This window comes from Gobio gobio (genome assembly GCF_949357685.1).
Source record: "Gobio gobio genome assembly, chromosome: 11".
In the NCBI taxonomy this organism is placed as follows: Eukaryota; Metazoa; Chordata; class Actinopteri; order Cypriniformes; family Gobionidae; genus Gobio; species Gobio gobio.
In genome coordinates, this window is record NC_137104.1 from 25,902,529 (window position 1) to 25,966,892 (window position 64,364).

At 37.5% G+C, this 64,364-nt stretch overlaps 2 protein-coding genes across 4 annotated transcripts; both read left to right on the plus strand.

Annotated features, from left to right (window-relative positions):
* Positions 1 to 291: 291 nt before the first annotated feature.
* On the plus strand, positions 292 to 25,396 carry tmem222b (transmembrane protein 222b). Of its 3 annotated transcripts, XM_079828653.1 has the most exons (7): positions 489 to 650; positions 6,930 to 7,014; positions 12,458 to 12,489; positions 14,811 to 14,907; positions 15,120 to 15,250; positions 23,474 to 23,619; positions 23,732 to 25,396. In XM_079828653.1, the coding sequence occupies exons 1-6, from the start codon at positions 532 to 534 to the stop codon at positions 23,589 to 23,591; spliced, it is 582 nt and encodes a 193-aa protein (XP_079684779.1). In that variant the 5' UTR covers positions 489 to 531; the 3' UTR covers positions 23,592 to 23,619; positions 23,732 to 25,396. The 3 variants fall into 3 exon arrangements, with proteins under 3 accessions (XP_079684781.1, XP_079684779.1, XP_079684780.1); XM_079828655.1 differs by lacking the exon at positions 23,474 to 23,619 and having other exon boundaries at positions 292 to 650; XM_079828654.1 differs by lacking the exon at positions 23,732 to 25,396 and having other exon boundaries at positions 23,474 to 23,672.
* Positions 25,397 to 34,139: 8,743 nt separating this feature from the next.
* On the plus strand, positions 34,140 to 37,416 carry tpbg1b (trophoblast glycoprotein 1b). Its single transcript, XM_079829376.1, has 2 exons — positions 34,140 to 34,551; positions 35,431 to 37,416. Exons 1-2 carry the CDS (start codon positions 34,286 to 34,288, stop codon positions 36,278 to 36,280), a joined length of 1,116 nt encoding a protein of 371 aa, XP_079685502.1. The 5' UTR covers positions 34,140 to 34,285; the 3' UTR covers positions 36,281 to 37,416.
* The last annotated feature ends 26,948 nt before the right edge of the window (positions 37,417 to 64,364 follow it).

Consider the following 64,364-nt stretch of genomic DNA (forward strand, 5'->3'; position numbering starts at 1 on the left):
ATATTTAGTGCTACTCGCATAAACAATTATGTTTTTATTATGTATGAAAGATTCTTTATTCACAAAATGAAGTGCAAGCAGGTCAACTCTGACAAACCAAATTTGTATTTATTTATAGCCTAAAGAAGGAAGCAATTAAAAAACATTTAATTTTGATTTATATTTAATAATTTGCCAACGTTATTAATTTTTCATTTATTTTCTAATTTATCTTGATACCTGTGGCCAATGTTGTAATATGCTCTTTGTATCGATGTAATAAATAAATAGGTAACGTGATGTTCAGATCCTCCCACACACTTTGCTAAATTACTTTTTTTTATCTCATATATCTGTATAGGCTATTCGTGTCAAATATGTCCTCACACAATAGTGAGAAATGAAATATTATTCGCTTGATTACCATAGATAAAGTGTGTGGTCTGCAGTGGCCGAAGGGAAGGGACCCCGGAAACGCGCCGCGTGTGTCGCCAGCGCGCGCTGCAGCTTCCAGGAAGCGGAACGAATGAAGTTCATTTCTCACAGCTGGTGATGGCGGATGCTGTCGAAATAGAGACCATGAAGAATTATAACATAGCGTTTGAGAGGATAGACCCGAGCATAAGCCGCTATCCCTACTGTATTGTATGGACGCCAATCCCCGTGTTATCGTGAGTGATTCTCGACACCACTGTTGCTTTTGCTTCATGTTAATGTTTTGAAAGCGATTCAGTCCCGTATAAAGACGTTTGTGTTTATGATGGATGCATTAGGTTACACACCAAACATTACACCAGCAAGCGTCATTGAACAATTGCGGTGTGGACCGCTTTGTTGATGTGGCAGCGTTCTGTTGCGTCGCGTCGCGTCGACAGCCGTGTAAATCGTGTGTTGTTATAAACATTAACTGATTTGGCATTTGAACTAGTTTTCCTGACAAGAAAACCCTGGTCGCTGTGTTTAAAGGAACAGTTCCTAGAATGAAATAAAAATGTTGCTCCAAACATGCAATTCTTACCCGGAACACAAAGTACAAATATTTTTAAAGAATGATTCACACTCTTTGAAACAATAAGAGTGGATGGGGACTGGCGCTATTGTGAGTGAATGGGGACTGGAGCCGCTCCAAAAATAACAAAAAAGTAGTCCATACAACTCGTGCTTATGAGTATAGCTGAGTGCGAGGAGCTGGAAACTTGTTTCTGCCACCGATTTAAAAAAATAAAAAAGGTAATTGTTTATTTTATTATTATTTATCAATTCTGACTTTTTCTTATAATTGCTTGATATAAACTCTCAGTTGTGAGATACAGTCAGAATTGCAAGATATAAACTCGCAATTGTGAGCTGTGTGATATCAAATTTTAATTGCAAGATATTAACTCGCAATTGCAAGTTATAAATTCAGAATTGCGTGATATAAACTTGCAATTGTGAGTTGCGTGATATAGCCTATAGTTAGAATTGCAAGATATAAACTCGCAATTGTGAGTTGCATGATATAAACTTGTGATTGTGAGTTACAAAGTCAGAATTGCAAGATATAAACTCGCAATTGTAAGTTGCGTGATATAAAGTCAGAATTGTGACAATTCTGACTTTATAACTCACAACTCGCAATTTCTAGTTTATATCAGGCAATTCTGACTTTATAACTGGCAATATTGAGTTTATATCAGCCAATTCTGACTTTATAACTGGCAATTGTGAGTTTATATCATGCAATTTTGACTTTATAACTCCCCATTGATAGTTATAAAGTCAGAATTGCAGTTCTGAGAAAAAAGGTCTGTTTTCTTTTCCTCAGAATTGGACTTTATGACCCGCAATTGCAAGTTTATATCTCACAATTCTGAGAAAAGAGGTCAGAATTGCGAGAAAAAAAAGTCAGAATTGTGAGATGTAAACACAATTGAGAGAAAAAAGTCAAAATAGTGAGATAAAACGTCTTTAACTTTTTCTCTTTTTTTTATTATGTGGTGGAAACAAGCTTCCATAGCGTGGCATAGCAATCTGGTTTTCTCAACAAAAACGTACCAAGGATTTCTCTTTTTTTACAGAAATAAGTTCTGTGGCCAACAAAAGTTTGATTCTTACATGTTTTTCAATCATAATAATCTAATTATCAAATATATCAATAATCAAATGAACGCAACTTTTATGAATAAATACAATCTACAGAAGTAAAAAGCTAAGCAAACTACACCATGGTTGCATGACTTAAACGTCACCACCATTAAGCTTTCCAACAATCGTTATTTATTTATTTTGCAACAATCTATTGACAAAACTATAAGCTGACTTTCTGAATGTTACCAGGGTTCCCATTGTCACGTAAAACCCTATAATAAGAGGACATATTTATATACATGCGTACATGCGCATTTATGTGCAAACTCTATCCCTATCTTAAATCCGGATCCAGTAATCATAAAATGCAGTCTGATAACTATAAAGATTACCATAACGGAAATTATATTAGCGTCCATACCAATGCACGATTGTGTACTGTTTATTATGCGCTGCAGTTACGTCGTCTACCGCTTTAAATGCTTGAGCTTTTTCAAGTCGGTGCATTGACTGCATTCTGATTGGCTCAATGTTTTTATTGGTCATCAGCTGGAAATATTGTGAAGTGCTTTGTTGTAGCTTTGGTGTGGATTTCCCTATAGAGTCCAATAGTCAAGTTCTGGAAGTAAAAACTCGCCATAGGAAAATAATTTTTAACGTGGAATTCCTGGTGAAAAAACACTACCCATGATGCTGTACAGAAAATTCCACTAATCAGAGAGTCGAAACAAACAAAATGTGCCAAAAGATGTCTCTAGCTCCACCCACTCCCATAAAACACCACACAGAATGCAGTCTCCCTATGCTCTCAAAATGCTTAAATATTTGAATATATATGCATATTTTGCAATAAGTTTGCAAACTTATATATAAATATACATTTATATTATATATAAACTTTAATATATATAAAATCAACATTTTTAAATGAGTAGTTTTATATTCCTCCATCATTTATAATTTGATTATGCCATTTGCAATGCTTCATGGGATTGTAGTTCTTTCCATTAAAAAGTACAGTCTTGTACCTTTTGTACGATTTTCAAATACTTTTTTTGCTTCAAAGTTTTTAAAGTGATTACAGTGTTTTATCTTCTTCTTACAGAAAGGTAGTGTAGAAGTACTAGTAGTGTAAGTGGTATTTACACCTGGGTATTTTAAAAAATACCAAAGTTAATCCTTGATAGGTGCAGTACCATGGTGTCTTTTACTTTTTTGTTAATGTAAAATGGTTCATATTATTTAAAAGGGACGTTTTGTAATGCATATCACAGTAATTTGATAACATACATTATAATTTATGACCATTAGTTGCAAACACGACACCTTTGCTGAATCTTTGATGCATTGGTCTGGGGTTGGAACTTAAGTACACTAACATCAACAGGAGGCACCCATTATGTTCTCATCTGGGATCAGAATCCAAACTCCTTCTAATAATCACATTACAGCTGATCTTAGACCAGTCCCCTGGTGTCCTCCATTGCAGATTATCTCAGTGTGAGAGTTCCTTGCCCCATGTTTTGTCCGTCTCCTGTATTTGGGTCAGTGGCTTGCTCTGTAGGACACTTGGTGATAAATATGCACATGGACAGGAGCGTATCTGGGGTGCCGGCGTATGCCCTACTCCACTTCAGAAACTCCACTGGGGCCGTTTTATCCAGGATATTCATAGTGTTATTTATATTACACCCCTGAGAGCTCTGTTGATAATGCCTTTTTTTTAATTACATGATAGGAATTTTGGTCTAGTGTCTAATCCGCTTCCTTATCTGGTTGTCCTTTGGATTGCTGGTTCTTTTGCCCTGCTTGTTTGAATTCCAAAGCCAAAAAAACATGAATATGAATCAGCAGGGGAAGCTGGATTTTGGCCAGGTGTATGATATTGAAAGGGCACTCTCAGCATCAAGCCTTGTGCTCACTTAGCTGTCTTCCCAAAAACAAGCACAAGTAAATGCGTACTTCCACCTCTTGTGAACAATTTCAGGTCATTTTGTAACAATTTCATTGTTTCATTTTTGCTCTTGCCATGCACCCCGGGTTTATTTTACCTCATGTCCCATGTTTATATCCCAGACAACAGCAACAGCTTAAAACAATTTCAAGGGGTAATAATAATGTTTTTTTATGCTAAAGAATAAAATCTGAAAATATCTTGACTTTAGTTTGTAATATACATTTTTTTGTTAGACCCCATGAAATTCACCCTTCGCTTGATTGACAGGTGATCTGACCAATCATAACGCCAAATCCACCATTTTGTCCGACAAACAAACCAGACGGGAGAGTTAATAGATTAATGTTGGTCGACTTGAACTTGTGTATTGATGTCTTTCCGTGGTTGAAACAACATACCTTCTGATGTTCATTCATGTTTATTTTGTGCTATAACTAGTAGGAAGATATGATCAGGTCACTTGTGGTTTGAGGCGTTACAGCAATCTGTCACAACACATTAAAGAGCCACAAAATGGTATTTATTGTTTGAATTTCTTAAGTACAATATTTGAAAGCTGAGACTGTTTCATACTAAAAGAAACTTGCGACAGTCTTGTCTGTCGGCACATTGTCCGTTTTTTCTTTGATGTGTGGCTTGTCGGATGTAGCAACAATAACTAAGGTGGGTGGGTCTTTGCGAAGGGTCAATTGGAATTGGAGTTTTGTTTTAAATCCATACATTTTAGGGTACATATACACTGCTACAATGGACTAAAAATCATAGCTAAAAATGGAAAAGTGAATCCGCGAGACGCTGTATTATGCATGTCAGGCCAGTAGTTTTTGTGAAGAAACACTACGCACCAATAGACTGAACACATTTTATATGCACGATGTCACAGTTTTCACTAATTTTTTGTAGTTTACACGGAGATGATAACTGACACTTTGAAACCCCTTTAAAAGCTTTGCGTTTTCAGGCCCACAAAATGCTGTTGTCGAGTAAATGAACGGCCAAAACTCATACGTTCTCAGATTTGAGTTGAAAACGGTGTCGTGTAAACATCATAGGTAAACATACCTTTAGGGTGTGTTCACACTTGTAGTTTGGTTTGTTTGGTCCGGACTAAAATACAAAAACAAAACATATAGTCCAGAAGCCTGTACCATGATGGTAGTTTAACAAACTCAGGGTTACAGGATTAGTTTCTAGTTGACAAAACCAAACCAATCTATTCAGGCTTTGTTGGTCCCATGATACTTTCTCTGTCAACTCAGTCTGAGTTTAGGAGTTTAGCTGTGACATCAGTAGTGAATAGCCAATCACAGGCTGTGGATCAGTGAAACTGAGATTCACTTCTCGCGAGAGAAGCAGTGAGATTAATTTCTCTCTTCTGCAGAATATGACATGATTGAAAAATACTAAGAATTTAAAATAATTTACACAGGAAGAAGAAAAGAGCTGTCTATAAAAGAGGACCACTTAAAGAAAAATCTTACTACGTCAATGCAAGTAAAAGTTATTAAGTTAGTTTAGTTGATATATATAGAGAATTGAACATTTAAGCTCACATGTAGTCATTTTTATCGCTTTATTTATTGATTTTAAAGCTTATTTGCATGACCTTTATATAGGCTATTTTTATTTATTTTAACCAAGTGCCTATTAATGATTGATTAACTAAAATTATACATGTGTAATTGATTAAGGGTATAATAATTACATAAATGATAAATAAACCAACATTTTTATTATTATAAATAAGCATTGTTAAAAGCCAGACGCTTTAGTCTTTAAAAAACATTTGCTATGTAGTGACCTTTCATTTGGAGTAGAAAAAGGGGGAGTGACTTTATTCTATTGCATCAGAGGTGTGTCACTTTGCTCACAGCTGATTGGTCCAATTTCAGTTTGAGATCTCTTATCCAGAACATAACCTGCCCTGGAGCAGGTTAGCCGTGGAGCGCAATTTACTATGGAGATGAACACTGCTAAACGCCAAACCTCGTTAATGGTACCAAAAACCCAGGATTTGCACAAATTAAGCTTAGACATATCTGGTTAGCCAGCTAAACCGTCTTCATGGTCCGCTTAGCGTTCACAATGGCATTTTTTATATTTCGCGACGGAGCTTGCTTACCGAACATTCAAAACAATGCTGTGTGCTGGATTAAATGCCATCATTTTATGCGTGAACATATGGTTTTATTTTTACCAGCTACGAACTCACGAAGAGCTCATAAAATGTTCAAAACATTCAAAACAGCACCAGGATTTCCTCCGTTGTATGCAGACACGAAGATCTGCATATATTGATGAGGCACTTTACCTCCTCGTTGTTTCACATTTGCCCTCTACTCATTTTGGATACACCGATCTTTCCCCGTCGTCAAATCAGCTGACTTGTAGCGTCGCATCTTGTGACATCACGTCCTGTTTTTGGTTCGTTTACATGTCTTTGGTCCGTGTTGCGTTCATATATCAATCGAACCGCGCCAGAGTTCGTTTGGAAAGCGGACCGAGACCCATCTTTTTAGCGGTCTTGGTCCGCTTGTTTGGTGCGCACCAGGGTTTGTATGGCAGCGTTCACATTTGTTCAAATGAACCGCACTAACGGAGCAATCGCACCAGGGTTCGTTTTAATCTAACTAAACATGACAAGTGTGAACACACCCTTGGTCCTCTAGTCTATATGATAGTGTACTCCTAAAAGTTATATTTATAACCTAAATTAAATATTAAATATTTTAACAATATTCCAAAAAATTATAGTTCTAGTTATGAAGAACAAAACATTTTTAAAATGCAAATAAATTTAAGCATTTCACATTTTCCTTCTTGTTAAATGGATGAACATACTGATTTGGGGCAAAAACAAATGTTTGTCCAATAAAACAGAATGTAACGTGTTTTCATTTGTTGTTTGTTTTTGCCCTTTCAGATGGCTGTTTCCATTCATTGGCCACATGGGCATCTGCACTTCCAGTGGAGTGATCCGTGATTTTGCAGGTCCATACTTTGTCTCAGTAAGTATGTTTACATGCATGGTTTTCTGTTGTATTTTAAATACAAGTTGCATGTCACCTGTTTCAGAGAAAGCACAATACCAATTCCAATTTTCCAATGAACATGAATAAATGCTTGACATTGCCTAGATATAATAAACAAAGACCAGACTGATACATTTTTGTTCCTTTTTGTGCAAGCCTCACAAAAACATTTAAACTCATTCAAATAGTAATTACTAAAATAGTCCAAATAAAAAGGAAATTCGCTTCCGAAATACATCTTTTACCCATTTGATAGATAAAAATATTGTTTATGGTTTGTCTATTGTAAGCTTTAAGCAAAACATAATAACAAAATAACTCTTAACATAATCACTTTCTCTTAGGCATTGTTGGCTATTGGATGATCTTAACTGATAGCCAAAGACTGTGACTATTTAGGCATTTTTTTAGCAGCTCGCCTTCAGTCTTGCTTTATTCTGGTGTGGAACACCCAAGTTTCATGATCCAAGCACATTCTTAATTTTTCCGTGTTCCACTCCGCTTTCTTGTCCGCACTGCTTTCAAAGCATACTCAACCGCGGGTGGACAGGTTCAACACATGCATAGTACAATTGGAGGGATAGAAGAAGAGAAAAGTAGTGGATCCGCCATTGCATGCAAAATTTAGAGCAAGAATCAAAACAAAAAGGATGGAGAAGGATATACTGTATGCTGCTTTGTTTATGGTTTAGTATCGCTTTTTACGCACTCTTCTTCAACCGCTGCACAGTGCATCACAACTATGTGTTTTGCCACCTGGTGGACTCTTCTGTCTCAGCATCCTCCTTGCGCATGCCCGATGACGAAAACTACATCACATGGAAAGTGCTCTGACCGTTGCAGAATGGCAAAATACTTTATAAAGTATAAAGGCATCACAACTATGTGTTTTGCCACCTGGTGGACTCTTCTGTCTCAACATCCTCCTTGCGCATTCCACAGTCCGGGGACGTGGGCGGACCTCTCCTTATGACGAAAACTACGTCACATGGAAAGTGCTCTGACTGTCGCAGAATGGCGAAATTCTTAATAAAGTATAAAGAGATAGTTCACGCCAAAATAACAATTTTGTCATCAGTTACTCACCCTCAGGTTTTGGTCGAAGTCCATTCAACCAAATTTTTTGGTTAAACTACCCCTTTAATGTGTCACAGTGATGACATTTATACAGGAATTAAAATCTTAGGAAACAAAATATCAGACATTTAAGATTATCAAGCATAGTCAATGTAATTAGTGTTGTCAATTGGGCTTTTCTTTAGTCTGCGGTTTGAAGCGCACACACCCCCCGAAACGTGATTTTTACTGGGGGACCCCTCCAGAACAAAATGTCCATGTTGTGCAGTTTTAAATCTCTCACTAGATGGTTTGGATCTCTTTCAATCTGGCAACAATGAGCTTGTTCGAAGCCCTTGGAGGCTTGTTACTGCATGATGCCTGTGCTGTTATAAATGACCTGTGTAGACTGGGCTGTACTTTTGCTCCTGTCTGACCTCGGCAATGTCAAACAACCTTTTGTTGACATATAAAGGCCTTATAAAGTTTGTACCTGGTTTCAGGGAAGAATGTTCCTCTAGATAAAGGTCTCTTTAATTTGGTGCAAAATTCCCATAAGTTCCGTTCATAAGTGGATCGTTTTAACCTTCACCAGAAATCACTAGAAAGTTCAATATTTGCCACCAGCTTCCTCAGTGACCCTGTACAAGCACATCCTGTTATTTCCAACAGAAAAATCTATACCTGTGCAAAAAGGTGCAGAGCAGAGGAGGAATCCTGTCTGTAATAGGACATGTGGTGAAAGCTACACCTCCATCCCTCTGCTCCGTGGGCTTTCTGTCCTGGTAATTGCAGTGTTCTCAGCCGCTTCCAGAGTTCGGGAGTCTTCTTGTTAAAAAATACATAATAGTATGATAGTATCTTAGAGTTCACAGTCAGGGCAACTCCATCTCATAATGCACTTAGTATTAAAAGGAACCACAAAAGAGAGCCAACCGCTTGTTCGTAAGAATCCTGAACAAATTTAGACAAGCTGTTTAAACAAAAATTAAATTTATCATAGTACAAAAGCAGTTCTCTTCAGATTTGGACATTTATCCTTTAAACAAACCTCTGTCAGACGGGAGCAAAAGTGAAATGTCTTGGGTAGAGCAGGGCCGGTAACATGAGAGGATGTGGTTATTTGACCTGCGGTGATACGGGCCAGCACACATTGAATTGTGCTACAATCTTCTGCACTTAACTCCGCTTGTGGCTGACAGGGAGTAAAACGCGCCTCGCATGTGGAATGAGCAGGCGATGTGCGTCGAGGTTAGTTCACAGTAAGTTCACAGAGTTTTAGAAATTCCTAAACTGATTATTACGTTTTAGAAGATTGTATGTGTATGACACTTTCACATGCAAAACATGTTGCCACAGTTGCCGGTGTTTTAGGCTGTTGCTAAGGCATTGCTATGTGGTTGATTTGTGTCTTTTAGCACATTGCTATATGGTTGTTAGGGTGTTGCTAAGCAGTTGCAAACTGATCTATGTCAAAAGAGCACACCGAGTATATACTGCAAAAAAAATAAGATAGTTCACTCAAAATACTACATTAAGTAAAAATGTATTTATCTCCATGTTGTTCCAAACCTACACAATATTGCCAAAAGTTTTGGGACGCCTGCCTTTACATGCACATGACATTCCATTCTTAATCCGTAGGGTTTGATATGGAGTTGGCCCACCCTTTGCAGCTATAACAGCTTCAACTCAAGGTTTAGGAGTGTGTTTATGGGAATTTTGTATCATTCTTCTAGAAGCGCATTTGTGAGGTCAGGCACTGATGTTGGACGAGAAGGCCTGGCTCGCAGTCTCCGCTCCAATTCATCTCAAAGATGTTTTATCGGGTTGAGGTCAGGACTCTGTGCAGGCCAGTCAAATTCCTCCACACCAAACATGCTCATCCATGTCTTTATGGACCTTGCTTTGTGCACTGGTGCGCAGTCATGTTGGAACAGGAAAGTGAAAGGATGAACAGTTTGGGGATGGCCCAAACTGTTCCCACAAAGTTGGGAGCACAAAATTGTCCAAAATGTCTTGGTATGCTGAAGCTTTAAGAGTTCTTTTCACTGGAACTAAGGGGCCAAGCCCAACCCCTGAAAAACAACCCACCCCATAATCCCCCCTCCACCAAACTTTACACTTGGTACAATGCAGTCAAGCAAATACCGTTCTCCAGGCAAAAACTAAACCCAGACTCGTCCATCGGATTGCCAGACAGAGAAGCGTGATTGGTCACTCCAGAGATCACGTCTCCACTGCTCTAGAGTCCAGTGGCGGCGTGCTTTACACACCACTGTATCTGACGCTTTGCATTGCACTTGGTGATTTAAGGCTTGGATGCAGATGCTGAAATTGCTTCCACTTTGTTATAAAAACCACCAGCAGTTTACTGTAGAATATTTAGTTGTGAGCAAATTTCACGAATGGACTTATTTCCTATAACGGTTGAATTCACTGAGCTCCTGAGAGTGACCCATTCTTTGTAGAAGCAGTCTGCCAGCCTAGATGCTTGATTTTATACACCTTTGGCCATGGAAGTGATTGGAACACCTGAATTCAGTGATTTGGAAGGGTGTCCCAATACTTTTGGCAATATAGTGTATTTAACTTTTTTTCTGCAGTGAAGTATACAAGTTGATATCTTGTCCCATTGGTTTTTGTCTATTCAGTGGAAGTTAGTGATCACCAAACCATCACCAAAATATAGAAGAAAAAAAACCATATACATGGATGAATCATTTACAATTATATCTATATGCATTAATAAAATGGTTCATGCTGACTTCGAGTAGTTTTCTCCTTTCCGAGAACTTACTCTGCTCTGATTGGTCAGATGTCTCAGTCTGTTGTGATTGGTCTACAGCTTACAGCGTTTCGGAAACGAAACACTCATTACCATATCTGAATTTAAGCTCTGGAGGCTTCCTTAGCAACTGTATAAACAGTGATACAAACATGGAGTTGGTTTTACCATATCAATTTTAGCGCAAGTCCTTGTCCTTTGGAAGTGCATGCAAAGTGCACAAACCAAACTGCTTAGTGTTTGAGGGCAGGTCAAAGTAGATGTTTTTCACGAGCAGCCAATTAAGACCATTGTCTGACATTATGTAAATGTGTGATGAGACTTTCTACTTTCTATCAGCATCACAAAAAAAATTTTCTGGAACAAATCACCTACCCTGCCTTTAATACAAGATAAATATACTTGAGAAGGAACACTGCATACAATATTAAGATTATTATTATTTTCATAGAATCTTATCTTATCTATACTGTATGTATCTAAATTGTATTTTGTCTTTCTTTACTGGATTTAAATACTTTTTACTTGTTTTAAGTATAAACAAGTGAAAAAAAATCTGCCAGTGCAGTAAGACAAAACATTGTTTTAAAATAAAAATAATAATCAAGATATCTAAGTCCAAAAATGTGCAATGAATTTTGACAAAGCAATATTTAAAACACTAATATTTCATTATATGTTACAGTAGATAGCTGTATGATTGTGTAGTGCTGTTTAAAGCGTGAAATGGATTTGAATGGACTGAAATAGACTTTGTAACAGTTGCTATTGAAGGGGCTTTTTGTTGCTATTGGTCTTGTGATGCTGTCAGGCAATTAGTGCTGTCATCATGATGTCAGCTGCAGCCCTACAGTCATTAGTCACATGGCCTGGCAGCAGAATTGAGCTGAGATGAGTGGCATGCTAACGGATAGCTCCAGGTAATATAAATCTCACTGGAATACTGTATCCCACAGAGAGAAGTGTGAATTCACAATGATATCTGTCAGGAAAGACATGGATATGTATGGAAGTTTGTTTCTGCCACGAAAAAAATAAATAAATAATTATTCTCACGTTTTCCCCATCTTTTTTTCCCTCAGAATTGCATTTAAATATAGCAATTTGGACATTCTTTATCAGAATTGTTAGATATAAACTTGAATTTGCAAGAAAACACAGAAATGTGAGATATAAAAACTTGCAATTAAAAAAGGTAATTGTAACCTTTTTATATCACAATTCTGACTTTTATTTCTTGCAATTTCAAAATCATATTTTGGATTTCTGACTTTTATTTCTTGCTGTTCCGAGTTCATTTCTCACAATTCTGACTTATTACTTGCAAATCTAAATTTCATATCTTGCAATTCTGACTTTTATGTCTTGCAATTCCGAGTTTATATCTCAAAATTATTATTTTTGTCCTCATATTTGTGAGATAAAAAGACACAATTACCTTATTTATTTTTTGTTCCATGATGGAAAAAATAAAAAAAAATAAAAACACACACCTAGGCTTAGGGTTTTGTTGTTGTTAGCTGTCACATTGTACACACATACAGAGTTTAACTGTCTATTTTGCTGCTCTTGCAGGAAGACAACATGGCATTTGGAAGACCAACAAAGTGAGTCAATGTTGCTGTGTTGGGTTAGTCAGCATGCTCTCAAAACATGTTTACTTTTTTTGTTCAACCTACGAATGGCTTACTACTAGTTCTCTCTGTATATTAAGCTGGGAAACAAGAAAGTATTTAATGATTCAATAAATTACACATCACTTTTAAAGGGTCATTAATTACTTACCCTCATGTCGTTTCAAACCCGCAAGACCTTTGTTCATCTTCGGAACACAAATTAAAATATTTATGATGAAATCCCCTTGCTTTCTGACCCTCGATAGACGTTATTACCACTTTCAAGGCCCAGAAAGGTAGTCTACAGTGGTTCAACCTTAATGTTATGAAGCGACGAGAATACTTTTTGTGCGCATTAACAAAACAACGTTTGTTTAAAGGGGTCATGAACTGGCTTTTAAAAAAATGTATACTGTTTTCTCTGGTCAACTTATGAAGTTTACGTGGTTTTTACATTCAAAAACATCATAATGAATAAGTAATATTTTATTGTCTAAAATATGCTATTTTATGCCCTGGTTTTGAGCCTCTCTCATGGAACGCTCGGTTTTTATCAGCGTGCCGCACTGAAGACTTGGAACTAAATGCCCACTGCTATGATTGGATAAGCTTAGCATATTTAATGAGCTATGGCTCCCCCGTGAGTACAGGTGAGGCATTGTTTTGAAAGCGTGTGTGAAAATGACAACCGGAATGATTCGCCCACAGCTAGGGCTCGCAAAATGTCTTTATCAAACAAACACAAAGATTTATCTGTAATCCACCCTCAATTAATTGGACTGTTATTTTTATATTACTTCAGATCGGTGGATATAACTGCAAACCGTGTATCACAAACACACACACACACGCAAGCCAAGTACGTTGCAGACAGCATGATCAAAACTTCCGATTGTATTTCTCCTTCAAATATCAAGTCAAGAGAGTGAACAACGCACATCAAGAAAGGAATTTTATATCACTATTTAAGATGATGCGTATTGGTAGCACGTCTGGAAAACACATTGCCCCGGGACGCTGGGCTTTGCGAGCCCTGTGACATTGGTAAATTATGTTTAGTTAGACATGTACACATAATCAATAGATATCAAACGATCTGTAACAATGAAATACTATCACATATATAAACATTTTTACTCACATTAGTGTGTTGCTTCATTCATTCATGTAATCTCATCCTGTCTGCAAATCCAGTCTCTTGTTTACAAACGAATCCGTGGTGAAATTAAGGAACAAAGTCTGGATATTCATTAAAAATAAAGTTCAACCACACATTCCAAATATTAGAATCCGAAGGAAGCTTATGCAGCGACTGTGTTCTTCCACAACCAGGCACAGCACAATATCTTGCTATCTTCGGCATGTTTATTGCTCGGTAACGCGATCTGTTTAGCTCCCCGAGTCGGTGGGCGGGGCTACAGAAGCAGGCGTACTTCTTCTGTTGAGGCGGTGTTTCACCACACTCAGACGTCACCGCTTGGCACATTCTGAGATGGAGCGTTTGCGGGGTCTGGTGTCAATAAAAGCTTTTCTTTGACTAAAAGGAACGTTTTCAGCTCCAAAACTTACAGGACTTGCATCATATATCACAATTAACTTTTATTTATCAAAGGCTGAATGAAAAGTAGATTTCTCAATTCATGACCCCTTTTAAATAACGACTTTATTCAACAATTCGTTCTCTTCCATGTTAGTCTCCTATGCAGCACTTTCGGTTTCTACGTCAGAACGCCGGTTCGGTATTGGCCACTGATGGACCAGCTCCTGCATCAGCATCACACGCATGCGTCGTTGTGCTCACGTGAACAGCATCAGCCAATAGTGGGCTGGCGTTCTGACATAGAACCAGGAAGTGCTGGACTGTGTTTACTACGTGAACGGTATAGGAGACTTACATGGAAGAGAAGAAATTGTTGAATAGTCGTTATTCTTGGGGGGTTTCGCGCACAAAAAGTATTCTCGTCGCTTCATAAAATTAAGGTTGAACCACTGTAGTCACATGGACTATTTTAGCGATACCTTTACTACCTTTCTGGGCCTTGAAAGTGGTAATAACTTTGCAGTCTATGAGGGGTCGGAGAGTTCTCGGATTTCATCAAAAATATCTTCATTTGTGTTCCGAAGATGAACAAAGGTCTCATGGGTTTTAATTTTTTGGTGAACTAAGCCTTTAAGGTCCTCCAACAGTTGTTGTAAAAGAAATGACTTAGCTTGTTGAACTGCATTGTGGGATTAGGCTTTTCCTGATACATGTGCTTCAGGGTACATACTGGCCATGTATTTGCTGCAGTATTTATCTGCTTTATTCCTAGGTACTGGATGTTAGATGTAAGTAAAGTACATGCCAGTGGATCTAACGCGTGGGACACAGCAGTTCACAACGCATCAGAAGAGTATAAACAGAGAATGGTAATATGTGTGTCTTTCCTATTTCTTTCTATTTCACATTAAAAGTGTTGAAATCCATATTGTACAGTTATGAAGTACACTCAGAAAATCAAAAACAGTAAATGTTCCCTTGCAATCTTATGTTGATATCCAATGTGACAATTTAGTACAGAATGATTTAGGGAGGAAAACATCAGTTGATATCGTGACATTTATGTCTGCTTTTCCTCTAGCACAACCTTTGTTGTGACAATTGTCACTCACATGTTGCCATGGCACTGAACTTGATGCACTATGACAACAGCACCTCGTGGAATATGGTGAATCTCTGCCTACTCTCACTCATTCATGGTAAACACGTCAGGTGAGATTTAATAGAGCTGTGCACATTCACACTGTTGCTTTCAAATATATTTTTGTACTTTGATCAGATTGGATCCTTCATTGGATCCTCTGATGCTGTGCTTGTAGCACAAATACACATGTATTTACGTGCCAATTTTGCTAAGAGTGGATAGCGTGTTTCATTGTCTCTCCACCATGCTAGTGGATTAGCGGTTGTTCTTGGAGATAGCGGGTTAACTCCGTGTCAGCGCGCGCTCTGATCGGTAAAGGGGCAGAGATTTCAGACCTCCGTTTATTAAAGAGATCTCCAAGATTTCTCTTCTTGGTAGGGGGTGGTGCACAGACCTCTCCCGAATCATCTCCAGCAGTAGCAGCCTCCGAAGCACCACTAACTCCGCCTCCATTTCCCTCGTCAGCTGAGGCAACCTATCTAAAAAATGTTTTTTTTTTTATAAAAAAATATTTAAATAACACGGTTTTGGCGGTTATAGAGTTCTAATGACGGTGTTTAAAGTCCTTGTGAAATCAAAATTGATCATATTTACTTTGTTAGCGCAAATTGCTAGTTTTGTGGTGAACAATCCATCCGTGCAAGTCAATCCGCATCAAAAAATTATTTGGCTTCGTAATCTTTAATCAAAATCTGAAAATGCTCCTCCCCTCTACATTGGTAGGCCTTTTTTGATGACGTCTGTTTGACGGCTTGGGCTTCGACACCGACATGCCATCATTAAACACGCCCATCCAACTGACAGTCTGCTGTCCGCGAGCTAATAAACAGAGATGGCGAGGAGGTGCGTTTTCTGAATGAAACGCCTACGTTTCTATATCCAATCAGTTCACAGGGAGGAAAAAACAAACCACGCCCTCTGTTCTGCTCATTTAGTATTCCGTTTCTCTCGGAAATACGTCAAATCACTGAAATAAAGTCGGTTGCAACTTCCGGTTCACTGGGACTTTAACTATAACCGTCGGTCTCACGGTTATATAACCTTCACACCCCTACGTGCCAGGGGCATGGTCCAAAAGTGTTGTACCTTGTCTCTTAATGAGTCATGGGTATATTTTGGGCGTAACGTGCAATAAAGAAATCAGAGTCTCCTCTCCCATTCCCTTTAAAAGCCAGTTGACATGGCGGAATTTGCAAGCGGAGAGACTGAAAACTTCTCCAGAGAGGAATCCTTTTACTTTTCATATTTAAAAATGTTTGTGTGCTGCTGCGCGTCCCTGTGTGTAATAAGCAGAGTGTACACGCGTTGTGCACTTGCCTATAGCCGCACATTACTAATGCTGCCTTTAAATAACACAAAAAAATACTGCGCTATTGAATTTAGACCAGGTTTTTGTTGGTCAATGGCGCAGTCTATTTCAGTTGCCTCAGAATAGCAACGAGCTAACAATGCGCCTGAACACACCTCGTTTTCAGACCAGCACGCCCATGGCCGAACAGATGGGGCATTGCATTGCGCCAGGTGCATGATAGATAGGCCGAAAATCTTATTGACCCCAAAGTTTCACAAACTTTTATTTACACTTTTTATTACACTGAAGCTATTTAGGACGGGAAAGGTCTTTTACAAAGGGATAATTATCAGACAATGTCAGCTTTTTTCAGATCAGTATTTATCTGCCTCAAAAACAATCAAGTGAGGATCACTGATTATAATGTGGTCTATTCACTTTTGCTGCAATATGAGTTGCGCTGCACAGTGTAGACTATATAAGTTAAATACTTTGGTATACATGACAACATATGAATAAATATTTGGCCTGATTGTAGACTGTATATAAGTTAAACACTCTGTAATGCATGACAACATTTGAATAAATATTAGGCCTGTTTTTTTTATTATTATAATTAATAAAGTTTATCTTGTATATTCCAGAAAAAAAAAATCACAAATTACATCTGTAAATCCCTTTTCAGTTGGTTTGTTTAAATGATCCAACTAAGCGAACCAATTCATTTTTGCAGTATCCATCTATGCTGCTGTCAAGTTAAAGCACAGCTAAAGGAAATGCTCTGATTAAATCTAAATGGATATGTTTTGCATTATGTTTTGTTTTGCAAGTTCTGCAATTCGGCACTCCAGTCACATCATGTTTATTTACCATAATGCCATGGTTTGTCTGAATTCTCGATTCTGATAGAAGGTGTGCATTAAAACAGTTTAATAAACAGGTAATTTGCACATGCATATAGATTCTGCAAGGGGTATGTAAACTTTTTAGCACAACTGTATATCCTAATTTTAATTTTAAATCCTCTCTACTGCAGGATTGCATAATTATAGGACTGAGAAATTGGACCCAGTGCTCTGTTTTGGGTGTCAGCTAAAAAGGCTACATGGCACCTGAAGCTGTCCACTCAAGTCTAATAAGGGATTGCTTCAGACAAAACTTATTTTTTTCAGACTACTGGTTGCTGTCTGAGAACACAATGCATGTGCATTGCCCCAAGGGACTGAGAGGGATTCACACAAGGATAGACTGTCATGGCGTCTCTCACTGGCACCCAGGTGTAATTGAAAGCGTTGCATTGAGTGCATGTTTCTCCTGGCCCAGTGTTCAGTGTGCATCCATCACTGTTTATTATGAGAATTCTACTGTCAGTCACTAAAAAGAAACTGCCGGTATGAACTCATGATGCAGCTATTTTGTCCTCCAACTTGTGGAAGCACATTGTTGTGGTTGCATCAGAATATAGAGTAATTGGAAGTCAGACAGAGACAGAATTTCGACTATCAGCATGAAGTCTGGTCCACTTTGCAACATATTCTAATTTTGCAACATATTCTAATCTTATATTGTTAAATCAACAAACGGTGTATGTGCCGTTTAGGGGAATGTAATGTGATATCACAGTAATAATTAGTTGTTTTGTATGTTTTATGTGATTAATGGCGTTTGCTTTGGGCAAGCATCCTTGTGAAAAAGAAGTGTGCATATGCAGAATTTTATTGAATGTGTACTTGTAGTCTTAAATCTTAATAGTTGTATATATATTTTTTAAACTTGCAGATAATATATTAATGAAATAACAAGCCACTTAAGCGTACTTAAACTTAACCGTAAACTTTCATGACTGTTTCTTAACACACACTGAATATTTTATAAATAATTTATAAAGTGAACTTTGTAATAATGTCAAACTAAAAATTCTACTTTAAAGTACATTTAAAATCATTATTTTGCACTCAGAAAAACCATTCAGTGTCCATAAACCCATTAGTCAGCTAGAAAAATTAACTCTAGAGATCAGCATTTTGATAAATAATGCACCACATTACATAGGCTATTCATTATAATTTTTTATGTTCTTCAATATTAATGCATGTTTGAATAAATCCGTCAAGTTTTTATGATTGCCACCATTTAAATGTTTTTTCAAAAAACTAATTGGAGTAGAAATATGATTATGTAATTGTAAAATTAGTAATATAAAAATATTTTACAAAACATAATTGTGTAATTCATGTTTGTATTTAAATCAGTTAAAGTTAACCTTCAATATTATAGTAATGTACCAACTGACTACCATGTATAGTATAGTTTACAGCAGTAGTTAAGAATTGTTTTTCCTCAAGAAAATGTGCCATGTACTGTATCTGATATGTATCCACACTAATTCATATTGAATCGAATTGAAATCGTAATCGAATCGAAAACTTGTGAATGGAAATCGAATCGTGAAATTTGTTTCAATACCAGCCCTAATTTTAACTGTAGTGTGTTATTCAATATTACTTTTAAAATATTGACTGAGAAAAAGAAAAATTGCAACTACAGTTACAAATGTGTAATTACAAATATAGTTAAATACATGGCTTACATGTTTCAGTAGAAATTACATTAAAGTATATAATATGTACATCCATAATAGGTACTTTTTACAAGTATGCTAGTGTACTTCTTTTCCACAAGGACATTACTGTTGCTCCTACATTGGGTTAGCGATTCGAACAAACCCCTTACCGTAAGCATTATATTTTGGCAAGTAACTCATCCTGCACTGTTTTTTTAATTGATTGGACTTACAGAAAGTACAATTATAAACCAAAAATAAATAAATATATAAATATCTACTGATTAACATTGAATGTGGGTTGCGAACCATATCTAGAGACCAGAGGCCAGATTCATGAACTATTCTTAAGAATAAAATACTGCTATTTTCTGCTTAGTTCAAGAAAAAAAGATTCAGAATAAAAAATATTCTTATCTTTTTTCCTTAAGATTGTTCTTAAAGGGATAGTTCACCCAAAAATAAAACTTCTGTCATCATTTACTAACCTTCAAGTTTCAAACCTATATAAATCTATATACACTTTCTTCTGCTGAACACAAAGGAAGATATTTTGAAGAATGTCGGTAACCAAACACCATTGACCCACGTTGTGGGGCACCATTGACTTTCATAGTATTTTTTTCCCTGTACTATGGAAGTCAATGGTGTCCCACAACTGTTTGGTTACAGACATTCTTCAAAATATCTTCTTTTGTGTTTGTCTGCAGAATAAAGAAATGCATACAGGTTTGAAACAACTTGAGAGTGAGTAAATGATGACAGAATTTTCCTTTTGGGTGAACTATCCCTTTTAAGATCCAAATAAACAAATAAGGCAACACTTTTATTTATATTCCTGAAAATTATGTTCTTAATAATTATAAATGATTGTAAAAATCATTCTTAAAGTTAGGATAGCCACCAACCTGCCTTAAATCCCCAAAGGTAAGAGGTTTAATGAATTTATTGGGTTGTTTCAAAGATTAGGCATTACAAAATATCATTAGCTTATCATATTACTATACCAGGAATGTGTACTAGTACTCTGAAGTGACACTGATCGATCATTAAAATAAAATTACTAGAGTGAACCTGTATGTGTTCACTCTAGCTAGAACTAGCGAGGCAGCAGCAGCACACACATACAGGCAGGGGCGCCGCTAGCGATTTTGGGCCCTCTACCGCACCAACCTAGCTATCCAAAATCTTTGTCTGCTGTTTAATAATACTGACCAATTAAGCTCCGCTCGCTCAACCCAGAATGCCCCAATTGGCTGATGAAACATTGATTAGATTTAAGATAAAATTTATACAAAATGAAATTAACTTTAAAGAAAGGCTTTCTACTAAACAAAACTTGATGAAGTGGTCAAAATCATGTCTGATCCCACTCAGTGTCTCCTGGCATTGCGCATCTTAGGATGTGTCCTTTCTCACTCATGCTGCTCACTTTTCATAATCAACATAGATTGACAGATTGACAAGATAGATAGACATAAAAAAATAACATTATAATATTTAAACATAAATATAAAACGAAATACCTTTTCTTAATGGCTACAACAATATAGTAGCCTACAGTACCGAAAAATTTCATGTCGGAGTGGGATTTGAGCAAATGTCGTTTTACCCGTGAGCGGTTCATGAGTGGAGTGTTTTGCTGGATTTTGCCGGAAATGCAGAAATAAGCCATAATTTTGTTATATTTGTAACTGTTTGGTAGATTATCATTTCTATTACATTACTATTAGTACTGTTACTACTAATAAAACCAATCTCTGGGGGCCCCAAAAGTGTGTGGGCCCTTAGAATCGTCCCAACTTTCCCCCCCTTAGCAGCGCCCCTGCATACAGGACATATTCACTCTAGAGAGAGAGCAAGAAAAACAGAGCACAAACAAATGGGAAAGACCACTGCATCTTGAGACTAACTATTTTAAGTTGACACGGCACACTAAAGGTCCATCAAACCAATCGCGACGAAAATAGTCTGCATGCTTATTATGATAACTACGGTAATCTGCAGGAAACACAAAAAGACCGGCTTTTTGAGGTCTTCAGCAATACCGCCTTTCAATCGAATTACACCAAAGCCTGTCTTTTTTTCTTTTTTTTTAAGTAAAAAAATTTTCCAAAATAAATTTGAGAGCTTTTTCAAGAATTGCACTTAGGAACATTAATCTTAAGAACTTTCTTAGCTTCTTTCTTAAGAAGATTTCCTTGAATCCGGCCCCAGAACAGAGTCAGTAAGCAATTGCCTGCAACACCCTAGAAACCAGTCAGAACACCTTAACCACATATCAACCAGAACATCATAACAACCACCAACAGCACAACAATGCCATGGCAAACTGCGGACCATTCAGAAACCACCCAGAACACCTTTGCGTCATAGCGGCATGTTTTGCACAGACAAGCACCACTGGCAAATGAGAATGTCACCGTTTCTCAATATGCGTTCTTGTCTGTTCTTGGGGACTTGTGACTGTTCCAATTCAAAGTTCACATCTAGCCAAGAACACTTCAAATCCCTGGATGTGTTCTTTCCTTTTTATTGAGGATGCATTGTAACTTGAGACAGCCAGGTATCCCAGAATGCATCTCACACCAACAAGTAAGATTACCCACGTAATTTAAAAATACTACTATTTCGCATCACGAAATGTAGTTTTAAGAGTTTTTCAGGCGAGAATGTAGTTGTTTAAGGCTCTGTGGTTATTTTAGTGATGCACCGAAATGAAAATTCTGGGCCGAAACCGAAAATGTATGAAAACATATATATATATATATATATATATATATATATATATATATATATATATATATATATATATATATATATATATATATATATATATATATATATATATATATAATATAATATAATATAATATAATATAATATAATATAATATAATATAATATAATATAATATATATAAATTGCTTGAATTTAATGGATGTGAAATGAAAAAATCAGGAACCAAAAGAATAATCAAACTTTTATTAAGTTACATAACAAAACCTAAAATATTTTTAACAATAAATATAAATAATAATACCAAATAGGCCTAATATTATTCTTCAAGTTTTATGTTCCATCAAATAAAATAGTTTTTTTAACAGTTGTGCAAAAAAAGATCCACAATTATCTGAATAACTGCACACAAAATCACAGAATGGGTTCTCATTAAGAACATGCGATGCTGTACTGAATACTCTTTCACTGTGTCACTGTTCTCAGGGAAAAATGGCATTTGGGGGGTAAATAAAATATGTGTTTTTTTGCCAGGGTTGCTTGCTAAAATTCGCATTCCTGGGTCTAAATATCACATAATTGGGGTCGCTTCAACCCGCGGACATGGAAAAACATCCCGCGGGAAAACCGCGGACTTGGCAACACTGCTTGGGGCAGATAAATACCTGCGTGCAATCCGCGCAAGCAATGGAAAGCGGCCTTTGTTCGCACGCCAGTAATCAAGGGGGTTGTCGCTTCTGGTAATGGGTAGTTCAGCTGGATACGTCTCTATTTGTTCTCATACCACTGACATGCTTAATCTTTGATAGGCAGACGCGTCGCGTGATAACAGCTCGATCGTGAGTGAAACCTAAGCGTTTGCGCACGGATGGGAGGGGCGGTGACATTCCTTTTCGGTTTACGTTTTCTGCAGTTTTTTTTATTTGGGCCCGAAACCTATAATGCCATTTTCGGCTAAATTTCGGTGCACCCCTAGTTTATTTATAAAGATAGCGCCTATTTGAAAATTTTATCTGACGTTTTCTGAGTTGTAAGATCCAGGCGATCAGCAGGCGATCAGTGTTCATGTACCCTGCCAAGAACAACCTTACCTCGGCTAGTCCTTCTGACGTTTGCGGCTCCTTCTGGCTCTGAGATCTCTGTAGTGGTTAAACATGAGAGATAATTAGTCTTGTGTACTGTATATCTAACGGACAATCTTAGGTCTCAGAAATCTATCATTTATTCCCGGGCACATCGTTTTGACTGACAGCTATAGGTGAAGTTTCATAACTCTATATATTATAACTTTTGTGTTGTACTTGAGTTCTGGCTTTGTACGTTTGACTGAATTGTTTGCTTGTCTTTATTTCTTATTGCATCGCTTCTTATACTTATACTTTTATAATGGCTATTATTGGCTCTTAAATGGACTTTTAACAAAAAGAGACAGGGTTGTTGTCTCTTTGTATGTCATATTTCATTATAAGCTATATGTACATGTGTACATATTGCCTAAACCACATATTATTGTTTCATATTTTTAAAATGGAAAAAGAAAAGTGCAGGGTTGTTTTATATTTTGTTTTGTTATAAATATAGTCTACATGAAGTGAAGATAATCAAAGTATGCGTTGCCTGAACCACATTTGTGCTTTAAAAATGAAAACGGAAAGAGGCAGGGTGGTGTTTTATAACACATTTCATTTTATTGTAAATAGAAATACAGATAACCGGAGTAGCCAGAGTGAGCTGAGTGACGTTATCAAGAACGCTGCTGTTCCATTTGTAGAATCACCGGGCTTGCATCCTCCCGTCCTTGGGAGTTTGTACTCCTGAGTACAACTTACAAAGTCCGATCTACCAAGTACGCAAGTCTGAACTTTGCATACTTGGTATTGAGAATGCCTCGTTTCCTTTATGTTTTCTCGCTTCCTGTGTCCCTCTCACAGATATATTTTTTTTCTGTCCTTCTACAGTTGCGTAGGCTTCCTGAAGACCTGGCTTCCATTCTGCATCTTAACCAGCGTCATCCTGGCTGTTGCCCTGTCTCTAAACCTGCGATGACCGAGCAGGATCATATAGAGGTGGGGCGGCTCAGGGTGAGTGGGCACAAAGTTCAGTGCCCATCGGAGAACCATGTCTTCAAGTTTAAAGGGGACTCCAATGAATGTCAACTTGAAGTCCAGCTCTTCAGAGCATAGAGGAGCACAACATCAAAAATCAAATGCTAGACCTCTTTGTCATAGGGTAGAGACAGCAAATACACCATGGCTTCAACGTCTTGTGGTGATGTTAGAACCGCTTTTATCAAAAACCTGTCTTCCAAAGGCATGACTTTGGTGTCTCTCTTGAGGGTTATGGTGCTCATTCATTGTTTGGTTAGATTTTGATCTCCAAACTATGACTGCTGTTTAGGAAAAGTAACACTATAACTTGTACGTCTTATATACATTCTTATATTTTAATTATAACTTGAATATGAATTTCTAATGATGCTGTGTTCTTTCTGAGAACATGGTTTATTGCAGAAACAGTGCATTATATATTGAGATATACTTGAAGATGGATTTCCTTTTAAAATTCTTACCATGAATATGAAAGCTTATTTAAATGATCACGTTTAATATTTCATTTAAGAGTACCTTTCAGGCATTTTATTGGCAAGGCTAACCATCAACAAATATAGCGTTTGCTTTTAATATTGTAGCTCGGCATGCTTTAAAGTGTAATTGTTTTTTTGTACAAAAATCGAATTACATATGGAGAATTGATAATTAATGCGCAAGCAAAGTCTTGTTTGCATTATAGATTTAAGAGCATTCTTTGCATCAAACTGCCTGGCCAGCTATTATTGTTATTATTATTACTGTCATTTTATTAATTTACTATTATTATTATATTGCATAAATCATTACGAAATGACGTTCTCAACCTATTTGCTTAAAGTGAAATGTGACGCATTCTAAAGTGAAAAAGGGTATACAATGAGGCAAAAGTGAAGGGTGGGATTTGATTTTATCCATAGGGAATTGATGTTCCATAGCAGAGTAGAGCCAGACTTGAGCGTGCAAGGGGATGAAATTTAAGTGGCGTTGGTGACATTAGCCTAAAAGGACCGTTGATTCGTGAAGTCGGTTAATTTGAGGAATTTTTAACATGATCCTAGTCTAATCCTGCACAGTAAGACTAGGAGTAAAGGAAAAGAAATGAGGTCATAAATTTTGATGTCTTGATGCCATTAATAAATCTTGTTGTCCTGAGAATAACTTGATTCAAATTGCAGCAATTTTGGATGTTCTGTTTGAAAGCTTTACTCTTTCAATCATGAACTATGAAATTACATGTTTAATGCTTCCAAATTTTGGGTGGGGTGGAGATGCACGTACACACAATCTTCCACTGACTGGGTTTTCTAAAGGGAATTTTGCGCAGGTTCTGGTTTTTTATTTCTGAAAACTTTTGTGCGTATGCAAAATCTTGCTTCTGTGTGTACACACACTTTTAGGATGAAATCTACGGAAAGTTTTATAAATGAGGCCCCAGGTCATTATTTTGCCCCAAAACCATAAAGATCAAAATTATTTTTGTTCAAAGTAAATGAAGCCTATTTTTATACTAATATCTTGTGAATGTTAATATATAAAAAAAAGAATATATATATATATATGTATATGTATATATATGTATATGTATATATATATTTGTATATATATATTTGTATATATATATTTGTATATATATATTTGTATATATATATATTTGTATATATATATATATATATATATATATATATATATATATATATATATATATATATTATATATATATATATATACATACATATATACAAATAAATATACAAATATACAAATATATATATATATATATATATATACATATATATATATACATATATATACATATATACAAATAAATATACAAATATACAAATATATATATATATATAATGTGTGTATATATATATATATATATATATATATATATATATATATATATATATATATATATATATATATATATTTATATATTTATATATTTATATATATATACACACATACACATATACAAATATATATACACATATACAAATATATATACACATATACAAATATATATACACATATACAAATATATATACACATATACAAATATATATACACATATACAAATATATACATACATATACAAATATATACATACATATACAAATATATACATACATACATACATACATATATATATATGTATATATATATATATGTGTGTGTATATATATGTATGTGTGTATATATATATATATATGTACGTACGTACATACATACATACATACATACATACATACAGTGGGGAGAACAAGTATTTGATACACTGCCGATTTTGCAGGTTTTCTACTTAAAAAGCTTAAAAGACACCTGTCCAGACACTCAATCAAACAGACTCCAACCTCTCCACAATGGCCAAGACCAGAGAGCTGTGTAAGGACATCACGGATAAAATTGTAGGCCTGCACAAGGCTGGGATGGGCTACAGGACAATAGGCAAGCAGCTTGGTGAGAAGGCAACAACTGTTGGCACAATTATTAGAAAATGTAATAAGTTCAAGATGACGGTCAATCTCCCTCAGTCTGGGGCACCATGCAAGATCTCACCTCGTGGGGCATTAAAGATCATGAGGAAGGTGAGGGATCAGCCCAGAACTACACGGCAGGAACCACAGTCTCAAAGAAAACCATTAGTAACACACTACGCCGTCATGGATTAAAATCCTGCAGCGCACACAAGGTCCCCCTGCTCAAGCCAGCGCATGTCCAGGCCTGTCTGAAGTTTGCCAATGACCATTTGGATGATCCAGAGGAGGAATGGGAGAAGGTCATGTGGTCTGATGAGACAAAAATAGAGCTTTTTGGTCTAAACTCCACTCGCAGTGTTTGGAGGAAGAAGAAGAAGGATGAGTACAAGAACACCATCCCAACCATGAAGCATGGAGGTGGAAAACATAATTCTTTGGGGATGCTTTTCTGCAAAGGGGACAGGACGACTGCACCGTATTGAGGGGAGGATGACCCGGGCCATGTATCGCGAGATCTTGGCCAACAACTCAGTAAGAGCATTGAAGATGGGTCGTGGCTGGGTCTTCCAGCATGACAACGACCAGAAACACACAGCCAGGGCAACTAAGGAGTGGCTCCGTAAGAAGAATCTCAAGGTCCTGGAGTGGCCTAGCCAGTCTCCAGACCTGAACTCAATAGAAAATCTTTGGAGGGAGCTGAAAGTCTGTATTGTCCAGCGACAGCCCTGAAACCTGAAGGATCTGGAGAAGGTCTGTATGGAGGAGTGGGTCAAAATCCCTGCTGCAGTGTGTGCAAACCTGGTCAAGAACTACACGAAACGCATGATCTCTGTTATTGCAAACAAAGGTTTCGGTACCAAATGTTAAGTTCTGCTTTTCTGATGTATCAAATACTTATGTCATGCAATAAAATGAAAATTAATTACTTAAAAATCATACAATATGATTTTCTGGATTTGTATAGATTCCGTCACTCACAGTTGAAGAGTACCTATGATAAAAATGACAGACTTCTACATGCTTTGTAAGTGGGAAAACCTGCAAAATCGGCAGTGTATCAAATACTTGTTCTCCCATCTGTATGTATGTGTGTGTATATATATTTGTGAATGTGATTGTTATTTCATGACAATTAAGCACATAAAACTAGTTTTACATTTATATAAATAACAGTAAAAACTGTAATAAATGAATGAACATCTTAAACATCCTATAATAACATGCTTTATTTTCTTATAATATTTTTCCTTCTGATTTGAGATGTAAATGGCATTGGCCTGTGAGATTCACTTGTACATCTTAATTGGTGAATCATCAGGAAGAAAAACAACCTGAAACCTGAAACAAACTTGAAGTCAAATTGGGCCCTCAAAAATATCATACTATTTGGTAAAAGTTTACTATACAGATGCACTAATATACATTAATTCATTCTTATCTAATCCACAGATAATCATGTGTTAATAAATGACTCATGAAGAACTATGAATTAATATATGATATTATGTAATGTATTTATTTAATTCCTTATCATACAGTATTATTAACTAATAGTGTAAATTAACGTGTTAATTGCCTTAATGGGTCAAAGTCATGTATTCTGCTTTAATTAATCATATTAATCATAGATAATGATTTGCAAAAGTATCATTATGCTATGACTTGTTTGAGGCACATTATTTTTATTTTAATAACAGTAAAAACTGTATTTAAAGTAATTACATTTTGTTTTTTGTAATTGTCATGAAAAAATGAGCTATCCTCCTAATAGCAGGATAGGCTTTATTTTCTTTATGCAAAATATATATTTTGTTTCCTTCTGATTTTGGGTGAAAATGTTTCACTTGTGCGTCTGATTGGTGTATAATCTAGAAGAAAACGAATGACTGTAATCCAGAACAGAGAAATCCTGTTAGAGGTCTGTTTGCTTTTCTCCACTGCCGCCGTGAACTGTGCATTTAGTTTCAAACACATATCGAATCCTGCTGTAATCTTACACTATGGTCTGGACACCAAATCCGTTTCCATGGATCCTGTGCGTAAATGAAATCCCCTCTTTGTTTAGACTCAGAAAGCAAAATCACCGAACTCTAATACCTATTTCTCTCTTCTCACATTTTTTTTTCTTTTCACTCCCCCTTTCACACTCTCTCGGTCTTTGGAAGTATTGCCAAGAGCAGCAGGTAGCCAAGTGTCTTGAGCTCTTTGGAGACTCTTCAGATGGGCTGCTGTGTGTGAGGAGTGTGTGTCCCCTGCTGGCACCGGCTAGAGCTGATCAGATTAGAACGCCCGTGTGAAGTGTGACGTCCTTACCGACGGCTTTCCTGTCTTCAAAGACGTGAACTAGTGGATCAGAAGCACATTTGACTGTTTTGATAGGCACGGCAGCCCAGTACTTCCCATTTCCTGTTCGTAATCCCTAAAGATGATGGCATTCCACGGGTTTATACTTTTATAAAACATTCATTTATTCACTGAAATCTTTCTATGGTTACAATATGTAAAATGTTCACATTCACATGCCACTTTCCACAAATAGGGTACAAAAGGGCCTGAACTATTTAAAAAAAATATATATATATATCTTTTATCTGATTTATTTTTACATATTTAATTTTTTATATTCTATTCTATTCCAGGTCTTACATTTACTTTACAAGCCTATTTTTATTATTATTATTATTTATTTAATTTTTGTTGCGAATTTGGCTTGTTTGGGACCAATTGTTGACAATTTCTCAGATTATTGAAAAAACTTGTTTACTAACCAGGTTGAATGGTTGAGCTTTACGAATGTAGCCACTGTTAACGGAACACCAAATTCTTTGTAAAAGCTGACTTAAGTTTTCCAAATTATTGGGATGTCACAGATACAATTAATGTTCCCCTTCTTGTAAGTGGGAATCATGTGGTAACAGGGTTGAGCTTAGAAGCTTTTAGATACCGCTAAAAAAATGTGGTTTCATGTTATGTTCAATTTTTGTTTGATAGTTTCCCCTACAAAATAATTTGTGCTCTGCCTTTAAAAAGCAATGAGACATCCCATATGGAAAGCGGCACTTAAATATATGATACATTTTTGGCATTAGAACAGTTTTATTAGCAGATTCCATGATTCTGCTTTTGACTATTGGTTCATTTACAACTTATCTATGCGTAAAAAGGAGCTGAAAATGTTTTTTTTTCATGCACCGCTTAAGCTCAGAATAACATTATCTTTGCACAATTATTAACAAATAGACTTTTAATATTTATGAAACTGTCACCTCAAACCTTCTGCAGCTGCATTAGTGTGTGTGTGTGTATGTGTGTGTGTGTGTGTGTGTGTGTGTGTGTGTGTGTGTGTGTGTGTGTGTGTGTGTGTGTGTGTGTGTGTGTGTGTGTGTGTGTGTGTGTGTGTGTGTGTGTGTGTGTGTGTGTGTGTGTGTGTGTGTGTGTGTGTGTGTGTGTGTGTGTGTGTGTGTGTGTGTGCGCGTGCATGAATGTTTGCTTATTTAGCATGTTCTGCTCTGTCTGCTACTAAGAAAGTATGATACTGCGATTGGTATTTAACAGTTGATAGTTCGGGGTTTCTTATTTATTGCTAATAATCAAATGCATTTTAATATCAGGTTATTAGAATCTTTGTAATGATATATTTTGCATGTATTTTGCCTTCTGGCTGTAGTATGTATGGTATGTTGAGCGTTATAGATAAATAAGAGAAGTAGAATGCTTTTTTTTTTAACCCTGAATAACATCAACCATTTAGTAAGAGCACATGGAACAACTAGAAACAGGGTCAAATAAAAACACTTCACAAGGCCTTTCTTACTCCAGATGAGTTACCACTTATTTTTATATTCATATGGCAATAACCTTCTAGTGCATTCAATATAAGAATGTGAAGAAAGATGACTGTGTGCTTTATCCGCTTTCTTTTTATAAATCGTGCATCAGTTTAAATTGGTCTGTTGGTCTTTCATTGTCATTTACTTTTACTCCAAAGCGCCCAGTAATGGTGATTTTTAAATCGAGTTATCGAGTTTGCACAATGTTTGCATCAGTGGCAAAAGCCAATATCCTGTCATCAAAAACCAATGGAAACAAAATCATCTTCTAAATCGTTTAATTTAAAGTTCCCAGTTTTGTTTCATCATCAGATTCTGCCAACAATATAATTTATGATATTTAATGTCCATGCCTTATTCATATCAATAAAAGATGTTTACTATTACTATATACAATGGTTTTTTTTTTTTTATCTTTCTAAGTGCGAAGCAGCATTTGTCTCTATACAAAAATGATGAAAGACTTAATTAATAAACAGATTAAACAGTTATTCTATCAAGTATTGTAGTTCATTATACTGTTCATGGTTTCTAAATGTGCATATTGGCTATACAAGCACTGCCTTATTCAATAAATGTTTAGAGAGTTCTATTTGATATAGTTTTTTTATCATTCAAAAACAGTGGACAACACAGTTTTGACTCAGGATACACTCTAAAAAAAAAGGCTCGTAATCATAGGGGAACCTTTTTTAGTGCTATATAGCACCAATTTTGGTGCTTCAGTGGTTCTTCAGCGGTTCTTCAGAGGTGCTATATAGCACCTTAGTCAAAGAACCGGTGAAGAACCTCTGAAGAACCGCTGAAGAACCTCTGAAGAACCGCTGAAGAACCACTGAAGCACCAAAATTGGTGCTATATAGCACTAAAAAAGGTTCCCCTATGATTACGAGCCAAGAACCATTTTTGGTGCAATATAGAACCTTTTTTTTTTTTAGAGTGTATAGAGTATGACTTATAATACATGCATGCTTTTTCAGAATGTTTCAAATGTTATTTTTCGTGCGCTCCGGTTGCCCTGGAAACATTTAATTGCGCTAGAGAACAAATGACTGACTCAGCAGGCAAAAGAACAATGTGTTGAATTCATAGCTTATTGTCCCCCCTGCACTTCAACAGACCCCCGCCGAGTTCAAAGGATGAGGGGTCCTGTGGAGAGGGATATCACATCAATGTTCCCAACTTCTCCATACAAAAACATTGAACTACTAGATTAATCTTCAGAAAACCTGGACAGAACTCTGAAGCCAATAACACTGACCTGAAGAAGCTCTGCGGTGCTTTTCATCCAGTCAGTATTCAAAGGCCCCTACATAAGCTATGGTTTGACCTCTTCCTCTATTTTAATAAAAGGAACAAAGACTGTCATATATTTAAATCATAATTATTTTCGAGATTTTTTTTGGAAGGGTAAAGAAATCAAAACAAACATAACAGTTTTTTTTCTTGGTCTTCTATCTAAAATATGCAGAATATGCTGCCTTGGATATACAACATCCTTAAAGGGTGTTCACTTCGAAATGAACATTTCCTGATCATTTACTCACCCCCATCTCATCCAAGATGTTCATGTCTTTCTTCAGTCAAAAATAAATGATTTTTTAAGGAAAACATTCTAGGATTTTTCTCCACATAATGTACTTAAATGGCAACCAATGGGTTGAAGGTCAAAATCAATGCAGTTTCAAAGGGCTTAAGAGGGCTCTGCACAATCCCAGCCGAGAAATAGGGTCTTAATTGACTTTATTGGTGTTCTTCTTCACGACGTATGACTTCATCACGTCAGAAAGTTCACACGTGACATAAATGGAAGTACCGACCTAGTGCCGAAAAACTCCCATCTCATGTTTTCCTCCGACTTTAAAATTGTCCGACATCGACATGTTTTACCTTTATTTTTGTAAAGGGCATTTGATTTAGTCTTTGCATGTTCGTTTTAACACTGGGTCGGTACTTCCACCTACATCACGGCCGTGACCTTTCCGACGTGACATACGTCGTGAAGAAGAACAAACTGAAGTCGAGCCATTTGTGGTTAAAAAGTATATAATTGTTTTTTTTTTTTTATGACCGATGGTTTCGCTAGATAAGGCCCTATTCCTTGGCTCGGATTGTGCAGAGTCCCCTAAACCCTTTGACACTGCATTGATTTGGACCTTCAACCCGTTGGTTGCCATTGAAGTACATTATATGGAGAAAAATCCTGGAATGTTTGAAGAAAGAAAGACATGAACATCTTAGATGAGATGGGGGTCAGTAAATTATCAGGGAATTTTAATTTTGAAGTGAACTAATCTTTTAAGTTAGAATCCTCAATCAGCCTAAACCTATTTTTAAGGAACAGTTTGCTTAAAAATTCCAATACATGCTTTGTTTGTCGTGTGTGTGTGTGTGTGTGTGTGTGTGTGTGTGTGTGTGTGTGTGTGTGTGTGTGTGTGCACTCAAAATGTCCCCACAAAGATGGCAATATCCGAAATCCTCATCCTTGTGGGGACATTTTTAGGTCCCCATGAGGAAAACATCTTATAAATCAGTCTAAGTGATGTTATTTTGAAAATGTAAAAATGCAGAATGTCTCCTGTGATGGGTAGGTTTAGGGGCAGGGGCAGTGTAGGGGGATAGAATATACGGTCTGTACGGTATAAAAAGCATTACGCCTATGGAAAGTCCCCATAAAACATGAAAACCCTACGTGTGTGTGCGCGTGTGTGTGTGTGTGTGCGCGTGTGCATGCGTGTGTGTGTGAAACATGCCAAATTGTGCAGACATAATCTTTGGCCAGGCGGTGATGCAAATAAATTATGAACACATGCAAAACAAGAGAGAACCATCAAATATTTTTTAACTGATGATGTTGTTAAAGGGATAGTTCACCCAAAATTGTGTCATTACTTACTCACCCTCAAGTTGTTCCAAAACTGTATGACTTTCCTTAAAGGGGTAGTTCACCCAAAAAAATTGCAACCAGAGAGTTCACCCATTGACTTCCATAGTAGGAAAAAATACTATGAAAGTCAATGGGTGCCATCAACTTTCTGGTTACCAACATTCTTTAAAATACCTTCTTTTGAAGGAAACTCATACAGGTTTGGAACAACATGAGGGTGAGTAAATGATGACAATTTTCATTTTTGGGTGAACTATCCCTTTAATGTAAGCTTTTTCCTAAGCTTTTGAATTTTCTATGCATTTTTTGCATATTAAAATAAAACCTGCTGCTGCACACTTTTTGCCTAATATTTTTTGTTCAGATAAATACCTCAACCAAGTTTAGTGTTTTGTTCTTCCTTCGTTTTTAAGAAGTATATAAAATATTTTCCTAATATTTAGATGGTTTAATTAAACTTTTAGGATCATTAAAAACAAGTCTTCACGTCAATCCCCTCCTGGCATCACTTTTGGCCTGTATGTAATGGGCAAATGCCCTCTTTGAAAGTTTACTGAGGCCCCCTAGTGGGCCCCACCCCCTAATTGAGAACCACTGCTCAGTGTAGCATCTATAACTTTGTCAAGAACATACAAACCCTTTGCTAAACCTATAAGGAACTTCTGAACAAAACGTTTTTAATTTGTAAGTGTACACTAAAACTAGCAGAATTGGAGACTTGAGTTGTACTGAAGTAAAAGATCAGCTAAACTAAGAGATCTTGGATTGTCGTAATCTTTTTATGAGCTTTAATCACTATTAATTAAGCCTATCAATCACTATGATGAGTGTGAGATGTGAGTGATCCTAGTATCGGTCTATATGTTGAAGTGGAGGGGGAGAGGTGCGAGTCCAAAGCTCCTCCCTGCTGATTGTTGAGAGCAGTAGTGATTCAGTCCCATTGTTTGAGAGGAGCGGATCAAACGTCCCACACAGAGAACCTCTTTTTCTCATGGAAATAAAGTGTCTGCCTCTCATTCATGCACGAGTTTCTCTAATGCAAAGAAGTCGAGCACGCAGGGAGACTACACACACACACACACACACTAGTGAGTGAAGTTACGAGCACGCTGGACTGGGGTCTTGGAGAGACACTTTGCAGAAAAGGATCACTGGACGCGCACACAAGCTAAATGAGGGCATTTTTTTAGAGAGATTGATGAGGTATTGCTGATATTTCACCATGTTCGCCCTTGGACGGTGCGCGCTGGTTTTTGGGCTGCTGTGCGCTGCGCTCTCCGCGGGCGCATCGGTGTGTCCAGCCGGCTGCGAGTGCTCAGAAGCCGCGCTGACGGTCAAATGCGTTTCTAAAGATCTGCGGGACATACCGACCGGCATCCCGAGCTACACCAGAAACCTCTTCATCATCGGAAACCACATCAGTCAGATCGGACCCGAGTCTTTCCAGGGACTGGACAACGTGACAAATTTGTCACTGTCTAACAACAGGTAAAGTCGAAGCTGCGTATAATTCACCTTGAAATTAATATGGAATAGATTTTGTCGTTTTAAATATCTTTTTTTAAAGGAGAGTAAATACTAAATGTAAGTTGCCTATTTTGGTAGGCTGCAATGCTACTTTTTCAAAGGAGAAATCTCAAATAGAAGCTTTAAGATTTGTAATGTGTGTACAGGTTTTATTGACCCTCAGATATTTTTAGCTTGTTTTATTTTTAAATGAGCCACATTCTATACATTGTGCATTCTATATAATGTATGAGCTATTAAAACAGATTTATGACTAAAGGAAATAGGATCTTACTAGTCAAAGATGTGACCTTATATTCAGGACCAGATGTGAAAAATCTATCACCATAATATTGAATGAATTAAAGCAACTGTTATACAGAAAGTCCTCTCAAAATAAGTTTTTAGTAGTGTTAACTACTTGAGAGCACCTTAAATCTTTCTGTAAAAGTAAATTATCATTTGGTGTCATCTTCTTTTAAATATGTTTATCTATTTATTTGCCTTTTTAATAATAATAAAAAATTAAAAAAACTATCGTTACTGTTCTTGCCATGAAAATAGCCTAAGATGCTGACATGGCTTAAACAAGCAAATAAATAACCCTCTTCAATATCAGTGGTAGTTCTGACCCTGCAACTGCACTCTTTATTGGCCTTGATGGTTCATGAGCAACCTTTAACCTCAATGGAATATTTGCATTGCACAAAAGGTTCTTTAGATTATTAAAATGTTCAAAATTGTTCACTGAAAGGTTCTTTGGGGACCCCAAAAATGGTTCTTCAAAGGCATCACTGCGACACTTTTGGAACCTTTATTTTCAGGAGTGTAGTGTAAAATTGTTCATTTTTCTCTTTCCAGGATCTCTGAGGTGAAGTCTCATACATTTTCTAGCCTGCGGAGCCTCAGATCGCTGGACCTCAGCAACAACCAGTTGGCCATCATCCATCCTGAGGCGTTCACTGTCCAGACCCGTATGCTGAGGGAGCTCAACCTCAGTCGGGCTCTCTACAACCACTCGTCCGTCATTGATTTAGCCACCTCTCTTCGCTGGAGTACCTTGAGTGACCTGCTGGGGCTTGACCTGTCCAGTAACGGCCTTGTCTATTTGCCCCCCGGCATTTTTTGCCATCTTGTCGGCCTGCGGCGCCTTCAGCTTGCCAACAACTCTATAGTGTCCATACATAACGGCACATTCACAGGACTGGATCAGCTCCAGGAGCTCGATCTCACCCATAATGCCCTCAGGACTTTACGTGAAGAGGCTCTAAAGGAGCTGGAGCAGTTGCGTTCGGTAAGGCTCCACTTGGCGGAGAATCCTTACACCTGCACATGTGACATCGAGCCTTTTGCCGCCTGGCTGAACGGCTCACAAGTGCAAGTAGAGGACGTCGAGCACCTGACTTGTGCGTTCCCCATCGCATTGCGGAACACATCGCTATTGACTGTGGGCGAACTGGAGTTGGGTTGCCATAAGGCAGGTGAGGTCGACAACCTAGCACTGCAGACCTCCTATGTCTTCCTGGGTCTCGTGCTGGGATTTGTTGGTCTCATGTTTCTCTTTGTGCTCTACCTGAACCGCAAAGGTATTAAGAAGCGCATCAATGACATGCGCGACGCATGTCGGGAAGTCTGGGAAGGGTACCACTACCGATATGAGATCGACTCCGATCCCAGATTGTCGCAGTTTTCGACAACAGCTGATGTGTGATTGGACATGAACTCTTCCCAAACCAAGCTCCTTTAATGAACATGTTTTCTATTGCATTTATACTTGGGAAATGCCTGTGTGTCGCGAACATGTAGACTTAAGTAGGCACATTTCTTGTGAAAAGCATGTACTGCCTGTCTTGTCGAAGCCTTTATAACAAGCACACCTCCCCCTCAAGTCTGCACACAAATTGCCCCAAGATGCATTTGCTTCTCAGTCATCATGGGATGTTTGAGGATTAGCCCAATAAGGGGGCAGAAGCCATAAAGTAACTCTGACCACCACCAACAAACCCCCCACCAATCTCCATTGTCCTGAACTGGAATATTGCCCACCTCTTTAGTGCTCAAGTGCCTTGTTTATTGGATTGAAGGGGCTGACCAGCTTAAAAAAGGGACAAATCTTATATATATAGATATATAAATGCATACTGTACTGTTTGTGGAGTTTTGAGGACTGTTTTATTGCATGCTTGTGCAGCCCTCTTTTATGGAAGTGTATGCATTTCTAGTATCGGACCCTAAGCAACAGAATTAGCAGCCTTCTATGGTCCTTTCTGTCCCTCTATCCACAGGGAGTCTGCAAAGAATGTGCCGGATTTTCTCTCCAAAAGCATTCCAGCAGGAGGATAGCCTCCTCTAAGCTCTAGAAGGAGGATCTTTTGAAGAAAGAGAGCCAGTTTGCAGAAATCTCTGGCTGCTTTTTTTTTCCGTTCAAAAGAGACGTTTTGCTTTGTTTTTATTCCACTCATTTTTATTGTCAGAATGATGAGAACCAGCCCTTACGAGGGCCGCTGAGCGAGACCCCTCCTCCGTGAAGCCTGTTCGCTCTTTGAAGACTCAGTCTGGCTCAGTTCCTCATATGTTCCCCAGCTTTTTCTGTTTAAGGGACTGTTACGGTGATAAGATACAGATGAAGCTGGGGCCGTTGTGCTGAAGGGTCTCCTGCTCTGTTTTTTGAGTACTGTTTCCAAATGTGTAAGACTGAAAAGAAATATCCTTGATGTGTTGTGCCACTTGTGTCTGGATAACATGGTTTTATGCAGCATATGTTTAGCAAAAGACTATTTAGTCTTTGAGTGAATCTCACAAAGGCCGGACATTTCTTGTGTAAATGAATTCGTATTTCACCTTATCAAAAGAAAAAAATAAATATTATGCATAAACAACACAAAGACTATTTTTTTGCATTGTGACATTTTTATGACAATTATGTACATGTAATGCTATATACAGTACCGGTTATTTTTAATGTTTTTGAAAGAAGTCTCTTATGCCCATCAAGCCTGCATTTATTTGATCAAATATACAGAAAAAAACTGAAATATTATTACAATATAAAATAAGAGTTTTCTATTTTAATATACTTTAAAATATAATTTATTTCTGTGATGCAAAGCTGAATTGTCAGCATCATTACTCCAGTATTCAGTGTCACACGTTCCTTCAGAAATCATTCTAATATGCTGATTATCAGTTATTATCAATGTTGGAAACAGTTGTGCTGCTTAATATTTTTTTGGGGAACGTGATACTTTTTTTCCCCAGGATTCATTGATGAATAAAAAGTTTAAAAGAACAGCATTTATTCAAAATAAAAAGTGATAGTAAAGATTTATATTGTTAGAAAAGATTTCAACACATATTTGCTGAATAAAAGTATTAATAAAAAAAAAAAAAAAACAATTTCTGACCACAAACTTTTGAACAGTAGTGTATGTTGTTACAAAATATCTCTATTTTAAATAAATGCTGTTTTTTTTTTTACTTTTTATTCATCATTGAATTCAGAAAAAAGTACCATTATTTTAAAAGGTAGAAATATTTCACAATATTACTGTTTTTTCTGTATTTTTGATCAAATAAAGGCAGCCTTGATTTATTTCAAAAAAAGTAATGTTTCCAAACTTTTGACCGGTACTATATATATATATATTTATATATAGAATTATTTAATTATTGCAGATTTTAATAACTGTCATAATGTCACGGTGCAAAAAAATATTTGTGAAAATGAAATGAAAATCAATGAAAATGCATATATATATATATAAATATACAGTATATTCCTTTGTGAGATTTGGCCACAATGTTTTCGAATAAGAACCATAATCTGTGGTAAAAGCATCATATCTTTGCTTGACAAATTGTGATATGAAACTTTTGAGAAATTGTCTTCCATTGTGCTTTTATAGCTTTGTACTCATGTATTATTCATTATATTCAAATGAACCTTTCTATAAAGAGGTAAAGAAAACCGTTTAAGTGGGATGCCAAAAGCAAAATGTTTACTCATGAATTTATCAGGTATCAAGTGCAAAACAACTCTTCTGGGGATGTGTCATGCATCGCATGGACAAATAAATGGTCTTTCTTCAAGGAAGAGTTTATTTTGCATGCTAAAAAAATAAAGGTTTTTACATTTGAAATAAATGAGTCTCCATTTTGCGTCTTGTTGGTCAGAAAGATTATTTATAATCTTTAGATTCGGATTTATAATAGGAATGATTCACCACAAACTCTCCTCCTTTCAATGGAAATATTTGCATGGCATATCCAAAAAATTAGTCCACAAGTTTTCCCCCTCATTTTGAGTTTCTTATTGTATTATCCTTCAAATCAGTCCAAATGAAATTGCATATTGCAGAATGAACTCAGCGAAAATGCATTATCTGCGTTATGCGTTATAATGTTGATGCTGTAATATTATTCTCTCTCATAACAAATGGCCTTTACCAAGAGCTTGCAGGGCATCAGAGGTGTTTCATAACTGATAATAATATGAGCGGGCTTAGTCGCATTTTTACGGCTGCAAATCTCCACATGCAACACGTTATTGGAAACACATGAGTTCAGTATATGTATGATAATCGGCTACAGTATAAAGTTGCATGTAATGCCTCATTGAAAATCATCTGTGGTTCAGAGCAAGGCTCTGTGTCTAATTTAAAAGATTTAAAAATATTTTAATGAACGGCTTGATTACGTCAGCCTTCTACCATAAGTAAATCAGAATAGTTGGTCAAAACTATTAAGGGCCGTTCACATTGGCAGCGACCAAAAGTCTCATTTTTAATGCGAGTTGGCAATTCGAGGTGGCAATTCTTGAGCAAGAGCGACCGTTGGTGATGTGAAAAAGAAAATTGGTGAACATCACTGCACGTCAACCAATGAGAGTGTAGAATACTCTAGAAAAAGCGATTTAACCTCTATGTGTGAAGGCCCCTATACTGTATATCGAAGCGTTTTTATTGCTATTGCTTAATGGTGTCGTGCCTGGTTATCACATGATGTTAGTATTGCTGATAGTTAATGTAACATGAGAGCAGAACTGACGAGTTTACAAACTACCTCTTTCCTCCAACAGCTCCCTGTGCTGAAGACCATGGTGGGCTTGTTAAAAACAAAGAAGAAATTTAGCCAATTAGTTATGAATTTATGGCCGTCCTAAGGCTCAGACCCACAAAAATTGCTATTTACCTGGCATCATCTGGTTGGACACCGCTGTGCCAAAGAACAGTAGTGAAGATTAATGTAATCTTCTCTCGGCCTCATGGTAAGCCTGCAGGCAAGACAAAATATCCCACGGCTCTAAATTTCATCTTGTTTGCGTCCGACTTTCAAGCAAACTAGCCTTTCAAGAACAAGAACAAAGAAATCCAAGTTCATATGACCGCTGTGCTGTTCATGAGACACACTTGTTTTATTCCTTCTTGATGGCCCTACACTGTGGTTTTGCTATTAAACAGGAAAGTGCCCTCGGGATGTTACAGAGAAATGCTGCTCTTTTGCAATTAGTCATGTATTTGCAGACTCTAATGCTCTTTGGTTTAGAAACATCCTGGCACCATTAAGAGACATTTAGTGGATTGATATATGGGTTCATGAAATGAATCTCACATCTATGAGGGATTGAATACATTAAAAGCAAACCCACAACAGTCATCAACATGACAACAGCGATTTAGTGGCAGCTGACTGTCTAGAGAGGCATTTTTCTCCTCGTCTTTCTTTCTTAACCTCAATTCCCGCCTCCAGCTTGTCCTCTCTTTTTCAATTCTTTGGTAAACATCTCTTTGTTACACTTCTTGTTTATTTTCATATCTTTTGTTTTCATTAAGAGACTGTATATAGCACCTGTTTTATCACCCTAAGACACAGGGTTGTTTGCTATGACAAGCTTACAGTGAGGTATTGAATATAACCCTATAACCCTATTAAAACCTCAGTTCATAACTCATCCTGTAGGACATTTTTTGCCTGATGGATGGTAAAACAGGAAGAAATCCCATAGACTTCTATATAATATAACGGTACATTCTTTATACACCACTGAAAACATAGTTTATGTATATTATATTGCATTTCTGTTAATAGATCCTCGTAAATATTACACACTTCACCTTTAATTGCATTTTTAATTGCAATTAAAGGAAAAGTTTTATAGTTTAAATTGATATTCAATGCAATTAGCTGAACTTTAGAAGTCGTACTATAGTATATATTTAAATATGCTTGTGCCGTTGTTTTGTCCTATTATGCTTTTTCACTTTTTCAACTTTAGCGAGTGTGTAATGTTGCTGTTTGAGCATAAAAAATTATCTGCAAGGTTACAAAGCTCAAAGTCCTCTCCAAAGGGAGATATTTTATTACACAGAATCAAGAACCATGCCAATTACTCATTTAAATAATCTCCACCCACGGAATACGCGAAAAAATGGGGCAAGGCCTGGTTGAGCTGCATTAGAGAAGACGCTATGTTGTCGCTATGTCAAAGAGACACTGTTTTCTCTACCCCGTTTCCAAAACTCACTTGTTTGACCTTTCTACAGGCTATTTTTTTTAAACACTGTTCCTGAGCATTATAACCCCAACGTTTATCTGTGTGCTGCACATTTTATGGAGAACAGCTTCCAGAAACTAGAGAATGCAGGCTACGCACAAAAGCTTCTCCTAAAATGGAGCAGTTCCCACTTTATCAGGACAATCTGTTGTTTGTGGATCACAACTTGAAAGTATGTCTTATTTCTAGTTGTGTTTTCTATTAACAATCCCAATTATAAGTTTTATGTTGTTGCTACGATGTAAACAAAGAGCAAAGCTTTGCCTCCGCTAGCCTGCTAGCCAATATTAGTGTTGATATTGTGTTTATTGTATCTTTTGTGAGACTGTTCACCGATGCCACCCTTAATATTTATATCTGAGTAGGGAGCTCACGGTTATAGTAAGGGCGTGACATTTCCCAAAAATGTCTAAATGTTGTCATCACAACACACTGGGCCAGCTAACCAATCACAGCACATTTTGTGTTGCAGAAGGAGGGGCTTCAGCGAAACCGGAACTAAACGGCACTTTCAGGCCAGACTGGGGAGAGAGGCGCTGTAATAATGTAAAATATGTGAAATAGACTATAATATGTTTTTGAACATTCAAGCATGAAAGCACACTCTAAAAAAAAAGGGTTCTATATAGCACCTAAAATGGTTCTTGGCTCGTAATCATAGGGGTGTAACATAGCCCACTGGAGGCAAGCTTCAGAACACATGTGCAGTCTCTTTAATTACAAACTCAAAATGCAACACTTAAAACAAAGACTTGGCAATACAAAACAAACCAAAACTCGGACTTGACACTCACCAACCATTGGTTACACATTCACAATAACAGACAAAGACGCATGGCAAACATGAGGGCTAAATACACTGAGACAAACGACTAGGCAAGTGACACCTGTGAACAGTGATCAAACAATAAACCAATGACAGAACAAGACACAAGATCACATGAGGGCAAGGGAGTCACATGACAAAAACCAGGAAGCAAGACAGTGAACATGATAAACTAAAAACATGAACAATGAACATGAACCGTCACCAAAACACCCTGTGACAAGGGGAACCTTTTTAAGTACTATATAGCACCAATTTTGGTGCTTCAGTGGTTCTTCGGCGGTTCTTCAGAGGTTCTTCACCGGTTCTTTGACTAAGATGCTATATAGCACCGCTAACTAAGGTGCTATATAGCACCGCTACCATATACAGAACATGTTAAGATATGGTGCTATATAGCACCAAAAGTGGTTCCTCTATGATTACAACGAAGAACCATTTTTTGTTCCATATAGAACCTATTTTTTTTTGAGTGCATATTCTAGTATAGCCTGGACCTACCAGACTCTCGTACATTTCATTTGGACAGAGAGTCTGGGCACTCTCCATTGACAAGCGTTTACTTCCTTGAAGGCTGGTACTCTGTTGAAGTTTAAAACTATTGGATCTGCCCAGAGCCACTCTGGATCGGCCATAACCAATCGCTAACGTTTGGTCGTGACGTATGTCATGCAGCATTCGCCTCTCTTTCTCACATGGAAGTCCGTAAAAATAACTGTGCAGATTGTGCACGCCACCTCAGTGATAAAACCTAAAACTTGTGCTTTCGGATTGTGATTTATTCACGGTGGAGAGGAGAGTTTTGTGATCGGGAACGCGCTGCTCACGTGGTCCGTAACATGATTGTATGCTGTAAATAAAATGTCATATGCTTGGTATGATAAGAATAAATGCTGCCGTAAATAACGGCCCAATTCAAATGTTTATGTGCTTTTCTTCTTTTTATTTTTTGAGCGGAGATTAAATATATTGCTCTTGTAAATACTTGCCAGCATTTAAAGAAATACAAGTCTAGAAATGCATCCAAATTATATCGCAACCGTACGGTGCTCTACAGTGGTCAAAAAGGATATAAACAGTGAATTTTGAAGTGATATATTCTTGAAAACTGTGGATTCGGACAGCAATTAAATTACCATACGGTACCACACTTTGGTGTTTGTCTAAAACAGATTTTTACGTATAAAATCACTGACTAGCCCCTGTAAATGATGACAATACCTTTCGACCCCACGAGAAACAATTACCGTCCGAATAGGGCTTCAGCCAACTCCTTCACCACTAATGGAGCGAGCTGGAAAATCACACTTTTCCTGAACCCTGTGGGGAGGAGAGCCACAACATCATGGCCACCAACAAAACTCAGCAATGATTGTTCCTGCTCTGGCTTTAACTTCTGGATATTCGGCAGCGGTGCCACAACGGAATGAATGGCTCCGCTCGCATCTTTCTCCGCCGAGTCCGCCGCCGTTACTGAACTACAACTCAAACTAGCGCACAACATCAACGTCATCGTTCTCAGCCACTCCCTCTGTTCGCTGATTGGACCGTTCAAAATTTGTTCGGAGAAAACCTAAGAATATACCGCAGTCCCAGACGGAGTACTGAAGGAAAATTAAAATTGAGCGGAAGTATGTAGGAGGGCGGAGCCAGGCTGATTCTTATGCCTTATTTTTTATTAAAAAATAAGGCATGTTTATAAAATGAAATGTCCTAATTAAACTAAGGCCTAATTCTGTCTTAATCTAAGCCCTGTCTGTGAAACCAGGCCTATATGTAATTTCATAATCACATCAATTGTCTTTGAAATATAGCTGAAGTGTACTGCAGACTGTACTGACAAGCCTATTTGGTAAACTAAAATATACTTTAATGTATGTAAGTGTGTTAAGAAACGGTCATGAAAGTGAACTCTCTTAATGTATAAGTGGCTTTTTGTTTCATAAATATTATATCTGCAAGTGCAGTAATTTAAAACTATACTTTGAAGTACACTACAAGAGCACATTCAGTACAATTAAGTGCACTTCTTTTCACAAAGACATTCCCCTAAAAACACTTAGCAACCACATAGCAATGCCCTGGCGACCACCCACAACAACAATGCATTGAGTTTTGCGCAGGGAAACACTGCTCTTCATAATCTAGTTCATTTTATGTCTTCAGTTAGACTTTGCATGCTAAGATGTTGTAAATCAAGTGATTTCGTTGTGGTTTCAGCAAGATTGCATGATGTACTTTTCTCTTTTGGGTGGATGTCTATGTACATGCTAAGATAGTTGAACAGATCGTTTTGCCTTTTGCCTCTCACACATTCACACATAAAGCATCCAATTCTCTCCCACAGCACTAATTATCAACTTTTGCTGTTTATTCAGGTTTATCTATTTGGTTAGTCCAGTTGTCCAACAAACCCAATGACAACAGGCAGCTATAAAGGTCCTACTCCCAGCGGCAGTGCTCCATTGTCCAACTGTTGGCTGAGTTTGGCAAACGATTGTTTTTTGAGAGCTTTAATAAACGGGGGGTTGTTAAAGCTGGAGGTACAGCCAATGCAGTGTCTGCTCCACATTTATCACTTTCAGTTAGGGGTAACAATCAACTCACACTCATACACACACCAGTATGCACCTGCTTACACAAACACACACTCCCAGCCAAGCACATACACAATGATGGATGTGCTGCTATATGCTACATACCAATTGTGCTTTTCCTCACATGTATAATCATATTATCCCTGCAAATAAAGTTGAAGGTATTATTGCAGCATTCTATATTGAGTAATGTGCTGTGCTGAAAGACAGAGGGTTTAATAAAAGTCAATAAATCATGATTATTGCTCACTAGCATGAAGTAGGAGCCACAACAGGCTTTCAGAATTCTCTATGACACAGAGACAATTTCATGGCCCACTGTGTGAATCTCATGAAGAAATGTTCGGGTTGTGTTTCACTCCAACATCAAAAGAACAAATAATCAATATTTGGCATAAATGAAGCCTATGTTCTTTTTGTAATTCCTTATTCTCAACGAAGACTATCATTCCTGTAATACAGTAATCTGTGATTTGTTCTGCAGTAAAAAATAGTGCAGTAGGCTTGTAATGATTTTTTTTTGTTAAAATTTCAGCAAAATCTGCACAAATTTTAAAGCAGATCAGAGCATTTTCTTTGCTTTGCATTGTATTCCTATTGAAACAAGAAGTAGGTGAGACATGCTAATAATACTTTTTTTAAAAGCCAATAGGTCGTAATTATGGCACATGAACCGTGGGCTGCGTCTGAAATTTCATACTTTCTTGAGTAGGTATACACAAATCAGGCATAATATTATGACCACTGACTGGTAAAGTGAATAACACTGATTATCTCTTCATCACGGCACCTGTTAGTGCGTGGGATATATTAGGCAGCAAGTGAAATTTTTTTCCTCAAAGTTGATGTGTTAGAAGCAAGAAAATGTTTTTGAGCGCGTTAGACACGGGCCAAATTATTATGGCTGGACTGCAGCTCTTGTGGGGTGTTCCTGGTCTGCAGTGGTCAGAACTGGACCACGGAGCAATGGAAGAAGGTGGCCTGGTCTGATGAATCACATTTCCTTTACATCACGTGGATGGCCGGGTGTGTGTGCGTCACTTATTTGGGGAACACATGCCACCAGGATGCACTATGGGAAGAAGGCAAGCTGATGGAGACAGTGTGATGCTTTGGGCAATGTTCTGCTGGGAAACCTTGGGTCCTGCCATCCATGTGGATGTTACTTTGACACGTACCACCTACCTAAGCATTGTTGCAGACCATGTGTACACCCTTTCATGGAAACGGTATTCCCTGGTGGCTGTGGTCTCTGCCACAAAGCAAAAATGCTTCAGAAATGGTTTGAGGAGCACAACAACGATTTTGAGGTGTTGACTTGGCCTCCAAATTCCCCAGATCTCAATCCAATCGAGCATCTGTGGGATGTGTTGAACAAACAAGTCAGATACATGGAGGCCTCACCTCGCAACTTACAGGTCTTAAAGGATCTGCTGCTAACATCTTGGTGCCAGATACCACAGTACACTTTCAGGGGTCTAATGGAGTCCTTGCCTTGACGGGTCAGGACTGTTTTGGCAGCAAAAGGGGGACCAACACAATATTAGTTCATAATGTTTTGCCTGAAAGGTGTATATTGTGAACAAGTAATTACTTCACAACCACTAAAAAAGTATGTTCTATATAGTATGAATGTGTAGCATGAATGTAATCTCAGCGTACTACATTCACCAGGTTGTCATTGTCACATGCGCTACCAGCATCAGAAGTAGGTCATCCGGGTACTTTTTGCCTCTTTTATGAGTACTGTGAATTGGAAATACTTCTTTTGTCTCATACTGTTTTTCACCTACTATATAGTAGGGAAGTATGTGATTTCGGATGCAGCAGGTTTGCAACTAGCTAACCGTTTCCAGCTGGTGTTGGCAGGAGGGTCATTCTCATTCTAAAGAGCATTTAATTGGACAAAAATTTTGTGCAGGTCAGGATGAGTCATCAATATTTTTGCCACGTTTTCCTGGAAGAAGAAATCTGAACATTTTAAATGTGTGTAAAGAGAATTTGGTCAACATGTAGAAGTACAGTAGCATGATCCCAAAGCTAATGGACACGGATTAAAAGACCTTTATTTCTTTTCGATTGTGATTTAATGTGTTAACGTGACTGGAGGACAATAAGTCAATAAATCATGAGTATTGCTTGTAAGTATAAATTTAAAGTAAAGTAATAAAGTAACCATGACAAGTTTGCAAAACCCTCTATGACACAAGCCTGGCTTCTTCCTGGCCCCTCACACAAACAAAGAGGCATAATGAAGGACTGGGTTTTAAATGAAAAGCAAATGCACGTTGAACCCAGTGACCCCGCGTTCAACAATAGGATAATATCTCTGACATCCCAAACAACAAAAGAGCCATCAAACATCAAAAGCGCTTTGATCTCCAAAATGCATCCATACTACATTCCCTTAATGCAGCACAGTCAGAAATTATATCATCCCTCTGGGTTTTCCCTACCCTCTGCCCAGCTGTGGGTGCTGTTATGTGGGTTTGTTTCTTGTGTTGCCTCCCTGTCTGTTGGTGTGTCCTACCAGCGAGACTTGGAAAACTTCTCGTTGTTTACTTCTAGTCATCGTCTCTGGGAGAAAAATGCCATTGGTGGGGTTATGACACTGCGTGGATATGAATACAGCATATCTGTGAGTAACAGTTGACGATAAATACTTTCATCACCATGTCAGGAAATGAAGCCGTGTCCACAGTGTCACAGCATGGTATCTTTCGACATTTGTATCTTCGGTATGTGAGTCAAAGCCACATTAATTTACAATCCTGTTACAAAAATGTTAGCAATGATCTTTAAAGAACTATAAGTGTGCATCCATGGGGAAAGAATTAAGTATAAACAAAGACTTTATTCACAGAAAGACGTAATTTACACTCATAAGACTTATTAGCTTGGTCCAGCCTGAAAAAAAAAAAACGTTTTGTCATGATTTGAGCATTTAGAAACTGAATTTATTTAGTTTGGAGAATTGGAGAATGTGATCCTTCCCCATTCAAAGAGATAGGAGCTGCATGCACTTGCATGTCCTAGGCGTTTCAAAGATGGCTGCCGAGCGAAATGGCTTGTCTTAAAGGAACTTTGGTATAAATTGAAAGTAATTCTGATATACAGGGCTACACTAGGATTTATGTTTAGATATTACTATCGCAAGTGTGAGTGTCGAAATGTCCTCAAGCACAGTGGCTCGAACGCTGTCTGTACAAACAAGTAACCTAACACCATATCCTAACCAGACGCAACGCAATAAGATTTCAACGCCATGTAATTTGTCCCAACACGACTACGAGATGTGACAAAATCGATCAAGATTCAAGATTCAAGCCAATCAAAAGAGAGTGTGGGTGGAGCTCTCTCTGCAAGCGCACAGCACTCGCAACGATATTTCGTTACCAGCATGCATTTCAAAGCAGTTATTGATTTAAACAATGATTATATAACAACATATAGTCTACATAACACTTTACCCATATGGAAACTGTAATTCTAGTAAAGCACCATTGAATAGAGTCTTTAAGAGTCTGAAAAAGATATTGCTCAATCAGTAAATAAAATACATGCATTATAACTTATTCAGACATGCTGACTGCTGATGATGATGCATGGTAAACTTTGAATTTTAATACAATATAGTGCAATAATATAGTAACAGAGGTGTGTATTAATATGTATTGTGTAGACTATTCAAATACATTTTTGCAACTAAACAGATTATGTTCATGTGTAAAACTTCCTGCATAATTACGTAAAGAAATCTATTTTTATAACTATAGTTCAGTTACCTGTGTCGGAAGCAGTAGACACACCCACATAACGATTTCAATATATGACTTATCCTTTACAAAAAAACATAGAGATTATAGATAACATCTGAAATAACAATGAATTAACATACCTATAATCGTAAAACGAATCCTGTGAGACAGACGCTGCAAATCAAATGATTTTAGGTCAATGTTTTGGCTGTAAATCAATGATGCCTTCTGTCAGTAGGGAATAGTGAGATGGCTGCTCGAACACTTCCGGTGGCTTCACCGCCTGCTGGCAGTTTAGAATGCAATGAGCAATCCAGTCATTTATATAGATCAGTGTAATAAACCCAACTCTGTAAAACTATATGCTACTCAAATTTCCTTGCTTACGGTTTTAATTCAAGAGGTCATACAGGGATGTATCAATCTTTTGGTAAGAAACATCTTCAAAGGCACATCTTCACATGATACGAATTAGCAGTTCAGAGTTCACCAAATTTGTACTTTGAAAATCAGTGAAATGCTAAACTTCTTCAGATGAGCTGAGCGAGTCTGGTCGCCTGCATTTGAATGCATATGAATTGAAGTCAATAGAACAATAGAAATGTCTAGTCAAGTGTGAGCATCCCTTTACAGTTAAAAGAGCCTGTCACCCTTTTGATAGAGACACATTATGATCCAAGTGTTGTCCATTTTTATTTCTGATTTTAAATATGTTATTGAAACATAGTTTTGATAAACAGTTAGGCCTACAATAAGATTTTTGACTTTTCACAATCAGGTTGACAGAAGCTGTGTTAACATGACAAAAAAAGTTGCTCAGGGGTGTTACAATATACACATATAGGCAATATGAACTGACTTGAGCCATGTCTCTTGAGCTATAAAAGTCATGTGACTGATTATATTATAATGAGCACCCCCCTCAAAATAAAAACAGGTCACTGGTGAAACATCTATAATACAATTAAATTTTAGAAATGTATATGTTGTTTGCATACAATGTTGTTTAGTCAAAATACATGGCTTCTTTTGAATGGCTATTGATGATAAAACATGATTTTTTTCCATATTTAATAGTGTAGGCGTGGCATCTGCTAGCAAAACCGCAAAACTAACCCACACAACCGAGAATCAATGGCTCAAGCACAGAGAATCATTTTGTTTAAATAGGTCTCACCTGACCATTTAAAAGAACGCAGGAGACATTTTACTCACAATCCATGTTATTAAAGATTTTCTGGAACAACATTGGTTCCGTTGTTCAGGGAGTGCTAGTCAAACGGAAAGTAATTGTTAATGATTTTGACGGAAGAGAATGATGAGAGGTGGGCGTCTCTTTCTCTAGGTAATCTGACCTTTTGTTCCCGCTGAGCATTAAGCCTATTATGACTCAAGTTATTGTCATTATGTACATTATTCAATATGACCAGATGCCTGAGCAGGAGGGGGTTTTAAGTGCCAAGCCAGGGATAGCTCTGTGTGATTGGCTGGGATGTGGAGAACGTTCTGGAGGTCAGAGGGCAGATACTTCCAAAGGGAAGACACCATCTGGCTTACTGCTGACTCATGGCGAACTGATCTAAGTGTTCCTTCCTGTCAATGAGAAACATGACAGACTGACTAAGATCAATAAATAATCAAACAGTCAATCATACCAACACACCATCACAGACTTAAATAGAATATAAGAGTATGAGCATCAAGAGCAAGTGGGCAGAAATAACAGCAAAGTCGCTATTGCATTCTGCCTAGTAATGAGCATTTTAATAAGCTTTAGATATATAGAGCATCACTACTGGTTTGAACAAATGTGTATCCACTAAGGGCCCTTTCACAGCTAACTTGTTTGGTCCGTATTTTCTGACTTTTCAGTTTGGTCCGAATCAAAATTACAGGTGTGAAACCTCCGCCGGACCACGGTCCGGACCAAACAGACAAAATGTGGTCCGACGAAAAGAGGTAGGCCTATCTGTCCGGATCAAACTGAACAAAGGTTCAGTTCGTTTCTAGTGTGAAAGCGTATGGTTCGGACTTTCAGACCATTTACAGGAAGTTCCTGTTTATGTTTAAATATTATAATGTTATTTTTAAATTTCATCTAGGCTATATTGATTATGAAAAGTGAAAAGATGCGCAATATGTCAGAAGACAGAAGGTCAGAAATGATTTTGTCTTGATTGACCACTTCATTAAGTTTTGTTTTGTAGAAAGCCTTTCTTTAAAGTGAATTTCATTTTGTATAAATTGTATCTTAATTTTTAATCAATGTTTCATCAGCCAATTGCCTTGATTTAATAAATAAGAAGCAATTAGGCTATAGCAGACAACAATCGTGACATGGAGGCGATCGTGACTGGAACGATCACTTGCATTGCTTTTGAACATGTCTCATAAATAAACCGAAACTCAGCAGGCTTTTAAACGAAACAATTCGAAACGAAAAGAAATAGTCAAGCAATGCGCACTATTCACTAGTGGCAACGATATGTGTCTGTTCATTCATTCTTGTCAAAGACGCTGACATCAGACGCATGTCCATTTACAAACCAATCAATGTCAAGATGCAGCTCACATAGATGATGACGACGGGACACAAGTAGTATGTCATGTAAAGTTCTTTAGTGCGCTCGCATAATTGCAATGTGAAACCAAACCAAAACTAACCAAATGTATAAAATGTATCAAAACATGAACTTTGGTTCGGACCTTGGTGCGGACTTTCAGGTGTGAAAACGCCCTAAGTGTTATACTTAAGTATGAACATTGTCCTTGAGTTTGTGATTGTAATGTATAGTTTTGGTTTTGTTACTTGTTCATGTTTCATGTTCTTATTTTGTTATGTTCACTGTCATGGTTCCTGTTGTCATGTGATTCCCTTGTTCTAGTCATGTGGCCCTTGGCATGTGTTCTATCCTCCTGGGACCCAGAAAAAATGTAAGTATTTTTTCATGTCATTACAGTGTTTAGAGCATAAGAAACAAATGGGGGGAAAAAAACATCTTTGAAAAATGATATTTTATTCATGTTATGATATGTCCTCTGTAGTTGACACCAGGGGCCCGTTCTTCGTACCTCGCTAACTCAGTTAGCTGGATTTGATTGTTGACGATTTGACATGATCTTGGATTGTTTGGTTCTTCGACGCTCATCCTGGACTTGCTGTCATAGCAACAGCTCCGTTAGCTTAAACCTGCTCGCGAGCAGGCTTATTTCATGTAAACAGGATTAGATTGCATCTTGAGGTAATACTTAAAATCTGTCCCAGCCACCGCTACTTTATTACAAGAGTTCATTACTGAACCAGGGGTAATAATAATCATTTTAAATAATAATAATATACAAATTTTAAATTGTATATGTATATGAGAATGTATATAATATTATAATGTTGTGTATAATACTATAGACACAGCCACTTGATTAAGCGATTTATTTGTGATGGAATAATTACTTTATAATTTTATTGGAAGTTTGCACACATGTTGTACAGTTAATCTGAGCCGTACATTAATTTAAGTGACGGATATTATGGGATGGCTTGATGCAGCGCAGGAGATGCAGAGAATTTGATCTTGACCCTTAAGAAACTTTAATACTGTCACGTTACAAATCTGCTTCAAATTGAATTAAAAATTGAATTACAACATTGAAATAAAAATGTAAAGGGTGTACAAATACTGTATAAAATCGAAAATATAAATAATTGGTAATCATGTAAAAAAAACATTTATCATTGATCTATTATAACTTTTATGTTGGTTTGGTCGTTTAGCTGTTTCCTTATAAAGGTCCAGATATTCGTGGGTTTTTTTGTGTAATTTGCCAAGTTTTTTGCCAGGTGGCTTTTTTAATTATATGATGTCATTACGTTGCGCTCTTGACGCCAGCCAATCGCTGCATTGCTGATCATGGTTTCGAGTATCGATGCATCTGCCCTCTTCAGGGAAAACAAGAACGCGCAGTGATCTTACATCATTTAATCCAGATATTTTAATCCAATCCGCAAATTCGTTTGAAGAACCAAATTAGCCAGACATCAGTTATCACGATTAAAAGATCTGGGATCTGTCAAATCATCTCAGATGTATTAAGCGAGGTACGAAGAACGGGCCCCAGGACTCGTTTTAAAAAAATTAAATGACATGAAATTGCATGTATAGGCAAAAACAATGGGATTTATTTTTAATTCACCAATCAATTTTTAGGTTTCAGGATTTTTTTTTAAACAAACTTTGTTTAAAGATGATTCTGAACTATGTTATGAAAGATATAATGGAATGCATTGATAAACCATTTTACTTTATGAAATATATGGGTAAAATGGCCATACTTGGATTTTCCCATTCAATACAATGTATAATACAATTTCTAATATGCTAAATAAACTGCACTTGGGTTCTGCAAACTTGCCTACAGTGGACTATGTTACAGAATACTAGACCGTACAATGGACCCAGCAGTTTCTTTGCTTCGCCTTCATCAAGGTTTCATTGAGAATTATGTGGCAGACTTTTGTGACCTTTTGTATCTGGTGGAGTTTAATGACTTGGCTCTTAAGGACATTTTTTTTGCTATGGGTTGCCAGGGGGAAATGCCAGGGGGAAAATTTTATTTTTCTCTTGCTCAATATATTGACTATGCCTTGCTGTTGAGTGGCTCCTCATTTACTGTAGGAGAAGCTAATGAGGAACCCCACAATCCCACAGCACCATCCACACCAGAGTGTCTCCATGCCCCTACGGCCATGTCTGGAGTTATTCACGCCATGCCAAGGCCTGTTCACATCATGTCTGCCAGGTCAGTACCTGTTCATGTCATGCCTGCCAGAGTCTCCTGCCAAGATGGTTTCCACGCCAGAGTCTCTATCCAAGATGGCCGCCACGCCAGAGTCTCATCACGTCATGGCCACCACACCAGAGCGTGCAGCGCTGACCATTATTGGCCACAGCTATTATTATGTGTGTTTGGGCCACAGACACATCCACGCCAGCCCCTGACCAGGGTCCAGAGGGGACTCCAGCCCCTGACCAGAGTCCAGTGATGGCTCCAGCCCATAACCCCATAGCTCTGTCCAAGAATTGTTCCGCTACTGCGCCACGGCCTGCCATCCCTCCCCCAAAACCTCCTCCCTTCCACCACCCTCCTGGACTTTCGTAATGTATAGGTGTCTTCGACATCGGCTGTGGCTGGATGCAACCGAATCGGCGAGAGTAGCCGCATGCAGGCGGGGAGGAGCTGCAAACGGAGACGTGAAGTCGGACACTTTCTACTTCCCGCAGTGTTTCATGCTGTGTTTGCATACTTTATCACAGCTGAAGTGAAACAAATGCAATTTTTGGCAATACACAGATGTTTCAGAGAGATTATTGTCATGTAATACTTTATGCACTGCTTAAGACAAATTGTGTTTGTACAATAATAAAGCTCAACATATAAGCCTACACTATCAATGAAGTGGGGTCTACGTTTTTATCCGTTTTATTTTGATAAACATGACAATAAAACATCGCGCCTACATGAAAGGAGGTTTTACTGTTATAAAAAACAGATTTGTGAGCATTAGTGGAACTGAAGGTTTTAAAATAAACACGAAAAACACGTGATCGCTGTCATGCGGTGAATCTACTGCTGTGTCGTCATCAGAGTCCGTGCAGTCTTCTAGAGAAACTGCACCGGCTGTATTAGCCGACTGGTCTCGAATCGCTCTCGCGGTACTTTAATGTCATACGTCACTGTCACGTGGCGTCGGCGCTGTCTCAAGTCGGACAAAATTTTGAACGGCATGCACTGCTTCAAGTCAGCCGCCGATCGGTCTGCGCATGCTGCATCAAGTCGAACACGCCTGTCAGCTTGTCCTAGTCATGTGATCCTGCCATGTGCTCCCTTGTCATGTGTTCTATGTTGTCATGTTCTGGTTTATTGTCTTGATTGTGTGTCTTATCTAGTCATTAGTACTCTGTGTATTTAAGCCCTCATGTTTGCCATGCATTTTTGTCTAGTATTGTTTTGTGTAACCTCAGTTGGTGAGTTGTTTATGTTAATGATCATGTCAAGTTAACGTAAGTCTTTGTTTTGCTCACTTTGTGTTATGCTAAATAAACTGCACTTGGGTTCTGCAAACTTGCGTACAGTGGACTGTTACAGTGATACTTGACATGAATCATGTTTTAAATCCTTTAGACACAAAGTGAAGGAGGGAACCAAACCATATTGGGTGCAAATATCAGTGGTGGACAAAGTACACAAATCATGTACTTGAGTAAAAGATACCCTAATAAAATACCCATCCATTGTCCAAAGTTCTTTTCTTCTGCAGGGTCGCAGGTAATACAAGTACTCCTTTTCAATTTTACATGAGTAAGAGTACAAAGGTTTTTAACATACTTTATTTAAAAGTAAATGTTTAATTATTTAGCAATTTTATAGCATACTTCATCTCATGACAATGATGTTTAGGGGATGAAGACAATGAATATTGATGCACATAAAAGCAAATGTTTTCTATTACAAAACACACGCTATCAAAATGTTAAACTTCAATATACTAAAAGATCAGTTTATGTTACTGAAAAAAACAACAACAAACTATACCTATACCTTGAAGAAACAAAATATGAGTAAATATGTAGTGACAAATAGAATAAACATACAAAACAGATCTCACAGAGACTCGCAGGATCAAACGTGACTTGAGGAAAAAAACAAATGGAGGACGATCAAAGTCGTCGGCTGGTTCTCCTGGCGTGAGTTTTGTTAAATGAGAAAAAAAAGAATAAGGTGTATCTTACTCAATACTCCACTTTTGTTGCATGTTTGTGGCTGCCAAGTTTCAGCCATAGAAGCACGCAACATCCGGTTGGTGAAGCTTGCTCGCTCTTATTGGCTATCACGGGTATCACGTCAGAGGCAGCCTGATAAAGAGTTGGAAATATCAAACAGGTTTGATATTCACCATTTGGGATTGTGCAGGCTCTGACATGATCAGGGGTCTGTTCTTCGTACCTCGCTAACTCAGTTAGCTGGATTTGATTGTTGACGATTTGGCATGGTCTTGGATTGTTTGGTTCTTCGACGCTCATCCTGGACTTGCTGTCATAGCAACAGGTCCATAAGTTTAAACCTGCTCATGAGCAGAAACAGGATTAGATTGCATCTTGAGGTGATACTTAAAATCTGTCCCAGCCACTGCTACTTTATTACAAGAGCTCATTACTGAACCAGGGGCAATACTAATTTTAAATAATAATAATAATATAAAAATGTATTTGAAAATAATATTCTAATGTTGTTTAAAAGGCGTATAATACTATAGACACAGCCAATTGATTGAGAGATAATTGGAATAATTACATTATAATTTTATTGGAGTTTTACACACATGCTGTACAGTTACTGAGCCGTGCATTAATTTGAGTGATGACAGATATTGTGGGAGTGACTTAATGCAGCGCAGGAGATGCAGATCATTTGATCTTGACCCTTAAGAAACTTTAATTAATGCTGTCACGTAACAAATCTGCTTCAAATTGACTTAAAAATTACATTAATTGCTAATTACAACATTGAAATAAAAATGTAAAGGGTGTACAAATACTATAAAATCGTGAATATAAATACTTGTTTTTTATTAATATAAATAAAAAAACATTTATAATTTATCTTTTATGTTGGTTTGGTCGTTTGGCTGTTTCCTTATAAAGGTCCAGAAATGTGTAGTTTTTTTTTGTGTAATTTGTCGAGTTTTTTGCAAGGTGGCTTTTTAAATTAGGCATGATATCATTGCGCTGCTTGACGCCAGCCAATCGCTGCATTACTGATCGTGGTTTCGAGTATCGATGCATCTGCCCTCTTCAGGGAACACAAGAACGCGCAGTAGTCTTAGATAACTTAATCCAGATATTTTAATCCAATCCGCAAATTCGTTTGAAGAACCAAATTAGCCAGCGATCAGTTATCAAGATTAAAAGATCTGGGATCTGTCAAATCATCTCAGATATATTAAGCGAGGTACGAAGACGGACCCCTGGAGCAGTAAAATAATCGTAGTGACACCACACAATTGAGGATTTTTTGGATTCGCGAAAAGCCTCGAATCGGGCCATGCCCCCCAGATCGCTTGGGGGTGCAAATCAGGCTCTAAATCGGGCTTAAATCTTCAAGTGTGTGGCCAGCCTTATGCTAAGAGTAAGGGCCTCATTGATATGGATGATGTCATTACGCTTACTAATTATGCACACAGTGATTGGCTGATGGGGGAAGGGTCTCTGTCTGTGATTTAATCATAGAAATATTGTAGAAGAGGTATCATGTTGCCATATTCAAATAAAGTTTAAAAAAATTTTTTTTTGCCATATTCAAATAAAGATTTTAAAATAAAAATGTTGCCATATTCAAACAAAGATTTTAAAAAGTAGGCTGTCACTGATTAAACGAGTTCAGCTAATTGTCAGCCCCTTACATGTCTGCATGATTGCAGAATTCAAGCAACAAATTATGTTTTATGAACAAAGTTTGGCAGGGGCACGTTCAAATGGTCTGTCAGCTCCAGAGCAGGCATATATACAGTATACATAGCCGACTCACCTAGTTACCTCGACAGTTTTCTGCATCCCTCCGCCACCCCGACACCGCCACTCACTCTTGGCCCAGCCGGGGATATGGGGGAGTACTCTGGGTTTGGGCTAAATTCCGAGCTCGGAGCCCTCAATCCCCTCGGACAGCACGCCAATAGGCTTATTTTACTCATTTACTCTATCCGATCATTTGTAAGTGTGAACTCATGAAACAACTTCCACAGGTAATCAGACATTATTTTCGTTTTTATGTATTTATTTATTACAGATGTATTTTTTGCATTTTTGCCTTGATGACCAGGTTGGAGTAGACACAAAGCGAAGTAGGAGAGAGAAAGGGAAGAACTCTGGTCACCCGAGCTGCCCACAAGGCTATCAGCGCAGACGATGAGACTGCAATGTTTTCAATGCATAGTATTGCCTATACTTAAATTAACCTTTATGTTATGTCATCGCAGATTCAAATCTACATATCAACATATTTATTGCATTTATGAAGAAAAGGCTCAGCACCCAAGGCTCTATTGCCTATTGCCTCAATGGGGTACAGTGTCTTTGGTCGGACTGCTGATGCTGATGCTGATTCACTAAAATGCTTTGTGAAATACTTGAAAATGCAAAAATGTAGGAGTCTTAAAATTACGTCTGACACGCCCATTATTTTTAAGAGTTTCCCCTAAATTGGAGAGTTAGGAGCTACTTTTAGTCTTAAGATGTTTTATGAATACGGCCCAAGGGCCGGTATAACACTTCTCGGAAATGCTATTAAGAAGTTTTAAGCTTTGACTTAAGTGACAACAAAATTCTTAGTAAAAAGGAGGACTTTTTACTAAGGTCTAAGATAGGAGACTTTTATAAAGAAGCTAAAAGCAACTTTCAGTGAAGTGATTCTTAAGTGCTGAATGATGTGGCACTTAAGTGTTGCAAACTAAGGACTACAATGATGTAAACCCAAAATGGCCGCCCTCAACCACTGAATCAGCCAATAGTGAGGCAGCAAGGGTGAAGTCACAGCAGCACGACACCAATCATTTAATGTAATTATAATAAAATAATTTAATTAAGATTGAAACTTTAATATTTACATTTATTTTTAAAAATTGCTTTGCATTGTGCAAAATGATCACAAATTAATATTGAAGCTGTGGAATCCTTATTCACCCTTTATTCTAAAATTATTAAAAATGTGTTAAAGATTTTGTAAGCATATTACGGAGTTGGGATTGGAGTCAATTGTTTTAGTTCTGATAACACAATGAAACATGCCAAATTGTGCGGACATAATTTGTGGCCAAGCTGTCATATGAACACGTGCAAAAACAAGAGAGCACCAATTAAATATTAACAACTGATGTTGTAGTAAATGCTTTAGCTGTAGTTTACTTGTCAGATATACCTTCACTAAGTTTAGTGTTTTTTTTATCTTTAAAATATAAAAAATATATATATATATAAATATAAAAATATTTTCCTCATATTTATGCAAACAATCTGCACATCACTTTTGGCCACTACTGTATGTTTGGTGTGGTCAATGACACAATAGTGCTATTTAAGACTATTTATTACTTTGATTTCTGCAGTTAGAGCATTGATTTGTAGAATGGGTTTTAAAATTATAGTTATAAAATTTCTTACTACTTCAGTTACAAAAAGAATATCAAGATAAAGCTTTTATCATTTGATCAACTCTCTATCATCATTTAACTCCAATACATTATATTTTCGTTGGAAAGTGTGTGTCTCCTCCTCTCTCCTGCCATCTTGTTACTCTATAGGTTAGGATACCTCTTCACCACTCTCTTAAATAATTTAGGATTTAGAAGCTGAGACCTTGTCTTAACACTCAGGAACCTTTATGAATCACACTTATTCTTAAGTCTAGGTATAAGAAATTACCTCATTCTTAGAGTTTTGATATACTTTAGATACAATTTTACTGAATGGCTGTACACATATGGCCCCAGATCTGTATAGTGGTGGTGGTGCAGAATAAGATTGATGGAAAAATACAATATCTAGTCCAAGTTTTATAATAAGAATCCTTGAATGTCCGATGATGAATAGATCTACACCTCACAATGGGACATTCTCTTCTGTATGTCACTGCTTGCTAAGGAGAATCTGCTGACGATGGAATTTGCCAAGTGTGGCTGGCCATTACTGGAGCTTATTCTCGAAAATTCCCTCATAAATGCAGACTAAAACAAAGTATTCAGAGCAGGACTGATGGGGTGTATTTTCCTGGACACATGTTTTCTGATTAATGAGGCTCATTGCAGTTGAAAAAAACACATTTTTCAACATTTTCTATTCATTGTGTCCATACCGAATCACTTTATTTGTGCTACTATGACGATTTCTGATGATGCTAGCAAGAAAAAAACTTGCTTCTTTACTAAACTTCATATGTACTTTTTCATTTGTCTCTAAACAGAGCTTAACGGGAATCAAGCATTCATTTCATCGATTCCTTTCTACAGAAAGCAGAAATCTGAAAGTGCCATATATTAACAGCCACCAAGTTACCGTCATACATTTTAACGTAAACTTGACTCTTAATCACAGATCCATGTAAAGGTCACACAGTCGCATCACTATCAATAATAGCAGGTGAAGAGCTCATGTGGGATTCCGTTAATATATAGGAAATTACTCAGTTCCAACATTCCCTCTTCACCCCTGGTTGGGGGAATAAATGAGGGACAATGTAAAGGATTAAATGACATGCCAAGGAAAAGTAGGACGGTGTGACAGATCTCCTCACCTCTTAAAGTACCTGGTATCAGGAGACGAATGCTTCTCCTTCCTGCTGACTGCAGGAATGACAGTAATGATCCCTATCTATCAAATGTGCACTGGTGGGAATGGGAAATTGACAGAGTGGTTTGTGTATGCGTGTGAGAATGAGGGAAGGCTATGTATTAGGCTGCATTAATGGCTTTCATACCTCCTTAAGGTATGAAACCTCATGCTGTGAACACATGTCAGTACTTCAGCTTGATGCATTAGAAGCCTCTTCTTCGGAAGCACTTTCTTCAATATATACTGGATGTGGAGCCTGACCATTACTGCACATTATGCATAATGCATATTTTTGCAATCTGGGCCCGTATTTATCAAACCTCTGAGAATTACTCACAAGAACACTGCTAAGAATTGACTTAAGAGTAAATCAATTCTTGACTCAAAGCTGCGCTTAAAAGTTAGTTATCAAGCATCTCAGTCGTAATTTAAGTGAAGTGTAGGACTAAATCTTAAGTGTCAGTCTTAAAGATGATTCACGACACTTTGCTGTGCCACAAACGGGATTTTAGATGATGCCATAGGTATGAACCAATCACTGAATAGATGTCCTTATTTAAGAATACTCTCAGATAAATTCACATTGAATGGTGAAATTCCTAAGAAGAGTATACATTCAACACACATTTGACAATAAATAATTTTCAAGAGAATACATTATAATATGCACATTTGAAATGAAAGATAAACACGTCTTAATTACATTTTTTAAACTGGTGTGCTGTTAACTGACCTGCCTATTTCCTATATTTTTGGATATAATCAGCCATTATGGATTCTAAAAGAAAACCGAACTGGCGGGAGGAAGAAGCGCTACTGCTTGCTGAATTAGTCGAACAGCGGAAACATTATAAAAGGCAAGTTCAGCCCAACATTATCCAGCGCTGACAAAAATAATGCCTACTCTGCCGAAACGATACCGTTTGATTAACTGCTCATTGTCAAACATTTCAAAAACATTCTTCCTCTACTAAAAAGATTTGTGCACGTCTCTATCTCCTCAGTGCCATCACAAGCCCCTACTGGCAACTCCTAACCACTTGAGAGACCTCTCGAGCTGTCTTAAATAACTGAGAGAGTAAGAGTGATTCTTAGCTTTAAGAAATGTGATCAACTTGCTTTTATACTTAAGTTTGAAAGTAGGAGTAAATATCATGAATTCTCAGCACTTAAGACTAAAATGGCACTTTGAGAAGCTTGATAAATACGGGCCCAGGTCTATACATTTTTATTCATGCATCTTTTTTTCTTTTTATTGTAAAACTTGCAAGTTGAACTGATTCACAAATTAGTCTGAATGATTTATTCATGATTTTCTAAAATCCTTATCCAGTAATCAGAAATAACTGAAAATTCACTGGTCAAAAGGTAAAGAGATTCAAGCGCATTGAGAACAAAGGAAATTTGTCAGCAATTTCCTCTTGATCTAACCCTTAAACATCATTCCCATTGGTATAACCTAATGTAGTCAGGTATTTAGCTGTGTAAATAAAATAAATTATAGGTAATATTTTGTTGAAAAATGTTAATTTTCACCATATAAAGTACATTTTATGTTACCTGTCAAAACATTTTAAGATTAATTTTAATTATTATTATTATTACATTCTTTTGTCAGGCATAGTCAAAACTGAGATGAGATCAATCATGTTTTTTTATAAAGTGATGTGATTATTGTTAACAGCTGCAACTTGCAGGTGTCTTGATTGCTGATTGGCTGAAGGTGAGGAGTGAGGTCTATAAGAGATTCTTGTGCCTGAAGCTATCAATCGAGAGGACTGTAAAATAAGTTATTTAGTCTTGCGGTGCCTTGTTTAACAATGGGTTCTAGAGACTGCTTAAGGTGAGCTCTAAACTGACTGAAATTTGTTTTTTTTTTTGTTGTTGTTGTTTGGTCTGAATCTGACTGAACCTGTACATTGCTCTACCAACTTCTTGCTTGTTTTCAGAATTATTTTTGCCTTGTTTCCTGCTTATGTAACCTCTTTGGGGAGTTATGAAGGTAGGTCTAACACACTTCTGATACTTATTTGAAACATTGCTGTCTCATGCAATTTGTGTACTTTCCCAGTGATTGCCCCTGAGGTGAAACAAATGGGAAGTTGGAATGACCCTGCCTACAGTTCTCTTCACCCGCCCCACCATCAAGGCACCCATGGAAGTTATAATTATTATAAAGGGAGATTAGTTGCAGGCTCAAATATAAAATCAGATCCAAAAGATTGTCAGACTCCAGCTAAAAGTGACAATCAAGAAAATATGATAAACTTTAAGCCTTCTGCCTCTGTTCCAAAATATGACTTGTCAGGTTTTGGTCAACCCTCTGTTCGATATGAATCCCGTACAGCTACTGATGCCTTCAAAAATGTCCAGCATAGTAGCCAACTGGCTTCTACTTCATCTCAGGGTGGGTCCACCTTGATGAGAACCCAAAAAGTACTTCAACCTGACCCCTTAAAACCCTCAAGAGATGAATCTAGTTATACTAAAACATCTGGATCTAGCAGCATCTTTGCAGTGAAGCCTCCTAAAAATGAGTTTGTCCATCAGCATAGTTCATCTAAGGGAAGCCAAAGTAATAACCAAGTCCAGACAGCCAGTAGCAGTTATGGCCCATTGCTGAAAGGACCACCTGTATATTCAAGTACAAATCCAAGAAAACCTTCAAGTGGTGGACTTCAGTACACAGAGGGTGAGTCTTCAGTTGTTAGCTCGGGGCCACTCCTTTTAGTTCAAGGTGGCGGAAGTGCTCAAGGTCATGGGGGCTATAGTGGCCATCCAGATTATGTAAAACCACTTGGAGTTCCCAGTCATGTTGACTCTTATCAGGCCAGTCAGATCTCTAGGGATATTAGATTGACTGCCAGTAGTCAGGGCAAGTCATGGAATCAACCTCTTCACTACTCCATGAGTGGTACTCAATACAGTCCCAGTTCTGAGCTAAGAAAACCTTCCCAAAATGACTGTAGGGACAATGTTGATAAATCTTTAATGGCCAGCTCTGGTAAGACTCTTCTCAATGCCCCAGGAAGTGCTCAAAGAAACCCGTTACCTCGCTATGAAGTTACTCATCCCAAATTCCAGCAGACCTACAACAACCATGGTCAGCCTAGTCAAAGCTATAAGCCCATGTATCCCTCGCGAAGTGGTGCTCAACGTGATGTGGCAAAGTCCTCAATTGCCAGTTCTGGAGCTATCCTGATAATGCCGGATCCTACAAATGTTAGAACCGAATCTGACAAACCTAAAGTTCATCCTAGTTTTCCAGAGAGTAGGGTAACATTTGCCTCTGGTCAGACTGCACAGCCTTTTGAAGTGACAAATTCCATTACTGTCCGGCCAGCCACAAGCACTTATGCTAGCTCTTCCTGGACTGGGTATCAGACCTCTTCTGTGAAGGGGACCTCATACAAACCAAATTCTAGGCCCTCAAAACCTTCTAATGAGATCCATACAGTCCGTGTTAGGCTTAATAAACCAGTCACAAGCAGCTTTGGTAACTTTCAGAACCAATGGGCTCCTGGTGGCATTAGAAAGTTGCAAAGTTCTTTGCCTCCAAGTTACGTGGGCCAGAGGCCAGGTCAAAATGCACAAATGCCTGTTAGTTCTTCAGCTCCTCAATATTATAGTTCCAAAGGAGTTCAGAGGCAATTCACTGCATCTCAAGGAAATTCAGATTACAACAGGCGTATTACTGCCATTCCAAGTGGGTTTGGCCAAGGTGCCATCCGAAGGCTCTTTCCTACGCTTTCCAGCAACTACAGAAAAGGTTTGCTCCAAAGTACACTGCAATCATCTCATGGCATGTTTGAAATGATTTTCAGTCAGAAAATAACCTTATTGGTCCTTCTGCCACAGCAAACCAGCCTCAAGTTAACAGAATGGATTCCTCGGCTCCTAAATGTGAGGTGACCCAAAATAGCCCTGCAGGTCCTGGTCAACAGGGCCTAGTCAAACTCCAGGAAGTGAACCGCTCTGTCTAGCAGTTCTCAACGTCTGCTATAAAGTGAGTACAATTGCTTCACTTTTGTCTTTGTTTACCAGGAAGTGATTTGCACTCCAAGTATTACTGTAACCTCCAAAAGTGAGATGTTCATTTCAGCCTTTACAGCATCCCAGCAATCTGTCTTTGCTTTACGTAGTGGGTAGCCTCATTTCCTAACTAATTCAGGATCTTTTGTGGCCATGTTCAGAATAGGATTGTAGTTTACGTAATACTTGCGGTATACTAGTGTATATACTGAACACTATTTTTCATTAAGTTATATGTATAATGCGACTAACATTTAATAACAATACTGATACAATATACAGTATTCCACATGACATCCTAAAATATACTTGACTTCTTGGCAGCTGTAGGTCACCGGGTATTCAGTGGGTAGCCTACAGAAAATCTGTGTAAAATGCATGCAGCAGAAATTTTAGTGTACCTTTCTTGAACATGGCCTACAGATTTGAAGACTGAATTAAGTCTCTGAAAATCTAATAGTTTTTAAGTAATTGCATGCTTGCATGATTCTCAAACTTCTAACTTTTTCATTTTCTTGCAGCCTGGATTAGGGTTGTGTTGGGGAGGCTGTCAATCATCATGCTCTGGTCTCGGCAAGGACTAAAGGATGCTCTGACTGATCCAGTGTGTTGCTGTTCAGTGATCATAAAAAGTATGGACACTGGGAACTG

Coding starts and splice junctions, on each gene's coding strand:
- tmem222b (XM_079828653.1), top strand. CDS start 532: ATGGCGGATGCTGTCGAAATAGAGACCATGAAGAATTATAACATAGCG. Junction 14,908..15,119: donor AAGAGTATAAACAGAGAATG/GTAATATGTGTG, acceptor CTTTTCCTCTAG/CACAACCTTTGTTGTGACAA. Junction 15,251..23,473: donor ATTCATGGTAAACACGTCAG/GTGAGATTTAAT, acceptor TATTGTAAATAG/AAATACAGATAACCGGAGTA.
- tpbg1b (XM_079829376.1), top strand. CDS start 34,286: ATGTTCGCCCTTGGACGGTGCGCGCTGGTTTTTGGGCTGCTGTGCGCT. Junction 34,552..35,430: donor TTGTCACTGTCTAACAACAG/GTAAAGTCGAAG, acceptor TTCTCTTTCCAG/GATCTCTGAGGTGAAGTCTC.